This window comes from Chroicocephalus ridibundus, chromosome 9, assembly GCF_963924245.1.
Source record: "Chroicocephalus ridibundus chromosome 9, bChrRid1.1, whole genome shotgun sequence".
In the NCBI taxonomy this organism is placed as follows: Eukaryota; Metazoa; Chordata; class Aves; order Charadriiformes; family Laridae; genus Chroicocephalus; species Chroicocephalus ridibundus.
The window spans coordinates 49,437,565-49,508,016 of record NC_086292.1 but is presented as its reverse complement, the minus strand read 5'-3'; the positions used below and the strand labels follow the sequence as shown (position 1 = coordinate 49,508,016).

The 70,452-nt window shown below is 46.2% G+C and overlaps 1 protein-coding gene across 2 annotated transcripts; it reads left to right on the top strand.

The window, feature by feature from the left end:
* The first annotated feature begins 11,084 nt into the window (after positions 1–11,084).
* UACA (uveal autoantigen with coiled-coil domains and ankyrin repeats) lies at positions 11,085–45,456 on the top strand. Of its 2 annotated transcripts, none has more exons than XM_063346467.1 (19): positions 11,085–11,226; positions 26,024–26,157; positions 26,662–26,750; positions 27,909–27,973; positions 28,934–28,991; positions 29,508–29,578; positions 29,684–29,790; positions 30,687–30,868; positions 31,246–31,283; positions 32,607–32,693; positions 33,846–33,953; positions 35,039–35,071; positions 35,569–35,667; positions 35,870–35,906; positions 36,800–36,852; positions 38,349–41,039; positions 41,671–41,823; positions 42,776–42,841; positions 43,579–45,456. In XM_063346467.1, the coding sequence occupies exons 1-19, from the start codon at positions 11,170–11,172 to the stop codon at positions 43,648–43,650; spliced, it is 4,200 nt and encodes a 1,399-aa protein (XP_063202537.1). In that variant the 5' UTR covers positions 11,085–11,169; the 3' UTR covers positions 43,651–45,456. The 2 variants fall into 2 exon arrangements, with proteins under 2 accessions (XP_063202537.1, XP_063202538.1); XM_063346468.1 differs by lacking the exon at positions 11,085–11,226 and adding an exon at positions 22,252–22,502.
* Positions 45,457–70,452: the final 24,996 nt, after the last annotated feature.

Genomic DNA, 70,452 nt, shown 5'->3' with positions numbered 1-70,452 from the left:
CTTCAGAGCTCCTCCTCTGGCCGCCTTCCTTTGCCCCCCCAACACCCCTTTTCCCTCGGGAGCAGCGGCTGGGGGCTGCTCCGGTCAGAGCCCCGAGGCAGGCGGCACGCAGCACCCTGCCAGGGTACGCAGTCCCGCCGGGGGCCACGTTTGTGCCGCGCTGCCCAAGCCATGAAACCGAACACTGCGGGTGCCCCCGAGCAGCGTCTGGGATGTTCCTGCCAACCCCGAGTGGAAACGGGCTGGAGCGATGGGGTGAGAACATCGCACCCACTGGCGTGTTTCTACTTTTAACATGTTAAAGATCGTGTCTGTAACATGCTCTAATTTTAGGCTGCAATGTATCTGCACTGAATTCCCAGCGCGGAAGAATGAGCGCAGGTGTAAAATTAGATGTATTATTTACGGGCTGGCGGTTACCAGTGCTCCATCACTAAAAAGCGCAGAGCTCAGTCGTGCCCGTGCTTCTGCCTCCCCGGCTTCATACCAACCGCCTACCGCCGTTTTCCCACCCCAGGATTAGCCTGCAATCAAAATCTTGTTATCCAGGCGGAGGTTTACAGGGAAAGGACACCATTCCTGCGTTTAGGAATTGATCCGTATTAGGATCAGTTAAACATAGTAGCTTTTCATTCTCGGTGGCTTTGCCTGGGGAGAGCCAGGAAAGCACGCTCAATCAGAGACTGAACAAGTATAAATGGCGTGTTCCTAGTCTCCGCCGCAGCCGGAGAAAAGAGTATGTGAAATAACTAACATGGAAATGTTAATCAGCATTAGCTGTAGTCCAAATTCCATTATCAGGAATGCTAAATACAGAGGAGGAAAGTGCTCGGATTAGGGTGGCTTGGCAACAGGCTCTCTGCCCCGACGTCTGGGTCTCGTGCTTCAGGATTTAAGCTTTTATTTAAAATACAAGTAATTTTCTTTCCCTCGCCTGTACAAATGACAAAAATGTCAAAATATACAGCAGCTGTAACTCAGTGCAGTGATGTGTGCAGGCAGCCTGGAACACTCTTCCGAGGACACGTTAGAGCGGCAGCTTGTTAGTGTTGGCATAAACACGCCTGGGACGGGCTGCCCAGCGGCACCCGGCGCGCCAGGGCTGCTGTCACCGAGAGGCGGGCGACCGAACGGGTCTGCCTGGGCCGCCGTCAGCCTGGGTGGCCAGTGGGACTCTGGCAGTACACTGGGCTCTTCTCCAGCCCTCAATGTGCAAACCAGGAGACAAATCTCGGCCACAAATCTTCCGCGTCCATGCAGGTCGAGCACATGTGTACGGACCTGCCCGTTCACGGAACGGCACATCGTGCCGGAGGGGCTTGCCTGGCTGTGCAGGGGTTTGCAGAAGGAAAGGCTTTGCGCCTGAACAGGATCTCCTGAGCTTTTGATTTTTTAACATGTTATTATTTCGTATTAGACTGCTCAGTCCTCCGTTTCAATGCTTTTCACTGCCTGCTTTACCCTGTTCCAAGTCTTTGTGGTTAGTATTTCTGCAGTAACTCAGGCTCCTCCCGTTTTCATTCGAGCTGGAAACGCAGGGAGGATGCGGCCGTGGAGCCGTCTGCTGTGGAGTGGAATATGACATGGGGGAAATCCTTACGGCAGAGTTCACCCCAGCCCAGCAAACTGGAACTGCAATGGATTCTTGGGGAATGGATTCTGATTCTTGGGGAAACAAGGAGAGGGGTTAGTAAAAGTGCCACCTTAGACTTCTGGAGGGCAAATTTTGACCTGTTCAGGAGACTGCTGGACAAAGTCCCTTGGGAGGCTGCCCTGAAGGATATAGGAGCCCAGGAAGGCTGGACATACTTCAAGAGAGAAGTCTTAAAGGCACAGGAGGAGGCTGTCCCTGTGTGCCGAAAAACAAGTAGGCGGGGAAGGAGACCGGCCTGGCTAAACAGGGACCTTTGGCTGGACCTCTAGAACAAAAGGAGAGTCTCTGACCTCTGGAAGAGGGGGCAGGGCTCTCATGAAGACTATAAAGATGTAGCGAAGCTATGCAGGGAGAAAATTAGGAGAGCCGAAGCGCAGCTGGAGCTCAACCTAGCTACAGCTGTTAAGGATAACAAAAAATGTTTCTATAAATTAATTAACAACAAAGGGAGGATTAGGGAAAAATCTCCCTCCCTTACTGGATGCAGAGGGAAATATCGTCACAAAGGCTGAGGAAAAGGCTGAGGTGCTCAATGCCTACTTTGCCTCAGTCTTTAGCAGTGGAACGAGCTGTTCCCCGGGCACCCAGCCTCGTGAGCTGGGAGACAGGGACCTCATCATCACTCTCTACAGCGATTTGAAAGGCCATTGAAGAGAGGTTGGTGCTGGTCTCTTCTCATTGGTAATTAGCGATAGAACAAGAGGGAATGGCTTCAAGCTGCAGCAGGGTAGGTTTAGGCTGGACATTAGGAAAAAATTCTTCCCAGAAAGAGTGGTCAGACACTGGAATAGGCTGCCCAGGGAGGTGGTGGAGTCACCATCCCTGGGTGTGTTTAAGACTCGTTTAGATGTGGTGTTAAGGGATATGGTGTAAGGGAGAACTTTGTAGAGTGGAGTTGATGGTTGGACTCGATGATCCCAAGGGTCTTTTCCAACCTAAATGATTCTATGATTTACCTGTGCGTCTACCCATGGAAGGCTGCCTGGGCCCTGCAGGGACGGTGCAGAGGGAGAGGAGCCGTGCAGTCGCACGCACGCGGGTGGTTGTTGCTGCTGGCACTCTTGAATGCCACCCAGGTCGTACGCGAGCAGGAGTTTGAAAGTGGAAGCTGCCCTATTAGCAGGACAGGGGTTATTTTATCAATGGAGTTACAATGCAGGCCACTCACCCAACCTGAATAACTGAGCATACAAGTACGTTCAAATAACGAAATCCAAGCGAGCTGAAGACTGACACCATTTAGCAGGGCTGCAGTCTCCCCAGCTAAAATAAGCCCTGAATTTAGGCACCAAGTCTCAGAGCAGGAGTTGCCCGTGTAGGCAGGGAAGGGTGCTCTTCGAGAGGCAGAGGGCAGCCCGTGTGGGATGCTCGGAGGAAGACGTGCCCTCCTGGGGGAGACGCGCCGTCCCGGCGGTGCTGGAGGAGCTCTGGACTGTGGAGACAGTGTCTGGTGTCTGCTTTGAGTGCACCCTGGCACTTGGCACAAGCAAGAGTACGTGAAAGGGGCCGAGGAAAGGACTCTTTTCAGAGTAGTTCTCAGGCTCTTTGGATGCTTTGACCCATGGGGTTTCTTTTTTGCCTCTCTCTTGAAATGACAAGACTTTGAGAAAATCCATCCTTGAATAGCTCTCGCAGCAGTGCGGCGCAGAGAGCAGGCTCATGTTACGCGGCTGCTGAACCGAACGGGCAGGTATTTCAGGCAGCCTCTTGCTGCCCGGTGGCTTTGTCCAGCATGCTGCGGGGAGGCATGGGAATTAGGGCACAGTGTGCCGCCTTCTTCCAGGACCGCTCCAAGGGCTGAGGCCTCTGCTCTACAGCTAGATCAGCTCCCAGGTCTGTGTACAGATTGCTGCCTAGCATGAGCCAAAGCTCCTTTCCAGAACCGAATCCCATTCACAGGAAATTCACACCCCGTTTACCATCGGCCAGCATCCAAGAGGGAGCAGTAAACGCAGGCGGAAGGTTTATTTTGCAGTATCATGAAATCGGCGGGTGCAGGAACAGGGCAGCACGGGCGCCAGTTGACAGCCGTGTGCCAGCCTGGCAGGTCACCCCAGGCACCCCTCTTCTCCCTGCATTAGCCCGGGGGTCGTGCATCCCTCAGCCCCCCTCCCCTTTCTCCTCTGCTGCAGCTCCGTTCTCGTGCCTCCTGTGGACCCCGGGCTGCCCCTGGTTTTGCTGCTGCGGGTTCAGCTGCTCTCTCAGCAGAAGGCAGGATTTCAAACCCTGCAGGTTTCCCGCTGATCAGACCAGATGGAGAGCAGACAAAGTACGGCAGAGATAATGAAGCCATTTTGCAAGGCTTGGAGAGCTGTGTGGTGTTTCTCTGGCTTCAGGAGACACTGCTGCTTAGGATTACTGTGGGAGTTGCTGTGGTTGCTACTATTACATTGCAAATCCATGCCTGGATGGTTGCTAACCTGAGACCCTGCTTGCTTTGCTCCTCATCAACCTAAAAAAGAATCAAGGATCTCTCCTGTGCTGACAGGAGTTCCCAAGAGGAGACATGGTGTGAGGGAGCTACTGAAGGTCAAGGGCTCTGGTTTCACTGTTGATCCATCTGAGTTTAAACAAGGCTTTGAGCTGTTGATGGTCCAACCCCAGACATCATACGTACAAGGATAAGAAGCTCAGGAAGAGACTTCCCTTTGCTACTGACTCCACCGCTAAAGCTTTGGAAACTGCGACCGGTGTTGCCTAGGAGCTCTGGTTTCCAGTGCAGCCAGCCAGCAAAACCCATCCAGTGAGGACAGAGAAAGACGTGCTAATGACGAACAGCCATTTGAGATGTTTTCCGCTGAACTGGGCTGGTTCCCCATAGACAGAACATCACCTCTCTGAAGACCTGTCTGCAGCTCTGCTAGTGTTCAGATGGATTTGCACACTACACGTTCCCACAGAGACACATTTTTTCTCTCTCTTTCACTGCAAATGTCGTTAAACTGGAGCAGGGTTACTCCCTGGCTAGTCTCTTCTATTAGGCATAGGAAGGCATTCAGGTCTGGTTAAGCTCCTTTTGATCTTTACATTCCTTTGGTCTTCTTATCACCTCTCTTTATCCCTTCTAATTGTCTGTCCTCCCTGTTGCTGTATTTATGGTAAGGCTTTATCTCTGTGACCAAACCAGTCCATGGGTGATGGGGCTTTGTCCTGCCATTGCCGCATTTCACTCGGTTCAGCCCCAGCAGCACTGGTCCAGGCACGGGGGTTGCTGATGTTCCCTTTGCCTCTGCTCAGAGCGGGGCAGACGTGGCTGCTGGGCAGAGCCTGCCGGAGTGAAGCAGCCCTTGCGGTTGCCCTTGGGCTCTCCGCTGTAAGCCCGCCCACGGATGGGTTGCTTGTCAGGGAGCGCTTACAGGATGAGTTCAGGATCTGCACGTTTCCAGATGCTCGTTTCATGTTTTCTGCCTCCACGGCCATTCCTGAACTGCTCTGCTAATCCACTGGGCCTTGTGGGGCTACGCTGGGCTCTCCCTTTGCGCAGTGTTTGCTGTTTCCCTCTCTGCAGGGTTGCCCAGGGTACCGCGGCATCCCGGGAGGCCCCCGGACAGAAGCTCCTAGGTTACAGGAGCTGCATTATTGCACTGAAGCTCCTGGCTACTTCTGCTGATAAACAGAAGCAGCAGAAACCCCCACTTTTCTTTGCAGTGTGGGGAACCAGAATCTAATGGTGACGATTTCCTGATGCATGTGTGAATGTGAGGTTTTGGTATGTCTCTTGCACCCACTTCTGCTTCTAATTCTGGCTACAAGGCATTCACATCCTCGGGTACGGCCGCAGTGCATGTTACACAGAGTTCCATCGCAGCTTTCTGGGGTGAACACTGCCGTCTGTGTGTGACACTGCCTTTAGTTTCACTTGGAAATTCAGCTCCCTTACACTTGTTGGAATGTGCTGCTTAATTAATACAATTTATCACACAGATGCTGCGGACCACAGTACTAAAAACCATCACAGGTTTACTGGCTGGCTCTCAGTGCTGTTGCCTCATCACAGCAATTTCACTTCTCTGAAAATGTATTTGCTTTCTCTGAGCAGCAGAGGTGCTTGGCAAGGCTTGGAGACCCAAGATAAGATGCCTTTACATGTACATCTTCCCTAGCGATATTTCAAAATCTTCCCCTTACAACTAGAACTAGAGTCCCATGTGGTCATGAAAATTAAATTAGCCACTTTCCTGCAAATGCGTGTGTGTGTGGAAAAACTGAGGAGCTGTTTTGCCTTGGTCTTCATCCACAAACTGAGCTTTGCCCGCACCCACTGCCAAAACAGATTCCCTTCCTTTGGGGTGTTATCTTCTCTCGGGGTGTGTTTTAATCAGTAACAAATACACAGGACAGCCTGTCCTGGCGGTAGGCAGCAGCCCTAGTTTCTACACCCACTTCTGACCTGCTGTACAGCTTTGGAAAGTCGTATCCCACCTGTTTCCATTCCCATTGCTGCCCTATTGGTTACGCACAGGCAGCTCTCCGCGACGGGCACGGTCTCGCGCTCGGTCTGTGCTCTGTGCGCAGGGCTGAGTGTTTCTGTGACTACCAGGCACTGTTCTGAAATAGCCGCTAGGAATAAGTGAGAGCAGCCAAGTTGGCAGCTGAGCTTTTGTCAAATTCAGCTCCCAAGAGGCTGGCACACGCTTTGTTTTTTCCTAAGCTCGGCATCATGCCAGACTGGTTCAGGAGCACAGTGTGTAAACACTGGCTGCATGGAGGTTTCCGTCTAAACATGTTTCCTCCCTTCTCCCTTTCCTGGAACCCAGAACAAAATGGGGGTAAAAGGAGTAAAATGAAAGCCCGGACACTGGACTGCTTTGGCTGTGTGTTGTAAAAGACTTCTCACCACTTCCTTGTTGGTACCTGCGGCCGTGTCTCCTCCCCATCCCCAGCACGGTGGCAGCGAGACGTGCGGGCAGGTTTGTGCACACATGGCTGGCGCTTCTGGGGATGGGGAGAAGCGGCCGTGGGGGAAGGTGGGAGTCAGCAGCAGGCAGAGCGGCCAGGCTCTGGGGCCCACCGGGCACACCAGTGGCTGCCTGCGTGCTCTGGTCCTGTGTGGCCATCGCTGCAGGCTGCTCCTGGGAGGCACCTGGTGTGGGCATGAGACCCAGCCGAGAAAGGTGGCGGACGGAGAAGTGTGCCTCTGCCAGGCGCACTGCATCCAGCCGGACGCCTGGGCATGGGCCGGCTGTAAGACACCCCAGGAGAAGAAGGCCTCGCTGTACCCTTGCAGGGAAGACTGACTCTTCATGGGTTCAAGAGCAAAGGGAGAGAAATTATACCCTCCTCCATGAGTGTGTCTGGCATGGCGATTAATTTATCCAGATGATTAAGGCTGCAAGTGATGCAGGAAGTGGCTGGGTAATTTAATGACCCACGTAGAAATAGAAAGTGAGGAGCGCGTTCCCCTTTCAGTCATGTTGGGGTTTGATTTTGATATCCTGTTACAAACCGATTGATAAGCCAAGTGCCTAGAGAACTGGAATATATTCAAACTGAACTGCTTTTCTGTCTTATAAAATAGCTGAGAACCAAAGCGTGTTGAGACTCTTTTTGGAGACAGATGTTTGTTCAGAGGGTCCTCCACAGCCAGCTCCCCAGGTGGCCGCAGGCAGATGCCACCGAGCGTAGGTGGTGGTCCCGGAGTCACAGTCCGTATGGAACCCACTCCTCGGTTGTCTCTGCTGCTCACAAGCTCAGGAAGGTGGTATCACCCTGCGTGGTGGAGTGCGCGACCACCTAGCTTTGTGCAAGTTTCTTCTCCTTGAACTCTGACTGCGGGTAAGGGAACTGCACAAACGGTGCTCTTCTAACAGAGCAGAAACGCAGACTTTGGCACTGCAACTCTGACCAAACCTCCGCCATGGTGGAGCTATTACTTCCTCCTATCTCGCTGCACAGCTTGGCTCCGGTTAGTTTGTCTCGACTGCTAGATGTGCAGGCCAACACTGCTTCTATTTCAGGGGAACTTGCCAGAGATTAATTAGATCCCAGGCCTGTTAGAGGAGCGGCCAGCGAATTTTGTGTGCCATTAACTCGGTACTTATCACACAAACATTGCTGGAATAAATATACCCTTTGTTGTGCTGCTGCAAGCGAAGGTTGTCACAAAAATGAAAGATTTGAACAGATACAGAGTGTGATAGTTTCTGAGCTACATGAGCTGCTTGTTTAGATCAGATTCTAGCCATGGGTACTGACACGGCACTAAGTGTGTATTAGTGCGTGCGGCCCTGCGGTGCTCGGCAGTGCTCTGCCAGTCCCCATGGCTGGCCACCCATGGCAGCGGGGCGTGAGGACAGTGTTGCTGATGGATGAGCACCTAATGGGCATCCACCAAACCCGACGTCAGTGTGCAAGGAGACGTACAGCCCGTGTCAGCCATTGCTCCAAAGAAACCTGTGGTTTGAAGGATAAAGACCCAGAGAAATAAACATGTGGAGTTGGTGAGACAGCGGAACAAATCTCCAGCAAGAGCTGCAAATTTCCATTTGGCCTCTCTGTTTGTCAGCAGTGAAGTGACCTTATCTAACCACCCTCAGGTTGTGCTTTACTGTTTGTGCCCACGCGAAGCAAATACAAGCCAAGCAGATTGGCTTCTATTGGCTCGTCTCACTTACAAGAGAGCTGGGAAAAAGTCTAGCCAGAGAAGCAGGGAATGAGGCGATGGAAGCCAAGAACCAGTAATAGAGTGATGGTGAGAGAGTACTGCGGAACAAACGAGGGTGTATCCAGCTAACAGGCAGAGAGGGGAGGGGATGTGGAGAGGGGTGATGTAGTGGGAACTACACACCAAGAATATTAGCAGCAGCAGCTTGAATTAATTTGGAGAGCAAAGTGAGAAGTCCGGAGAAAAAGACTGTAGTAGATGTGTCCAAAATCAGGGAATAGTTCTGGCGCCGTGGTCAGGGGAAGGGCCAGAGCGTGGACATCTCTCCAGACTGCACTGCTATGGCCCGGCTTGGGCTGGTGAGTTAAAGGTGAGAGCTGCAATATGTGCTGTCGAGGCCGTAAGATTAGCTGGGTTCCCTCCTGAGTCTGTACGGCCTGGATGCCAGTCAAACATATGAGTCAGTCCCTAGTAATTTAACGTGAAACATCTTGTTCTTGTGCTGACACATGCATCGCGAGGGATGAGAGATGCTGTTCAGATAGGGAGCTTCCTGCTTTGACAGGGGTGAAAAAAGGGGAAGGCTCTGCTCCGGCTGATCACTTTACCCTGCAGAGAACTGTCTAGTGAGAACCATGGTGTGACTGGGACAAGCTTCACCCAGGATCGACTCCAGCAGGAGGAAGCTGGTTCACGAGGCAGATGCTGTCCTCTTACCACAGCGGCTGATGAGCCTTCAGGAGAGCAGAGACCCAGCTGGTCGGTGCAAACGCACGTCGCGTGTGACTATCTGGGGACAGGGAATGGCTCTGGAGTTGGTTGAGCACTTGGAACTGCTATGTGCAGCTTCTCAGCACTGACATGATAGCAAGGAGTTATTTTTAAAATTCTGCTTTCCCTTGTACTGGGGTGGCTCAGAAGGAGCTTCCTTTCAACAGCATAAACTTGGTGGAAGGAGGAGAAAGCTACTTCTGTTGGCTTGGTCCTGAAAGTCAGATAATAGCTTGTAAAGCTGAAACTTTTGGTAGTAAAACCTTATTTTTAATGAACCAACTATTTTCTGCGACAATTCGGCAGACAATGGTTCTGATTTGAACACCTCAAACCAGTTTGCCCGCCCCAGGTTAGACTTGTGCTGGGGCTCAGCTTTGCGCTTGGATTCGTGAGTGGACATGAACAGTGCTGGCTCATGTTCGTGCAGATCCTTACGCAAACACCCTTTTGAGGCGCTGTGGCTTGGGTGCGCTCTAGGAATTTGCTTTTTCAATTCTGTACCTTCGGCTAACGAAAGGAAACCACTGCTTGTATTGCCACGGGTAGGAAATAACCAGGGAATCCTGATTTCACCAGCTTCCAGCTGCTGCTGTCATTTTACCTACCACGTCACTCTGATTTGTGCCAGGCAGGGTCAGGTTACCTGCGCCAGCGGTGACAGCATGGCAATATCAGGCTGACGTGGTGGGAACCAGGGTTCAAGGGGGACTCACAGGCGTGTGAGAGCCGGAGAGGTGCTGGCTGAATGACAGAGGTGTCGAGAGGTGTTTTATTTCTGTTCTGAGGAGAAGCCGGTCTCGGAGTTTCTGTCAGTGCCTTAAAAGCATGGAGACATCCAGAGGGAAAGGAGGTGGCTCCTGAAAGGAGAGAGAGTGCCTGAAAGCGAGAGAGGAGAACCCTGAAACCATTAAATGGCATTCAAAGCACGAACGTCGTTTCTGCAAAGGGTTCAGATCTGACTTAATCCCTTTTAGATGAGGTTAGGCTGGGGGTTAGACTCCTCTGGGGAAGGTTTTCATTTTGGAGCACGCTGGTACTTCTCAGCGACACTGAAATGCACAAAATGACAGTGTATATTCAAAGACACCAGGTATCTTTGCCTCTAAACAGGCCACCTATAGAGAAACCTAAGTGTTTGAATACATGGTTTGCCTGAATTGATTAAAAAGCAGTGACATTTACCTTGAGCTCTGCTTACATTAGAGAGATACATTGATTAGCTCCAACCCAGCTGTAATAACCAAGGTTTTAGAGTTTAAACACAACCCACGGGTTGTAATTAAACAGTCTCAAAACCGTGCATGACCTTAAAGTTCCCAGTGCTGTGCCATTGTGTGTGACAGGGCTGTGAGTAATGTGATGAAAAGGAGATGTTAAATAGACTTTGGGCTGAACAAAGCTGGGACCAAAACAAGCAAACTGCTACCCTCAGACATTCCTTACGCAGAAGCAGGGAGTTAATTACATTGTTTTAAATGCTGCCTCTGCTCGGCTTGTAAGATCTCTTGTGAATAAACGTCTCCTTTATTAAGAGGAAGGCTGTTTGCAAGGCCAGCAATCGGTTTGCTTTTTCCACTCCTGGCAAGCACACGCCAGGCTCCTACCCTCTCCCTCCCACCACCAGGCCCGGGAGCTCTGTCCTCTTTCCCCAGCCCGGCAAGCCTGGAGGGATGGCGGCGGTGTCTTCCCAGGGGACAGGCCCGCACAGCGGGGCGGCCCTGCCCGGGTCCCCGGACCCTCAGCGGCGCAAGGCCCGACCGCCCTCTCCGTGGTGCCCCTGAGGGGCTGCCCTGGCGCCAGAGCGGCGCAGCGCCTGCCGCGTGCCTCTGCCCCGCCCGCGGCGCGCCCCCTGGCGGGCGGGCGGCTCCGCACGGGGTAAGACCCCACGCCCGTCACGCCGCTGCCACCCACACCCACCTCAGGCGGCCTTTAAAACGAGGAAGTCCCTCCCCCCGTCGCGCCTGGTGATTGGCCACGGCGCCCTCGCGGGCGGACGGCTATTGGCTGGGACTCCTGGGGTGGGCGGGGCGGCGGGCTAGGGGTGCTGCGGCGGGCGGGGGCCAGCCCGTCCCGGCCGTGGCGGCGGCGGGTGCGCGTCGCGGGGCCGGTACCGCGCCCGCCCGCCCGGGGCCGCGCCATGAAGAGCCTCAAGTCCCGCCTGAAGAAGCACGAAGCGGTCATCGGGGGCAGCGCGGTGGGTGCCGGCAGGGCTGGGATAGGGGACAGAGGCTCCCTCCCGGGGGCGGGGGCCTGCGCTGGCGGGCCGAGGGCCCGGGGGCTCCTGTGAGGGCAGGCGGGTCTGGGGGCTGCTGCGCTGTGGGAGCTGAGCCCCCCGGAGTTACCTGGGATGGAGCGGTGGGGCTGAGCGCTGCGGGCGGGCGGTGGGCGTGCAGCCCCGTGGAGGGGGTGGGCTGGGGTGGAGGGTGGGCTCTGCTGGGGGATAAGGCTGGGGGAGCTGAGGTGGGGTCTGAGGCCTCCGGGGGGTGGATGGGGCAGGAGGGCTGTGAGTCTGTGGGGTGTCCGGGAGCTGGGGTGAGAGGAGCAGAAGGGGCCGGGCAGCTGGGCGTTCCGGGGGGACAGAGCACGGGGAGCTCCGGCTCCCTGGGGAGCTGAGGCTTTGCCGGGGGACAGAGAGCATGGAAGAGCTGGGGTAGCCTTGGGGGAGGAGAGCCTCTGGCATCTGTGGGGAGCGAGCTCTGTGGGGCAGCCGTCGGGCAGCTATGGGGCGGCAGCACCCTGGCACTGGGGGCTGCTGGAGGAGTGGGGCTCCCTCGGGGTTGGAGTGCCAGGGCAGGCGGTGCGCCCCGGGGAGCAGGCACGGCAGAGAGGGCATCTCCGAGTGGGATGAGAACATGCACTACACGCGGCACCCAGCCCCCTGTTCAGCCTCCCCTAGGTGACCTGCAGCTCAGAAGACAAGCCTGCAAACACATTACCTCTGCATTCAGTTTTGCTTTCTGGCTTCAGCAGAAATTAACGGGCTTTTTTTTTTTTTTTTTCCCGTAAGAGCCTTGTGAGCTGGTGTTGAGCTCCGACTGGCAACCTGCCCTGGGGCTTGCTGAGATATGCGTGCATGGCATTGTCAGTAGCTTGTTCAATATTAGCAATTCCTGTGTCAAAATTGGAGCACTTATCCCAGTGCACAGAAGGAGGATTTGTGTAGAAAGTGGACAAAAAGCTTTCAAAGTGGCTAGTGACTTTACACAGTTGTGATTTCTGATCATCCAGTCTGGGAATACTGGGCCTGGGGGAGTTGCAACCTCTGGAAATGAGGTACCTTTGTGATGGTGCAATTTGTCTGTGTCTCCTTCTCTGCAGCTTCCAAGATCTAGGCTAGTGTTAGCTGGCTTTAAATGACTTTATTTGGTTTCATTTTTACTTCATTCATCTCTGCAGATGACTTTTCATGAGAGAGGCCTTTGTGACTGAAGAAAGCTATATTGGGGAATTACTTTGTGTGGTAAATCATTTTTAATCGTGACCATTCAGTAAATGCTTCCTTGGGTGTCTGCTGTGGAAGTTGCACTCCTAAGCTGCTTGCTGTCTTGTGTGCTGATTTGCTAAACTTGCCACTGGCTACGTGAAATAGCGGAAAAGGGCAGGTTAATACGGTACTCTGACTTTTATCAGTTGTCTTTTAAGGTATTAACTATCTTCAAAATACTCCTGCACATTTGTCTTGGATCTGAAGCTATTACTTGAAAATAATAGCTCATTTGAAAGATATGTAGATATTCAGGCTTGTAAACTGCTGACTGAACTCATCTGACAAAATGACAGCTCAGTGTGCAAGTGCATCACCGCGCTGAACATTTCACTGTGCAAAGAAGTGATTCAGATGTCTGTTATGATAATTTGTCATGTGTAGGCTGGCATCCGTTTATGTTATTCATTAATTGTCCTATACTTTAGACTGCTTGTTATTTTAAAATAAGCCTACAATAATTAAATTTCAACAAACACTTATAGTGCCTGTATTTGTTTCTGAATGGAGATGGAGATTTTTTACTTCCATAGGTGGAGGCTCAACAAGCCTTTCTTTCAAAGTAGGTTTGAGCATTCTTAATACTTTTCAGAGATGAGGTTATTCTAAAAAACAAGAAGGGAAATCACTTTCACTGAGATCCCTTACAAACTGGGTTTTGTACCCATCATGTTCTTATTTCCTCTGTTTATTACGTATTTTGGTTACATCATCACTCCACTGGCTAATCAAACACCAACTTATCTTCTATATGGGGAAAAAAAATGCATCCGCATGGGTGGGTGTTAATAGTGAGGCCGAAGTGGGGGATGACTGGGTAAAGCCAGGCCTCTGTTTCTGAGGGGAAGTGGGTGGGAATCCTGCCAGCGTGAACTTTATAGATCCTGGTTGAAACGAGTGTAAAAGAGTTGCCTGTTTGAGAAACTTCATCCCTCTCTCCTGTCCCCACCCAGTGCTATTTCCTGGGGGGTGGAGAGAAACCTAATCCCTTCATGCTTCTGAAAATTTTCCTTCAGGTTAAGGTAATAGTTACATGCCCTCTGTCTTCTGATGGTGACCTTTTGGAAATTGCTTTATTACCTGTCTCACAATGGAGGGAAGCCATGAAAGGCAGCAGAAAGTAAAAACAATTGTTATTACCAATTCTGCAATTATCTAGAATGCTGTGTTTGAAAATGGAGTTATCTGGTTTTGCCAACTCCAGCTGGCTGATGGTGCTTGGAAAATAATCTGAGCAGCCTGTTCAGTAACTTCAGTGCTCTGAATAGTGAGACAAATGCTTGTCATTTGCTGTAGTGTAGGCTGGAAACTTTAACACCAGATTCTGTGGAGCAGAAAGCCTTGGGGGCATGGTCCTCACTTTCAGTCAGAGATGATGCCCCATCCACCAACATTTACAAGATAGATTTTAATTAATGTAGTCATTCATATTGGGGTGACCACAGCAGCGTGCACTGCTAGTATTTCTGAGATTCCAAAATACATGCTGATACTTTAAATGCGTGTTTGTGACCTAGTTTGTGTTTAGAAAGTGTGTTCTTCCAGTAAAGTTAGAAATTCTGTCCGTAGCTCTGTGTACAAGAAGCAAATATGAAGTGCTCACTGGTTGGTTTTTCTTGAGAAGATGATTGGGGAAAGATTGATTTATTGTTCTGCAAAGTTATTTTTATTTTAAGCCTTTGCTAATCGACTTTCACCGATGAGATTCTAACTGTTGGCCTCTGAGGGGGGGAAGGTTGCCTACTTCTTTAACACTTGGGAAATAGCTGTGGAGGTGTTCCGTTAAATTTGAGGCGTGTTATTTTATTAATGTGGGGCTTTTAACCTTTCTGTCCTTTGTGAAGAGGTCTGGAATTCCGGGAAGGGTGCTTCTGGACTGCTTGCCAGAGGATAGCTGCTTCCTGTGAAACACAGGGTTCTTGGCAGCGCTGGAGCACAGCTGAAGCTGTTATCACTGAGCAGTGGTGGGTCTGCATCTCTTGAGTTGTTTGCATCCTAAGATACTACATCAAAGACAGAGCTGGGGTGAGATACACACGCTTCAGAAATTAGCAGCACTGCCTGGAGCACCTGCCAGTAATGAGAATGAGCAGATGTAAAGCCATGTGAAAACTTCTGTCAATCCTTTCTCCTCTGGGGAAAAATGATGTTGGATTTATTTTATTTTTTTTAATTAGGAGAAACTGCACATCATCTATAATTAGCGGAAATCATTGTGCAAGACACAAAGGTAGACATCTGAGCACTTGCTCTGGTATGATGATCTGTGATTATTAAATTAATATCTGAACAAGTTGTGTAGTTAGTGACAGCTGAACTTGTTTAAGGTTGTGTTAACGCTTTTTCCTGTGGAGACTGCCCAATTCTGTTAAATGGATGACTGTTCCTCTGTGTAAGGAGTGGAACTCTGTGGGTTGACCCAATACACAATTAAACAACTGCTACTGCCCTGTCAGCAGCAGGGAGGGGAGGTACCACCTCTCGTTCAGATTTGACTGCTTTTATTAAAGGAATGGAAGAATACTGTTTGTCTGAATTTGTGTGTACAGCAGAATAACTTTGTTTAAAATGACTTGTAGCAGCAGTGTGCTGTAGAATGTACATTAGTAACTGAAGGAATGAAGTAAAAGATGGATGTTTTTTAACCTAGTTTTAACCGAAGATTCAAGGTCACTTGTGCGTTGAACTTATGAAACAAAAGAAAAAACTTTCGTTGCTGGTGTCAACGAACACGATTTTCATGGCCATTTAGTTGCGACTCTGCTCTGCAAAGACAAAACATTTTTTGTCAGCCACGCTGATCACAATGCTATGACCTATCAGCAGAACTTTTCCAGTGTTGCTGCTGTTGACCAGAGCAAAGATACTCTTCCCTCTCCCCTACCTCCCTCCTGTCTGCTGTGGGCAACCTCAGGTGACTTTACAATGCCATCTTCAGGCAACGCAGCCAAGAATCAGCAACACTATAATATTCAAATGCCAAGTCCTAGACTGGCTGTGGTTGTTCTTTAGAGTATGTTTGTGTTCCAGGAAGCTTTATTAAAGCTCGTGCTAATGTGCGTGTTCCTTGGGGAAAAAAAACCAAAACAAAACACCAAACCCTTTGTGATTCATTTGCATTTAGCTAAATAGAATTGGGTGCTTGTTTGTGTGATGTTTGTGGTTGATGTTGAAGAAACAGGAGGTTAGTCAAGACGGGCAATTTGTGGTTCAGCAAAAGCTTTGTGGTGCAGCCTATTTACAGGTGCATTGTAATTTTCAGGCTCCTTAAAAAGGAGTGCTTATCAATGCTTTATCATTTTGGAATGTAGCAATTAAAAATATTTTAAAAATTGGAAGTGCAGTGAGTGCCTGTGTGCAAGTTAAATATCCTAGCTGATTTGCAGGCATAATTATGCAGATAAGGCTGTTTGGTTATCCGTTTTAAGTTTTTTCTGAACTTTTGTTCAGATACAACTTATGTAGTACTTTGCCAGTCATTTAAATATTAATATTTATCAGCAAGCAAATGCTTAAACATCTGAGAGACTGATGTCTCCATATTTTCATTACTTAATGGAAACCGAACAGGGTCGAGTCGGACTGTAACACTGAATTCCCTTCTCCATGCATGTGTGCTTGAGGCTGCTTCCCTGCATGATGAATGTAATAGTCATATGGTGTTTCATCACCCCCTAATATTTTTCTGATGCTTTGTTATTAATAAATAGAATTACACAAATCAATCGGTCCTTGCCTGAGAGCTCTGTAATTTCAAGCTAATGGTTTGCCTGGAGTCGGAGGAAGGCAGTGTGATAATGCTGCTTTTAACGGCAGGCAAAGGCAGCTGGACTCTGACCTTCCTGCTGCTTTCTCCCCATTTAAAGGGGAAATACTTTCTCCTGGGCACCTGTGGGGGCGAAGCCGGGCTGCAGCAGGACCCAGGCTTCCAGGGCTCCCCGTCTCCCATTATGTCTGTGGTGAAAGCTGTGTTGCTCTCCTTACTGTAAAAGGGTGTTATGTTCTTTGATGTGTGTAAGTCCAGCCCCGGTTCCCATAAAATTAACTTATCAGACTGTTGTAAAATGCAGCTGCAAAAACACTGGTATGTTTCCAGAGTGCATAATTAGTTCTCATCACTTTTATTGGTGTCCAAGTTGGTCTGTATCTCAGGACTGAGAATTTGAGGATGTTTTATCAATAAAGTGCACTTGAGTGGTATGTTAGCAATGAAACATGAGGAAGTTGTGTTTAAAAACAAAATTGATTTTTTATTTTTTTAGGTGGCTTTGCATCCTTCAGGAGCTGGACACAGTTCTTTGACACTTTCACTGTATTTTGTGTGCCGTTGTGGTTATGCTGGTGGTTTTTTTTCCCCCCTACTCCAGCCAAGCCGAAAAGAAACTGGCTATACTGTTAGGTACACGTCCCTCCTTGCAGGTGGAAATGTAGTTTGACACAGATTAGAGCCCTCATGATGGTTTTGAGAGGACTATTTGACATGTCACATAGTTAGCTAGAACTAGATTTGAATACTTTCTCGATACTTAATAATTTGATCTTGATGGGATGTGCTAACTTGTAGTAGGAAGGAAAATGCCTTAAGAATAGGGTAAGATCAGGAATGTTTATGTTGAGGCTTTAGATGGTTACTGTTTGTTTTGCTTTAACGTGTTTGTTAGGAGAATATTACCTATATTAATTACAGGATGCAGTTGCATATAAACAAGCCATGCGACAGCATAACTGTTGTTATGAATTCTTGACAGGAGCATTTTGAGAGCAGTGCAAAACCAGAGTGGTCCTAGGAAGGCTGTTATTTTTGATCTCTGTTTAGACTAAGCCTTGCCCACTCTGTGGCATCCGATGGCTTTTCTGTAGATGGAGAAATTGCAGTAAATAAGGTGGTAACATGACAAGTTTCAGCCAGCAGGTTCCCACATGCAGCAAGAGCCCTGTGTTCGAGCTGTGTCTGTTTTTCCCTTACGTAGCCTGAGCAGTACATCTTACTCTAGAACATTTGTATGTGAATACAGACATATCCTGATAATCAAGATAGGCTTATAAAATATAGATGCCATTTTCCCCCGCACTTGAGCTAACACTTTCGGAAGTGTTGTATCTGCAATTTTCTAGGCAACTGCAGGCAAGCCAAAGTCCACAAGGTAGGTGGGTATTAGCTGATTTGTGCCTGTACTGTAGGGGGAAAATACACCTGGTGCGTATCTTTAAAAATAGTTTAAATAGTCTAACCTAGTCTTTCATTTTGTCAGTCTATGCAGTCTTTAAATAAATCAAACTACTTCAAAAGCAACTGTCGTTTTGTGCCATATAAAATCGCAGGGCGTGTCTGTTCAGATGTTAGTTATGATCACAAATGTACTCTGACCTCTGTAGAACGAGCAGGAAAACTAAATGCACGGGTTTATAGATGTGCCAAGCCTCCCTTCTCACCTGTGCGTGGCTTACGTGACGCATGTATGTTTTTCAAGTAACTCTCCTTTGTCAGTGAGTGTCTGCCTTTCTCTGTGGGAAAACTGCCTGAGACCTAAACTGAAAAAGATTAATATCTTGTGACAAAGATGGGCCTAAAATTAATAATTCTTAGTCTCTTCTTTGACAAGAATTGATTCATCTGATTGTCTTCTCAGACTTCAGAAACTGCAGTGTTAGTTTTATAACTGTTTCCATAAAAGTATTATGTTAGTGGTTTTTGTCTAGATAATTATTTAGGACCATTCATATATTTGTGAGCGCTTGCTGTAAGTGGTGATGGCAGTGTTGTACCAGAGCTCTTTGCTCTCAGTATGTTATGTGCTTATGTCACCCGCTAATGGCATTAGAGGAGGATGTGTCCCGTTTGGTTTTTTCCATTAATAGGATTATCTGCCTAACCCAGCAGTGACGAGGAGCTGTGTTCACTTTCACAGGTTTATGTCAGCTTTCAGGCTGAAAGGTTTAAGAGCTGCTTTGAATTACAACTGGTACTTCTGAAGTCAGTTAGATGCCTGCTAAAGATTGTCCATGCTTTATTTAAATAGGCTGGTTATTTATGGAGTCGGTGTTCTGCAGCTGTGTAGGCAAAAGTGTTTAGAGACTCTGGATGAGTCCCAGTTCAGGTGGAAGTTTCTTGAGCAATACTATTTCAGCAACAAGTTAACTTGTCACAATTTTTTTCACTGCAATATTAAGACCCGTATTTCTCGTGTCCCTGGCCCTGTATTGCCCTTTTTAAAAAAAGGTCATTCTCAAATGGGAGTTATACCTCCTTGATTGTGCTCAGACTGGTGACCAGAAATCTCTTCTTGCTGGCATGAAAAGTCTTGTGAGTTCCCTTCTGGCTACTAGGTTTTCACTCCAGAGAATATTTGGGGTGAGAAAAATCTCAGCAGAAGAGCTGCTGGGATTAAAGGGTATTACGGATTGCTCTCCAGAGGCCTTCAGGGTTGGGATCTTCATTTGTCTGTCCTGTTTGGGTCCCCATAATCCCAGTATTACTTTTTCTTCTTGCATCTCTTGGGATCCCTAATGGAGCACTTTGCTCTGAGTCCCTCGGTGGGGACACTTGGGCGGCAGGGTGGGCAGTGATACTGTGCATGGCTTCATGAACTCTACCTGCTTTTCTTTTTTTTTGGTTGAGAGGGAGAAGATGCTCAGTAGCTTCAAGCTCAGATTCCCTAAGTATGATGCTATGTTTGTTTATTGATAAATATATATCCTATAACAATAATAAAATTTAAACATGAACTTTGCTAATTGCTTCTCAGTTTTTTAGCTGTGTACAAATATATATATTTTTTGTAGCCTATCAGAACTACCCTTGCTGATAGCACCCCATGGCTTTCATTGCCAGCAACGGTGTGCCCTTCCACTGCCTTCAGTAACTAGAACATCTTGTCTTGCTTTGCTCGGAACAGTGAGAGTAATTAGGCTGGGTACCAAACATGCCCTGAGTGTAAATACCTCTTCTGGCAGTCATTAATGCTCTTGCTGCTCTCATATTTAAATACTTAATTATAATGATGGATGATGAACAGGTTTGTTTTCAAAGGTTGTAGTTTTAGAGTCTCCTATAAACTTTGACTCTGAACTATGCCATATATTCTTTTTAGTAAACAACCGATAGTGGTGATATTTTTTTATCTGCTGCCTGAATCAGTGCTGGCTGAGAGTATTGCGGCGTGCAGCATAGGAGGATGTAATGTTATGTGATGGTCCAAAGATATCTACCAGACGAGGACTGCAGATAGGTAAAGTAGCTTAACTTCTGATCTGCTAAATGTCTGATAAGACAAAGGGTTTCGGGTTCAGAGGGAACAGGAGGAGATAATTGCTCATGCAATGTGTAGTGAAGTTGTACAGTCCCTTACCAAAGGGTACTGAGGATGCTAAAAGCTTACCTGGACTTGAGGAAAAACTGGGTAAGTTAATAGAGCAATTCATTCAGAATTACTAAGCATGTAGGTAGAATCCCTCTAGCCCAGGAAGTTTAAATCATTGATTGAAAGCTAGGAGAGCTTTTGGAAGAGTATTCTGCGCTTGTTCAGTTTCTTTTTCTGAGCATGCTGGTGTGTGTGTGTATCTCTGCACCTCTCCCGAAGGCGTTACAATACCAGATGGAGGTACAGAGTGCATGCAGACGCCTAACGTATCTGCTCACTACAAAGCCCTTAAACTGAGAGCACACCAGATACAAGCTGATAGGAACAAGTACTGCATTTGATCCTAGCCAGATGGTGGAGATGGGATGCTCCCTTATCTTTGGAGACCTGGAGTTGGGAAGAGTTCCTGGCAGGCTGAGTTTAGGAAAAACAGGTGCTCTGTGCTAAAAGAAATGGGCAGCATTGGCCTTAGCTAGGCGTCTGTGGTATGTTTGGCAATTTAGCACCTCCAGAGATCTGTGCTGCTGGTGGATCTGACGATGGTCTTTGTTCTGAAAAGCCAAATACGAATTAAGTTCCAAACTTCGGTTACACTGAAGGAATGCAACCCAAGTACACTTCATTGGTTTCTACCCTCTGAGCTCTCTGAGATACAGCCACCTTGGAGAACTATTTATTTGGTGTGAGTTTGTCGCTGGGCTGTGTTTACCAAAGCTGCTCAGGCTGCTGGAGCCATGAAAGCCGTGTTTCCTGAGCACTGCTGTCTCTGCCTGGACTGAGCTGGGCAGGAGCAGGGAATGCGGTTTAGCAATCCTGAATCTTGTGGTTGAGACTGTCATGGGAGGATCCTCAGCATAAAGGATGAGTGCAGCTCACGAGTCATGAGGAATGTCTGCAGGCAGATAAAAATGGAGACAAGTGAAACTTTTGGGATAAATAAATTGGAAAAGACGGTTCACCTGGAAGGCGTAGTCTTACCTACACAGTTTCTCACCAAGCTAATGTCAGTTAAGTGGTTTGGGTCTTTTTTTTTGCTGTTGCTGTCACTTGTGAAGTGTATTTACTTTTTTTCCAAAAAATGCCATTATTAGCTTGAGGAGCCAGACTTGGTTCTGGTCAGAGGATAACTTGAGAGGACATAGTCATTGCACTTTTTTGGAGTGGCTTTGTCACGTGGACACTAATTGCAGCAAAGTCTTGGAATGCTCTTTTGAGAAACATGTTAGTGCTGCAAGGCAAAGGGCTGAGGCTCGCAGCCAGTGATGTGGAATAGTTTAGAAGTTACTGGGAAAGGGTGAATTTGTGCAAATATGAATGTGAGTGATTTCTAGAATCTCTTTCCTGAGAAGACCCGTTTATGAGGTTATTTGCAGTCTCTTGTGTGTGTCCTCCAGGGTGTGTGTGTATGTGGTTTTTCCAGCTGTGCACCATGTTTCTCTTCTGCAGACAGAACAGCGCGTTGCTTGTGGTGTTGACCTACTCCTCTAAATACGGCACTCAGGAGATCTCCATTTAAACTTAAAACTTGTGAAAGGAGAGTCTACAGCTTCCCTGCTGTTAATCATTATGCTGTCTATTTAATGTTTTGACAGTCTCTGTGACTCCTCTCATTTAACATGTTGGGAGACAGACTGGCAGCAGCAGTAAGCTGAAACCAGCTTCTATTCAGAATGGGTTTCATCACTGTAAAAGGAGATATTTTTTTTAAAGCAGAGGCATGTGTGTTTTCTAATTTAAAATCGGTTACATTTCTGTCAAAATAGGATCTTGCATTCCATCTGCTCGGCAGTTGTAACTGTCTGAAGTCTGATCGCGAGTCTGGTTTCGGCTTTGTGGTGTGGTGGAATGGGAAAAAATTACTCCTGCGAGTATTTCAGTCCTCCTGTGTTATTAGTGGTGATAAGTATGACCTTCATTAATGTCAGTGGACAGTTAATTTGACTAACATGTTTGTTATTTTAAAGTGAGTGTTTGCATGTCTGCTGAACATAAAAACACCATAGTAGAGTTTCATGCATGCTTGTCTCGTTAGTTAACATTAAATCTAAAATGCATTACTCAGGGCATGAGCATGCAGAGAATGTATTAATAGCTATTGCTTTCTATCGCTTGGCTATCAAGTACTGGGTTATCAGAAAATAGATCTGGACTGATGAGACTGTCTACGTATTGTTTACAAGATATTTCAGATCTGGGCAATATTTACTTGTGAGTCTGACTCACTCTGGCAGTCTGTCACAACAGAAACAAAACCTCTGGGAGGGTTTTCCTGGGGACTGCTGGGGACAGGCTGAGCGGGCGGCCGGACCCACCAAGGGCTTCACCGCCTGGGCAGCCCCTGGCCAGGGGCAGCCCCTATTGTTTGAAGAGTTATGAAGTCTGAAGATGATCCTGAAGACAGGGAAAATATACTTGGGGATCCCAGCTAAGTGAAGGATGGACCAAAATGAATTCAGGGCGGTGGAGAGAATACGTTTCTCGAAGCAGCCTGTTTGAACTCTGGCTTGCCGCTTTGTGAGCTGCAGTGGTTTGTAACTTGATGCGAGATAAAGTGATCGCTTCTGGCAGCAAGAAGCTACGACTTCTATGATGACTTGTTGGTTTTCTTGTGCAGCAAAAGACACGGTAGGTATCTTAGATTTCATATCCATGGCAGTAGTGCAAAAATGTAAAAGCTTGAATTTTGTAAATGTTTTGTAACGGTTTCTTTTTAATCAATGTGTGTTATATCTGTCATTTATAACTCTTCTTGTGTGGAATTTTCCTTAAATGTGAAATGCTTAGGAGACAATATTTGATTTAGTACATCATAGGAAATGGATATAATTTACTTAATTTTTTTCCCTTTGGTTATAACACTTAAGATGATAGTATTTTTTTTTTTTAAATCATGCTCTTGTTAATCAGGAGATTTATGAAATGGAAGGAAGGAATGGCTGGTGAAGGGTTTTCTATAGGTTTAGGTGAGTTTGTGCTAGCAGGTACAAGCTGCAAGTATGGAACTCGGCAATCCAAACCCAGTGGCAGAAGTGCAAGGTGTGATTGCTTTCCTCTAAGGGTGTGAGATGTGTCATATGCAAAAGAATTGAGAGGGAGCAGAGCTTGATGCCCTGCATGTACCGTTTCTAAGGTATTTAAAAATAAAACTTGCATAACATAATGTTATATACATAACTTGCTGTGAACGTAATGCCACCACAATGCAATGACTTCACTATGCCAACCAGGCTGGCTTGGCTTTTAAGCTAATAAATGTTTTAATTGATTGACAAATTGGTACTGCACTTTAGCTGGGCAACACTAGTGATTGTAATTTCATTAGTTGTCTATTTTTATTCCTTCATGTCACTTTTAGCAAGTATTGTACTGAATAAGCTATTGCTAAGACTTCATGATGACCGTGAACTTGTTTATTATGAGAATGGGGACTAAAGATAATCATGACTACAACTCCATTATACAAACCATTCTACAGATGTAGGGTGGCGGTAGTGGGCTTTTGGTTTTGTTCTTTTTTTTTGTTTCTCCTCTTTTACCTAGCAAACCCTGGCTCTGGTGCAAGGCGAGACCTTGCTGCAGCTCTGGGCTCTCGCGGCTTTGAGAACTGGCGAACTGGCACTGGCTCTCTTCATTGTGGATCTTCCAGACTTTATTACATTAAATCTTGAAAAATGTTAGTCTTTGCTCGTAAGACAGTCTTAAGGGGAGGGTAGTTCTGTCTTGATAGAATGTGACTGTTTTTTTTAACGTGAAGATTATATAAAGTTGCTTTTTTAAAATCTACTGTTGTTCTTGCTTTCACACGAAGACTGCCAAGACTTTTGCGTAGTGGGTTTCGTGCTTAAAGGAGGTGGAGGAGTGTGTTGTGATGAACCCAACACGAAGGACAAGGCATTGATAAGCTGCTTTCTCACTTCAGGAAACAAAAATGTTTTCAGCTACTCTGACTGCTCTATTTTGGAAATTATTAGGTTTACCAGTTTTAATGTTCTTTATTCAGTCATGCGTGGAATTTGTGATCCACTGTGATAGTAACTTCATGCACCTACAGGCTGCTTATGTCTCACTATTATCAGTAAATTCTTTTGCTGTATAGAGTTAGATTTGAATATAATACTCCTTTATAAGCCTTTTATCTTCTGCTGAAAGCTTCTTGAACATGAAGTCATCGGTGTCCAGCTTGGCCATGCTGTCTCTGTCACAGAACAGAATTTCCTGAAAAGTGTAAAGCAATTCAGAAAGGGTGGTTTAGGCAACAGAAGAGAACAAGCTCCCTCTTTTGGGGTGGGACGCTTGGCCTGTGGTCTGAAATTCTAAATTTGAAGTAAACAAGGCAAAAGTGGGGGGGTGATGAATGTCTGAGACTGAATGCGTGGTGGTCTGTTTATAAGTGACATGTACTTTCTTTGCAATCTACGTTGCTTTGGTAGTTGCAACTTGGTAAAGCGATAAACATTGAATTTTTCTTCTACAGCTGAATAGATGTTCATCCCTTAAATATTACTTTTAGTTGAATTTTGACCCAATGAACAGTCTGACACAGGAGAAACTGTCCTGTTGCATATTTTTAGTGCACCCATTTGATGTTAAAATTTGAAAACTGCTTGGGACGTAGTGGAGCTGGTTGAGATCTATTTTTAAGAATGGCTGAATTCAGTGAGTTGAATTAGCAAGTACGTTTCTCTGCTGATGTCGTGGGTACCTACACTGACTTGCAGCACTTCAGCACTGGGTTTCATGCCGTGCAGAGCTGGGGTACTGTCTGGTGTCGTATCGGATCCGCTGCTCTCCCCTGCTGTGGGCTTGTGCCTTTCCTCCCTTGGGACCTGGCTGCTGGTGGCTCAGATCAGCAGTTCTCTCTGCCGTGGTTCAACGGCAGTTCTCTCCATGGATTTTTCTTATGGAGGGGCTTGTTGGGCAGCTGTAGGGCGAGCGTGCTCCCTGGCCCCAGGCGCATGAAGCGGGGGGCAAGTGGTTGGGGAGGGGAAATAGGGTCTCTGCTTCTTGCTTTTCTGGTGTTCTTTCATCAATTTTTGTTATGCGTTGGGCATGAAAAACGGTGTAACTTTCCGTAAAGCTGGGAAGCTCAGCTGTTCTTGATAAATGTGAACTTGGCTTAGAGATGGCTAAATTTAGTACATATTTCATGTGTTGCTGACTGCTGAATTCATGAAAACTGAAGTCTGCCATTGATCACATCTCATAATTGCCCTATTCAAATATCTCTTACAGCTCAGTCTCACCTGTTGAGTTCTCCGGCACCTTTAATATATCAGGGTTGATAGAGGGGAAAATTGTAGCAGCTGTGTCTTATCTGCCCACTTCCTTATGAAACAGTTTTCTTATGAATACTGAAAAGCTTATACTGGAGATGATTACTTAGATGGGAAGTTGTTAGCGGTGCTATTTTGGGCTCCGTTACTTGCAATTCCTCGCTTATCTGTTCCTTTGTGTTGCATTTTGTTTATTAATTTTTAAGTTTTGAGACATGGACAGATATTTAATATATATAGGAATTAAACGCTTGATTGTTTTATCTAGACTAGGTAATTCAAATGATTGACAATAAAGATGGTCAAGAAAACCTCCAGTTTTCATATAATTAATGGAGTTAATAGAGTTGCTGATGTGCCCTCCCTGAAGGGCATGAGACTGAGAAGAGACAGCTTTTCAGATATATAGGTGCTGCAGAGGAAAGGAAGGGGGAGTTCTTAATGTGGCAGGTAGAGGGGCCAGGAGGAGATGTCTAAAGACAACCTGATATGAGAAACTCTCTGAAAAGTTCATTTGAAAATGAGGGTAGGGAACTACTGTCTGTGGCTTTAGTTTTAGTTCTATTAGAACAAAGCAGAATGAGGAAAACCAAAGAGGTTTGATCCTAGAGGTCTCCTTTAGGAGCAAAGCGACTTAACTAGACTGTCTCAGAGCACTGTACGTTCAACACTAACAGCCAGATTGAAATGCTCCAGTGATGTTATCCATAAGTAACTCTAAACATCTTAACAGGTACAGCTCTGTCTGTAAATGAAGATATTTTTTGTTCCATCCCTCCCAGGTGCATATGATTCAGCCTTTTATTGAAGTTCTTTTAGTAGATCAGTAGTGTACCATAAGCTCACTTGCTTCTGTAATGCTCTTTTATACAGCTGAACACAGACTGGAACAAATATGATGACAGGTTAATGAAAGCAGCTGAAAGGGGTGATGTGGAAAAGGTTTCATCAATTCTTGCCAAAAAAGGAGTCAGTCCTACTAAACTGGATGTGGAAGGGAGATCTGCGTAAGTAACTTCCAATACTACAATAATGGTGTCGGGAAGCTACTGAAAGTTATTCAATTCCTAAATCTTGCTGCTGCTCTAAAAACTGTTTAATGTATAAATCTATATGATGCATCGTGTTGGATTCTAGCCTCATCTAAACTGGACTACCAGATAGCTAGAACATCAAATTCTCATAAACTATCTTCTCTTCAAAGTGAAGATCAGTATTTAAATACTTGCTCTTGCCAAATTTGAATGTTAGAGAGAAATGGAAAACATGTTGGTTTTTCACCTGGCTCGCTGATTCAAGGTAAATAATGATTCCTTCTCCAAAAAGTCATCTTGTTCCTTACAGTAAAATCTGCAAAACTCTTAACTGGAGTTGGACACTGTCCAAAGCTGAATTTGTGGTGTGTAATGCTTTCAGTATGTAGCTGTTTGCTTTGACTTTCCTGATCAATAATACCCCTTTTTTTTTTGTATAAAACAGCTATACTTAAGCAAGGTATTTTCTATTTTTAGATTCCATGTCGTAGCATCAAAAGGAAACCTGGACTGCTTGAACACCATCCTCATTCACGGAGTTGATATCACAGCCACTGATGCTGCGGGTAGGCTTCCTCAACTAACTGCAACTTGCAAAAGTTCTCATCGTGTTTTTTAGTTTGGAGTGATATTAAGCTAAACTATAGGAGAGATGTTCTTCCTTTCTGTGGATTTCCCTGTGGTGGGCAAAAAAATTATCTGTGTGACTTGTTGCTGAAATTAGGGGAAACTGGTCGTGTCCAGTAGTGTAAGTTCATGAACGCCCCTGACGTGCAGCAGAACTTGGGAACTTTGGCTTTGTGCTGCTCTAACTGTGTATATAGTCTGCTCCAGGCTCACTGGAGAGATCAGTATTCCTGGTTGAGAATAGCAGTATAAAAACTGTTTTAAATGAATTTGTGTTCATTTAAATACTAAGTGTATTTTACTGAGACTTGTGAAGTACTGTGTGCAATGGGGATTAGAATTAAATGGTATGGTAGGTGTTGTGCACCCATACTGAGCCCTCAAAACCTCAGCATGCCTCTCTGCTACCTTCTTGGTTTGTGTGTGAGATCAGAGCTTATGTGAAAGTGTTATGAAAGAGGTAATTCAAAATGGGTGCTAATTTTGCCTCAGATCGTTTACCTCATAATTTAACACACTTAACAAATACTGCTTTAATTTCAGCTTCATTACAGAAATAATCTAGCCTCCTTTTGTATGACAGATTTTTTTGAATGCTTGTGTGGAGTCCTTTGCAGTATTTTGAGATTAATTTCACTATTCATTAACCTGAATCCTTGGTTGCAGGTTGTCTAAAATAAGAAAAGACTGTTTAGCAAATAGTGAAGTATATATGAGATAGACGACTTGGATACAGTACTAGCGGAGTTAAGGGGGGAAAAAAGTGACCATTGGATCTAAAATGACGTGGATGTTCATCTAAACTGTCTCTTGGGAAATCAGTCCAGCAGTCTAATGACATGTGTCTTGATGTTTCATATGTGTAACGTGTGAGCAGTAACGAAGTGTATGGAATTATGGAGGAGGCAGAGGACAGTTTTTTGTTGAGATGAAATAAACTGTGCTAATGCTTTAGTGAAGTACAGATCAATTTCTTATGAGTTAGCATTATGCGATTAGTAATAGACTTTGAGAAACAACATAAGAGTGAGTTTATTTGCTATTTCTAACTGCATGTTCAAAATGGATCCTGAATTGATGTTGATCTCTCTTTTTAGGTAGAAACGCATTGCACCTAGCTGCAAAATATGGACATGCTTTATGTTTGCAGAAGCTGTTGCAGGTACTGGAAAATACAACTTGTCTGTTACGGTTTTTATTCTTGAGAATAAAAAAGGTACTCTTAAATATACTGATTTGAAATTAGGATATGCCACTCATCTCCCTTTTTTTCTTTTTAAATAATTACATTCTCTTGAAAAAGTAAGATGGTCATGGGGAAAAGGCCTTTTCATATTGAATAAGAAGTTGTGGCTGAAAGAGTGCCAAAATAAAGAAAATAAGCATCTTTTCCCCTATACATACAGACCATCAAATCAAGTTGTAGTTTCTACCTCTTAAAGGAAAATGGAGTTGAATGTCTTTGAAAGACTAGTGTTCCTTTTCTGAATGCATTTGCATTTAGGAACAGTGACACTGAAAGGTCTGCTCAGGAGTAGTGTTTTCTTCAAAAGATGAACATTTATATCCATAACTAATCTTTCATTAATGAAACAATATTGGGGGGTTGTCTTAGGTTTGTGTGATTTTTATTTTTTTTCTTCATTTATTCCTGGACAGTTTATGCTAATTTGATATTTATTTATTTTGTTTAACTTCTACTGGGATCTCTTCTCTTTATTCGATGGATGTCTCCATGCAGATATAAATGGCACATTTTCTGTGGAATGCCAGAACTAGTAGTGATACTGGTAGTGGAGGAGTAATGCCATGTAGCGGAGAATCTTAGCCATAGTGAATGAACACTTGAAAGTGTTTGTGGAAAGTCGGTGATGAATTGCACGCATTTTCTTGCACAGTCTTAATTTAATTCCACAACTTTTGATCAGTGTGTTTAGAGCACTGAAGTGCACGTACCCTTAGCTCTTTCTTTCACCTATGTTGCTATATTTGTAAACAACCACCTTACTTATTTTTTTCTTAAATCACTTTTTATTGCTTTAATTCAAACCTCAAAAGATTGTAATGTTTTGTAAGTGCAATCTGAATCGTAACTGATAACCGGGGTTACTTATTTTAACAGTACAATTGTCCAACGGAGAATGTGGATCTTCAAGGAAGAACTGCTCTTCATGATGCAGGTAAAAGGTTTTACTTTTCTCGTATCTGTAGTATGAAATCTAGGTTCAATTAATGAATTAATTTTCAGAGGGGCCAAATTATTCTCTTTTAATTTTGGTGACTGTAGTAGGAGAAAAAGTTTTATGTTGCCATGACATTTGTCCTCAATAGCAAACTCATTAACTGACTTAGAAGGGGTTATAGGTCTCAAAGTCTCTTCTGATGCCCATAAATTGTCTAGTAAAACCTTAAGCAAGTCTCATGAGCAGTGTTTCAGAGCAATGATGTTAGTAGGTTAAGGTACCTTACTCTGGATTGTCTGCATCCTCGTTACGCTATGCAGTGGCTTGAACAGTAGTGTTTGATTTCTTTCACGGGCTTTTGAGACGGTTGTGTGAGAACTAAGTCATAGAGCCTTGTCATGCTTTACGTTCGTTACGTGAATTTTTGTGAAACAAATACACCTGAGGAGGTGTTTGGGGTTTCATGAAGGTGGATTTCGGTAGTATAACTTGCTCTTTCTTTTCTCTTGAAAGCTATGTCAGATTGTTCCTCTAGCATACAACTACTGTGTGATCATGGGGCCTCAGTGAATTCAAAAGACGGAGTAAGTTGCTGCTTATAGCTCTCCTGTACAAACCCCATCAGAGTTCTTGTGCCTTCTCTGCTTTCTTTCCCTTTCCTTATTTTTTTCCCCTCTTCGTCTCTTCAGGATGGGAGGACACCTCTAGTGCTGGCCACTCAGATGTGTCGTCCCACAGTCTGTCAGCTTCTGATAGACAGAGGAGCAGATGTTAATGCCAGGGACAAACAAAACAGGTAACGCATGCAGAGAGGTGTCAGAATGCCTGCTGACATGTAAAGGGTAGAAAGCTGTCCCTTGGCTTTCAGGCTACAGTATCAATATACTAAATTCAGTGGAAACCCATGACTCAGTTCAGAAGTACATGTGCCAATTCAATAATGCAGATAAGCTTGGCCTTTTCTTATTGCTTGTTCTTGCATATAAAATACCTATAGGCTTGTTACTGCCAGCAGAGGAACAACAGTTGGGTTTTTTTTAAAGGTTTCTCTGTACAAAGCTGCATCTTGTACCCTTTGGGATCAATAAGCAAATGGAGCTCCAAAGGGACCTAAAGGCCTTGAAATGTTGGCTTCTATATGCATGGAAGGGGGTCAGGGGAGGGGTTTTCTATTTGTAGCTGCTGCTTCTGCCAGTTACTTCTTGGAGGATGGCTGCCCGGTGGCCAGGGCGCGTGAGGCCGCTGGGGGACAGAGCACGGGTACTTCCATTGCATGCTCCGAAGCTGGCAAGCGTTTGGAAGGCATTGCCAGGGCTTCCAAGCACTCGCCTGAACTTTGGCTAAACTTTTTGTCTTTTGTTTGTTGTGTCTATTGATGTTTGTATCTAAGTAGAGAGGAAGCCAAAGGTCACATGAGTTTTCAAAACACTGGGTAGTACTCAAAGACAGTGGGGTTTATGCTGAATTTCATGAAAGTATTGCTATATAGTGTTTCTGTTTGCTTTTTAACAAATATTTAAACGTTGACTAAATGACTTTTTAAAGCTTAGTTTCCTCTCTTGATAGAGGAAAGATTCCTTGAGTCAAGTTTGCATGATTAGACCTAAGTGTACGAAGGATTATTTCTGTGACTGCTCCATTAAAGCATGAGATCCCCGAGTCTCTGAATGCACTCTTTCTCCCCATCCTCAGGACTGCCTTAATGTTAGGCTGTGAATACGGCTGCAAGGATGCAGTAGAAGTTTTGCTCAAAAATGGCGCGGATGTTAGTTTGACTGATGGCCTTGGTCATGACTGTGCTTACTATGCCAGAATTGGTGACAATATTGACATTTTGGCTTTAATAAAAGCTGCCGTTGAGGATTCCAGCAAAGGTATGAGGAAGGTGGCTGTAACAGTTTAAAATGTTCTTACGTTTGAATTGTGTCTTCAGGAGCTGTTCTTTGGAGGGCAGCTGTAGTGCTTACGTAGGCAGTGATAAACTGCCTCTTTGGGAGGGAAGAGGCGGCTTTTAGTTTCTGTTTGGTTTTAGTAAAGCTTTTAAGGTTAATGCAGGTTCTGATGCCCCAAGGTATTAACATTGCTGATCCTGGCGTTGCAGTATTGATCATAGGAATTACTTAGCCTTCTTTATGGAAAATCTTTGCACTTGTGAATGCTTCCAGATTTTGGGGGGGGGGGGAGGAAGGAGAGAATCTATTATCTAAATGAAATGCATTTTTAACTTCCTATTTTTGTGCTGCTTTTTTAGCAAGAGATACTATGAAGAGAGGGCAGCCTGAACACAAGGTAAGGCTTATTATACTAAGTGTCTCCTAAGGCTAGTTTCTGAAGAAAGTGTGAGAGGGCACACAGCATTAGTGAAATTTCATTCTTTTGTAGCATTATGCCCTCTATTTTCCTGTTGGGGTGAAAAAAGAGTTACGATTCTTGACTAGGGATTTTTGAGCCTGGTTTGGGGCCAGTGTTCATCTTCATTAAACTTTCTGCTGTCTAGAGCTGGAAGTGAGCTACTGCTGAAGAGGGAGCTGGCTTTTCTGGGTCACTGCAGCACATCCACAGCTTGCTGTTCTGCAAAGGTGGCCCCCACCTTATGTTCCCAACATACTGGGGCGGGGGGTGGGGGGGGCACCTAATGTTTCAAAAACAGACGGGGGGAATAAAACGGAATAGTTTTTAACTGACCTAGAGAGGTTTTTTCCAAGTTGTTTTTTTTTTAAATTCAAATGTTCAGTATATGTCATAGAAAGAAAGACTGCAGGTGTCTGGTGTAAGTTTCACTGGGCGTTTGTCTTTGCTGTGAAGCTGGCCTATAAAGGCAACTTAAAAATTACCTTCTGTAAGCTACTGATGAATGTGTAGTATTTTCTTTTCCCAACATCAGGGCCTCATTTAATAGAGGACAATGTAATAATTGTGAAATATTTCAAGATTTTGTAATGTCAAGATTCAGAATCCTAACTAAAGGCCTGATGCTGCTCAGCAGGCCTGTTATTTTAATATTGATGCTACATCTGTGTACTGCAGGTCAAACAAAACCTTAGTACTTCTTTGTGCATGCTGGCTCCTTGCCCTATCTTTATCCAGAAATACAGCACTAACTCTGAGACGTGATTGTAAGGTCTATTAAATCTGTTCAGAGAGGCTCCTAGTACAAGAGTACTATCATAGCCGTATGAGATTGAAAGAGGTAAAACGTAAACTGCTTACGTCTGGCCACTGAAACGCAGTATTGCGCTGGCATTGTTGAGAGGGGGATTAAGATTGTGCCATGATGCACAACTAGTTCAGTATCTTTTGAATTCTTAACTTCATATGTAGCTGCGAAGATTCCCTCTGTAATCAGATAGGGTGTCTGTTTCTATTTGGAAAACATTCAATGATGCGCACATTCAGGATTAGAGTTTTGACAAGCATCCCATTTACTGTCTGGATGAGCTCATGAGTGACCTCTGGCTGAGCAGCAATCTGTCTGAAGGGGGGGGGGGGATGGTAGTGTTGCCCCCCAGTGGAAGCTGAAACGAAGGCTGGGAGCAGCCCACTGTCCCCAGGAATGGATGCCTTCAGAAAGGACAGGGAATATAAATTAATACTTCACTCTTGCAATAACAGATTACTAATATGTCACAAAAGTGGAACCGGCTTCACGCACAGGAGGAGGTGAATGTCAAGCTGTATCAGAAGGAACATAATGCTCAGGTAGGCGAGAAGGATTTCTGATTTGCGTATTCCCATATGCATAATGAACCAGATGTACTAACGATGAGATGCGCTTGTAAAATAAGCTGTAGCATTTCCATTAAGAAAGGTCATATATATTGCTGTTTAAAAACCTAATTGCATGAATCTAATGTGGCAATTATACAGATAAGCTGTGAACTTTTTCATGACAAAAAAAATACTTGTTTGTGTAACAAATAGTTGCGAGTCCCTTTGTGTCTTAACCCCATCCATCTCTTAACCTTCTGTCTGCTGCTTTTGCCTGCAGTAAAATCATTGGGTCACAAACCAGGAAGGTTTATTTTTTAATATTATCAAGAGAGATGTTTGTTTAAATCTTACTCAAAACAACCCGTATCATAACTGTTCTACTAACTAGTATTCATTTTCTCATCTTGTTACTATGTCATTACAGTTTTCAGAAAGGTAAACAGTGTTTTAAGTGATGGGGAACAAACCACTGAAAAATTCAGGCCTTTGTTCTGAAATGCTTTGTAATAAAAGGATAAAGATCTCTAGCTCAAATCAGGAAATTTATGTTTAAAGTAGTTACCACAGTTAAGGCAGCGATTATCAGGCAATGCTTTATTGTTTGCATGTGAGCACTGGATGGGCTGGTGATGCAAAGACCTACCACTTTCACGTGTTGGATTTATACGTTATTGGAGTGATTCTTGTGGCCGCAGGAACAGTTAGCGCGCTTAAAGGTCGCTGTGCTTCGTGGCGGTGAGGCTTTCTCATTACTCTTCTGGCTGCAGTGTTTGGGCATCAGGAACTATTTTAACATTCGTTATTTTTACTTGTTAACAGCCAGCAGATAAGCAGCCTCTTGAGTGCTGTCAGCAATGAGTGTAGTCTTACTCGGCTCATATTTTCAAAACCTGTATGGATGCTTAGACGAGAATGAGCTATCGAGAGCTGGAAAGCTCGAAGACTCGAGCTTGTGCTCATATAATATAAACCTTCAGAATGAAATGGACCTGGAGTAAGGCCACAAAATCATTAGGGGACTTGATAGACAAGACTCGATGTTAATGACTGTTAAAATTGTTGGTTCAGATTCATTCGTTTTTCCAATGTGCATGTAGTGTGGTGGTAGTTTTTTTTAATTTTTTTATACTTCTTTTTAAGGAATTGGAGTTAGAAAATCAAGATTTGAAAGATCGAATGAGAGAAGTGCAAGAGGAGCAACGGATGCTGCTGGATAGAATCAGTGGGCTACAACTACAACTGAACGAGGTAAACTTCTAGTATTGGAAGAACCTGATGTGAAAGCTGTAATAACTACCCAACGCTGACAGTGAAGGCTGGTAGAAGTAGAAAGGAAAGCATGCATGTGTAATTAGGATGCAATCTTCGCTGCTTTCCTGTGAATTATTTCTGTATGTGTCGCTGTCACTTTCTTCTGCTGCAAAAGCCTTTGGTTTTGTGATAATGCTCAAAATGTGAGGGGACCTGTTACAGCGTCACTCACTGATACTCATAAATTTGAGCAATAACATTTATGGCTATACTTCACAATGTAATATGAGCCATGAGGTGATCTGGCATGTTATAATTTGGAGATTAACCTTCATCTGCACAATTAAGTGTAGGTGTTGTGTGTCAGGACTCTATCATAGCCACTGCATATTTTCCAGTTGTTATTGTAAGTGGAAATACAGAGAAAAATCTTAAATTGGCAAAAACAGAAACAAAGGTTTTCAATAGGGAATTTCTCACTCAGATTTGAAACCCTGGTTTTAAAATTCTCTCCTCTTCTTAGAGGTCTAAATATGACCAGTACAATTGAGGAAGAAAATAAAACCAGGATTTTTTTTAATTTTTTTTCTTTTTGGAGGCTCACATTTGTTCCTTCACTGTATTTTTGTAGGACTTTATTTAAAAAGTGTATGCAGCTTCCCCTAAATGTAGCACATGGATAGAAAAGAATATTTCTTCTCAGAATCATTGGCTTGTCTCAACTTCTCTTAAGCACTGTCTTTCTAAAACAAACTCACTCCTTAATTGTCACTTTCCAAAATCAGGAAACTTCTACTGAAAACCTCTACTCTTCTGCCTCAGTAGCGTGTGATCTAGAGAGCTGAAAAGTTGTTGTAGTTTCCTAGAATGCATGTCAAGGGACGTTGCTCTGTCAAACATCCCTAACTTCTGTTTATCTTTATTTCTTTTGCCAGAGGTTAGAGGGTAAATGAAAGGGGAACTGTCAGAAGCACATAGCGTTAGGAACTGGGGTAGACTTGTCAACTAATGAACTGTGTATGAGCCCCTTAAACATTATTGAAAAAATGATTTGTGGGGGAATTTTTTTGTTATTTTTGCAGGAGCAAATGTTTGCAGATGATCTTGAAAATGAGGTACGATATATCACCTTAAAGTGTAATAGAACTATGAAATAGGGGAAGTGGCTATCATGTTTAAGTAATGGTGTTTAAAACTATAGAGAAAAGAAAAACTATCTATAAATGCTGAATTAAATATCTCCTGATACGTACTCCATTTATGCAGCTGCACAGCATTTCTGTTACTACAAATAAATATCTGTAATCCCTATGGCACCTTTAAAGCAGACTTCACAGTATAAGTATCTCTTTAGTGACTTTCAGTAATGCAAAACGAATGAATGTAAATAAACTAATAGCAAATTACGTTGGTGAATATTTCCTCGACTCATTCTTCAAGACTTCTTGTAGAGGAGCAGTGCTGTAGAAGAACTTAAAACCCAAGAATTTAAGGATTCTTTCAGTGCTGATCTTAGTTGAAGTTCTCCCTAAACTTTTTGAAGAGTTGCTTGAGATCTTACCAATCTGGCCATTCTTCTGGCTTTGGCTATTTGGCACTCTTTCTCTTTCAGAAAGATGAGTTGAAGAAAATCCTAACTACCAAGGAAAAGCAGCAAGAAGAAAGCTTAAGAACTATTGAAGCTCTCAAAGCTAAACTCAAATATTATGAAGTACGTTAATTGATTTGAAATGTAATATAGAAGCTGATATTTACAGCAGTAAATACTTCAGCAATTTTAAATTCTTGAAAGTCTTAAACTGTTATCTCATTGTAAAAGCTTTTCCCGCCCTTCAATCCATAGCCTAACATATAGTAAAAATTTGAAATGAACTTTCATCTTTATTTTTGTGTTTCTTGCTGTTTGCTTTTAGGTTGACTTTGTGGGATCTGGAAGTAACTTTGGTAATAGTAAGTATATTTAATTCTTAAAAGTTGCCATGCCTGATGCAGTGTTAGAAATAGACAAAGGGTGGGGTTTTTGCTGCCCTCTCTTCCTTTTGTTGGTCTTGACTCCAGCCAAGTGTGTGTGTGTGTCCACGCTTCCAACCTCACCGGCCCCAGCTGTGTTTGTGCCCGAGCGCTGGGGCACTGCTGATCAGTCTCGCTGACGAATGACTGTCTTGCGAAATGTGCATTGTAACTCTGCTACATCTTCTAATAACACGAAAAACGAGCTGATCGAGATCCGGGCTCCAGGTTGAGTCTTTCCCCTTTCCAATCTTCGTATTTTAAACAACACTCGTGTCGAGCTCATGACAAGAAAACTATGGTCATTGTGAAAACTGGGTGTGGGCAGGTTTGAAAGAGACTTTAAACACAAGACCTCAGCTTACGCGTCCATTAGGAATGATTCCATTTCCAGAAACTGAAATCTTTCGCATCCAACTTGGTTACAGGCCTGTCTTGCGCTTGTGTAACTTATAATGTTACTTAATCTGTCCCAAGCCGTGGTGAGAGCTGTTTGGCTGCCTGTCAGGAGGGGTCACTTATTTGGGGTGCAAGGGGATGCTTTTTCCTGCCGTGCTCCTGTGCAGACACGCAGCTAGCTCAGGGTGGCTTTCATGACTGTGTTGCGGAACAATTTATCTAGCTTGGTAGCATAGTAGGGGTGTTTCTTACTCAAAAGGAGTTTGTCCAGACTCCCTATGTGACTTAATTAAGGTGGAGTTGTTTTAATACCAACCTGCAGCCTGGTGCGGTGCCACCGAACGCAATAAAATTAGGAAGGAAAAATCGTAGTTCTTGTGATTCTGTGTTAGTTTTTAAACGGAGACTAAATGCTGTTTGCTTTGCAAATCTAGGAAAAGAAGATTTATTACTTAAACAAGGCCAAGTGTTTGCTGTGGAATCACAGGTAATAAATATTTTGCCACTTAAGATAATTCCAAGATAGTTATGCTTGGGAAAGCTAAATATACTTGTAAATTTACATACATTAAACGTTGCTTCTGTGTAGATTTTCAATACCACTTGCTTTGCGGTGTTTCTTTTTAACTGCTAGTGCCCTCTAGGGTTACGTATGTGACATAGCTTTAAGTGCGGTGGAATTGTTGGATGCTGAAGGGTCTGCTTTATAACGACCATTCTTAAAACTGAATCAACAGACTACTGGGTCAACTGTCACACCGTAAAGTGCAATTGTATTTTCATCTCCATAATTTTTTTCTGCTTTAAATTCAAATAAAATTCAGAAGACTTTATTTTCCTGCCAGCTATACAGTAATTTCCTGCCAGTTTTGTTTGCCAATAGGCAGCTGCCTTTTAAAGCAACAACTCAGTTATAACCAAGGTCCATCAGACCCTCACAGTGAGTAATATACGACAGGGATTGGTCGGAACTGACAGGCTGTTGTTACGCTTGAGTATTTGAGCTGTAGTGCTTCCAGAAGTGAGTGATGGCTAGAAATCAATCTGTACCTCCTCTGCTTTCCTGCCCGTTTTCACTGGCGTGTGTATTTGTGTGCTCTGCTGGTAACACAGGAAAATCTAGTCTCTTCTGCCGTGGTTTACATAAGGTTATCCCAATGGCCTGAGGATTTTCTTTTTTATTCTTAGTTGAAGTTTAAAATGAGTTGATGTGCAATTCTTTTTTTTTTCCTCCTTTTTTTTTTTTTTTTTAAAAGGGGGGGGAAGGGGGAGTTGTTGGCACAAAAAGCCGACCAACTCAAAAACGCCAAACCACGTCGCAAGCAGGAATTAAGTGGCTTTAAGCGGGTTGTGTCTGGAAGCTCCCTGCTGCTTTCTGGTCCTTGGAACATGGATGAGATCATTGGAGCAAGCCTGTGCCATGTAATAGCCATCGTGGCTGGTAGTGAAGAGCACATGGCAGGACACAAACTGTTTTGGGTGTTTTGTTTTTTTTTCTTTTTTTATATAGCCTTTACTGGACAGTAAATGACTGGTTTTTCCTCAGTCTTTTCAGAGAAAAGGTTCTGTTAACCGTGACATACTCTGGTCTGATTCCTTTTAAAATTATGCTCACGTGCCTGAGGGATGGGGGAATTCTCTGAAACTTCTTCTAGCAGATGAGTGATTAAATATGAATACCAAGAGAAATGAAATGAATATACTATACTTGCACTTTAATCTCAGCAGGGTCTGATGATTGGGAAAAACAGACTGTAAAGCTATATTCAAGATTTTTACTGTTAAAAGCTGAAATATCACACATTCTGTAATATGGGCACGAGTAGATTAGTGTGTTTCTAAGGGGGGGAAAAAAGAAATCTCTCAGACAAATTTTATGCTCACATCAAGATAGGTTTAAGACAGTTATGTGTATGACAACTCGTGTGTATGTGACTTGTCAAATTTCAACATGTATCCTTTTTTGTGCCAATTTATCTTCAGTCGAGGTCTATGCTGAGACCCCTGGAGCTCTCCCTGCCTCACCAATCATCCAGTTCAGAGAAGGAAGCTTTAAAGAAAGAACTTGACAACATGAGGACCTGCTATGGTGCAGCGAAAGAAGAAATTAGCAAATTGCAGAGAGAACTGTCTCACAAGGTATCCGAATGTAAAGCTTTGGCATCAGAGTGTGAAAGAACCAAGGCGGAATCTGATGGACAGATAAAACAACTGGAAGATGCTTTAAAAGATGTGCAGAAAAGAATGTTTGACTCTGAAGGCAAAGTTAAGCAAATGCAGACCCACTTTCTTGCTCTGAAAGATCACCTGACTAACGAAGCTGCTTCGGGAAACAGTAAGCTAACAGAGGAGCTGAAGGATCAGTTGAAAGAAATGAAAACAAAGTATGAAGGAGCCTCTGCTGAAGTGGGAAAACTGAGGAACCAGATTAAGCAGAATGAATTGCTGGTGGCAGAATTTAAGAGAGATGAAGGAAGGCTAGTGGAGGAAAATAAACGGTTGCAGAAGGAACTTGTTAAGTTGGAGATGGAGCGAGATAAAAGGGGAAGAAATGTCATGGAGTTGGAAGGGCAGCTCAAAGAAACAGCAGCAAAGTTAGCCCACTCTGTAACTTCAGAGAAATTTGAAAACATGAAGAGCTTGTTATCAAACGAAGTGAATGAGAAAGCAAGGAAGCTAGCAGAGATGGAAGCAGAGTATGAAAAACTGCAGGCAGAGATTCTGCTTTTAAAGAGGGAATCCGAGAGTCAGAAGGCTAAACTTGCTCAGCATGTAAAGCCAGAAGACCACGAACAAATGAGGAGTGGATTTGAGCAAAAAAATGAGGAACTTGGGAAGACAATTTCTGAATTATCACAGAAGAATCAGGCTCTGCAGAAGGAACTTGAAAGACTGCAGAACGATAACAAGACACTTAAGCAGCAAATCCAAATGCTGAAAACTGAAATTAAGAGCCAGAATGTGCCTTTAAAAATTCACGAAGAATTGAAGAAAACAAATGATTTGGCTGTTGGTGACCTGACCAAAAAGCTTTTTGAAGTAACGAAGAAGTACAATGAAAGCAAAGCAGAAGCTGAAAAGTTGCTGGCAGAGAAGAACACCTTAAGTGAGAACATTAGCCACTTCCAAGCTGTGTACCTGTCTCCAGAGCAGCACAAAAAAGAAATGGAAGCTTTAAAATCTAATGGTATTGAACTTGAAAAGCAGCTTGCTGAGCTTCAGAAAAAATATGATGAAGAACAAGCAAAAGTGTGCAAACTAGTCTCTGAAAATGCAGTCGTAAGAGAGACGCTCAGGGATCAGTATGTGTTGGCTACAACCCACGAGGAGATTAAAACGGTCTTGAATAACACGCTAGAAAAGACTAACAGGGAGCTGTCGGAGCTGAAGGAAAAAACGGAAGAGATAAAGCAAGAATTCATGAGGGTAAATGAAGAAAATGGGACTCTGAAAAATAAGGTGAAACTCTTGCAGAATCAATTACAGACTGAGTATATAAGTGTAAAAGATCATGAAACTACAGTGACTGCTCTAAATAAAAACCTGCAAGAACTTCAGGAGAACAATGTTGCGGTTACGGCTGAATATAAGAGGGGTCAAGAAGAAATCTTACAGTTGCATGAAGAAATTGAAGCCCAAAAGAAGGAACTTGACACAATTCAAGAATGCATTAAGTCAAAATACGCGCCCGTTGCCTCCTTTGAAGACAGAGAACAAAGCTTTGAAGCCACAGTGAAAGAATTAAAAGCACAGTTGCAGGAACAGGTGCAGAAGTGCAGAGAAAGTGAGGAGGAAAACAAGAAGTGCAAACAGGAGAATGAAAAGCTCAAAAGTGGTGTTTTGTCCATCCAGAACGACTTGCAGCAGAACTATATCCTTGCTGAGAAATCCCGCGAAATGGAAAAAACATTTGCAAGCAAAATGGAGGAGTTGAATAAGCAATTGAGAGAATTGCTGCGGAAATACACAGAGGAAAAAGAAGAGAAAGATGAGCTGCAAGAGAGTCCCGAGCAGCCCATAGCCACGCAGGCTCCGCATCTGTCGGCTGAGCAAATTGAAGCCTTGAAGAAGGCTCTTGGTCACACTATAGAGGACCTAAAGGAAGCCCTCAGAAGTAAGAAGGAATGTTACGACAAAGAAACACTAAAAGTAGGAGAACTACAGCAGGAATTGTCTGGTCTAAAAAAGTCTTCGATACCTTTGGTAGAATATTCACAAATGAAGGAAACACTAGAACAAGAAATTGTAGCAATCAAAAACAGCTTGAAAGAGAAGGAAGAAGAAAACCAAGTTAAAAATGAGGAAATCTTGAAGTTGCAGTCTGAGATTGAGCTTACTCGGCAAGCTTTAACAGACCTGGAGAGCAAAGAAGTGATTGACATATCAGAATACAAATCCATGAAAAGTACTCTGGAGGCCCAGCTTAACAGCATAGCTGAAAACTTGTCCAATATGAATAAAAAGTATGAGGAAGCATGTGAGGAGGCTTTGCAAGCTAAGAAGAGCGAGCTTTCTTTAAAGGACGAGAAGGAGTTGCTTCAGTTACGGAGTTGCAGTATTGAGCAAGAAATTAAAGACCAGAAAGAAAGGTGTGATAAATCACTGACAACAATTATTGACTTGCAGAAGAGAATACAGGAATCTGCAAAGCAGGTGGAAGCCAAGGATAACAAGGTAGGATGTCGGATAGTTCCTTACTGCCGAACTGCAGATGTCGGGAGCATTAGCTAGAGTTCAGATGTAGCGACTGGAGTATACAAGCATGACTGCCGGTACTGAGCGTTGGGTGCCCTGGACTGGCCCAGATCTGCGAAGATGAAGTCCTGGTTTCGTTAGTGTTATACTAAATTTTTCTAATTCCTTGTATGTTTCAAATGTCATACGTTGTACTTAAACTGTTAAAACTTCCAAGCTGGGTTTTAGACTTTTGGGGTATCGGCGCATTCTTCCACTGGAGCTGTTTAGCATCTCTGGCTTGCCTTCTGGTGCTTCATTGTTCTTGTCAGAAATGAGACCTAGAATATTTTTAGAGCACAACTCATTTATGTTGCTGCCCGACCTCCAGGGTCCGTACCTTGCGGATTTCAATGCTAGGAAGCAGAATGGGAACTAGTGGTAGCATGTCAGGAAAATGAAGTCCTGTCTTTGTGAAGTCTCTTAGCCAGTGTCGTGGCAAGCTAGGCCAAAGACCCTTCAATGCTTCCTCATCTTCATCAGTCTTTAAAGAACGTTAAGGATGTCTCACCAAAAACTAATATTCTTTAAATGAGGGGTTTGTGTGCTCTTCTTTTTTTTTTTTAAAAAGATAACAGAGCTGCTTAATGATGTGGAGCGGTTAAAACAAGCTCTTAATGGCTTGTCTCAGCTTACATACACCACCGGGATTCCCTCGAAGAGGCAGAACCAGCAGGTTGAAATGCTCCAGAACCAAGTGAAAACACTGCAACAGCAGCTAGCTGTAAGTACTCATGCAAGGTATTGTCTGAAATGCAGCAGCATTGCTCACAGGTTCTTGTATAAACAAGGAAATATGTATGTGGCCACTGGAGCCCCGGGGTTGGCTGTAGACTTAGACTTCAAAAGTAGAGCACTTGTGAAATTTTTTTCCCGTGCTTGCTTCTCTGTAAATTTGCCTGCTTCCTTCTGTACGTTAGAGTTGCAACATTTGGGAACTTTTCCAGATAAAAAGGATGCGATTTAGAGAGAATTTGTGCTTACAAGATACGGTGCTATAGTTCCTGCCAAGCCCTTTTCTGTGTGCACGTTCCATGTTAATATTTTCTTTCAACAAACCCCAGTTGTGTATTTTCTCACTTTGAAAGAAAGTGAGGTGGTCCTTAATGGATTTGACTGTGTCCCCTTGTCTGCGAACGTAGTGAAGTGTATTGCTGACTGTTAAGTACTAACAGTAAAGGGGAACACTTTATGGTAAGTGCTCTGAGTTTGGGCACAAACATGTTTGCGGTCCCTCCAATAAAGCTCATAATTAAAGCTGTGTATGCGTGCAAAGTTAGTTTTTTGTAAATCTGTACAGAAGTAGACTACATCTTTAATAGTATTTGCAAAGTTGACCCTTATGAGGCAATGCATTCTTACATGGGGTGGTTTTAAACAAACAGCTAATGCTGTTGATGAAACAAGATTTTAATATTAGCACCTGGGCTGACACACTGGGTCAGCCTCTCTGATAGCCTGTCAGCAAAATTGCTTTGCTACAAGTAAGCAATAAAAAAAGTGAAGTGGTGGCTTTTTTCTTGATTAATGGAGGCGATATAGCTAACTTTAACCTTGAAATTCTGCTTTGGCTAGTCTATAAGTGCACAAAACCAAGCCTACAAAGCTGGAAATAGGTAAGAGTAGATGTTAAAAATTTGATGACTTCACCTGCTCTTCCTGTCTTCTTTTTATAGGATGCTAAAAGGCAGCATCAAGAGGTAGTTTCAGTTTATCGGACACATCTTCTCAGTGCTGTACAGGTATGATAGTCCCAAGTTCAGATTGTTTTACTCTGTCATTTCAATGTAGAGATTCTTGAGACACATTTCTAACTGCCACACTGGAAGACCTCAAACTTGAAAGTAGCATCGAGTACCTGTTTTCACGTTGAGAGTTTTTTATTTAGAAAGGACTGATCCAACAAAAAAGCAAACACACACCAGAGCTGTAGTCTGATTGTGTCATCTTCTTATTACCATTTGTCTACGTGTAACTATGTGTAACAGTAACCTGCTCTGAAGGGCAGTGCTGTCTGGTGATGTGAGCGTGTTATTAATTCTGCATCAGCCCAGGTAATGCTGGAGAGAAGTCGAGTAGAAGTTAGAAACTTCATGCGCACTTACGCAGTGGCTCTCACTGAACAAAGAGCTGATCAGCTAATTCAAGTCTTAAGACTTCAGATACTTAAGATGCAAAAGAGGGACCGTTACTACAGCAGCAGCTGTGGGGTCCAGAGGATAGGAACAGTATTTTTTTCTCACCCTGTATTTTCATAAAGGAAACTGCTGTGTTAGAGGGGCAGACCCTTCTCTCTCTCATGAGAAAAAAAGTAACAGGATTCCTAAAATATTGCAGCCTTTCCCAGAGAGTGGTGAAAATACAGCAATGAGTTAAGACTTTGGGGTCATTTTGAAGAATCTTCAAATGTTAGTGATGGATGGTTGACACTTTATGGGATTTTTAATTTTTCTTTTAACTAAGTGTTTGCTTGCTCTAGGGTCACATGGATGAAGATGTCCAAGCTGCTTTACTACAGATCATTCGAATGAGACAGGGACTGGTTTGCTGACGTGCTTAGTGCCATTGCTCTTGAAGGCTGCTCATCTTGTAGGAGTGCTGTGATGACGGTAGTGATAACCTTCATGAGATTTATATAATTCTGATAATGCAGCTGCAATTAGAACCTCCAAATAGGAAACAATTTAGAAAGCGTCAATATTTTCTTCCTGTAAAACAGTAAAATAGGGCTACTAAGTTTCAAATCTGACACTACTTTCATTAGATTAATAAAAGATGCAGAACGTCTTTTAAAATTGGTATGCAAGCTGACTGTCAAAATGATGACATAGTAGTTAAATTATTTTGATGTCTGATTGACCACTTATTAAAGCAAGGCCTATACCCAGAAACTCCAGTTTATCCTATAACTTGAACTCTCATGGTATGGTTAAAAATAAACTGTGTTCAAATGAGCTTGGCTAAGTATTGTAGCTGTATATCTCCTTTAATGATTAAGAGAAAGTGGCTATTTTGTCACATAAGCTGATCAAGACATACTGAAACACACTTGGTAGATCAGCTGCAAAGGTAGATGAAAGGTATGTAGGTATATGTTGTAACTTGGCTGGCCAAGTTACAGACTTTATTTAAATATAAGCTTAAACTGTAGTGCCTTTGCTTTTTGCAAGACTTAAAAATAGGGTCTTCTATCAAAACACTAACACTTATGTTTGCCTCCCCTTCCCCCAAGATTTTTCATGAATGCTTTGTAATATTGATTACTGTAGGCTAAAGTAGTGGGACTGGAGTGTCACGGTTTGTAGAGCAGCATTTTGATCTAAATGCAATAGTCCTACTTCTTATAATTTCATTCTTCATTAGGCCTAATATGGGTGTAGACTGAGCAGCTCATTAAGCTGTACGCTAGCTAATTCAGGTATTGGATTTTCAAACACTATCTCATGGAAGTTTAAGGTATTTTCCTCTTAACTGTAAATGATGTACTATAATCTTATTTATGGGGAAAGATGCAAATAGTAAGGATTAATGAAATGAGAATTTTTATTTGCTTGGAATCTACCTATTAAACAAGACGGGGCTTCATTTTCAACTGAAGGATGATGTTCCCATAAGTAAGCTTTATGAAAGAAAACAAAATTTGGGACTATTCAAAGGAAGTAATTGAGAAATGAGTCTGATAACGTATGTAGCTGTTCTACTAAAGCAAACAGCGTAAGTGCTGTCGGTAGCTGTGTTAACTTCAGTCTACTTGGTTGAAAGCATTTGCTTATAACTAGCAAGTAGGAATCTGGCATCCTGATGCAGAAAAGACTGACTTCCTCTTCCACGTTCCTGAAAAACACGACTTAAGTCAGAGCGCAGTTCTCAGCTTTGTGTTAACTGGGCTTCCCAACAAGCTGTACCCCCCAGGCTTAGGTCTCATTTTTTAAAGTAGTGTTTTGTTTGTTTCCTTTTATGTTTTTGTTCCTTTTTGGGCAGTCTTGTAGAACTGAAGAGGCAACTGCCACATAGAGGAGGATGCAGACATAGTGATGAATGTGCAGGGCAGTTTTTAGTATATAAATACAGTTAATATATTTACTAAGTACGTGTCTGTAGTTAAACAGATCTACTGCTGCTTTCCTTTAATTTCTTAGAGGACTATTACAGAAAACATCTCAGTATATAGATGTTACTTTTTAGCCAAATTCTTTTATGATTGCATTACTTGAAACTCTTATTAGAGAGAATTTGTTTTGATATACTAACTCTGGCATATTTTGATATTGTATGTTTCCTTATTGAGGGAGTTCTACGTGTGTTTTTCTAAATTTCTCCCATATTATATTATCAATAAAACATTTTCTTCTTTTTATTGTCGTGGTTAATTCTGTAAAAGGTAAAGTAAATAGTTTGGCAAAATAGTATGTGTAGTGAAGGATGCTGAACACGCCTGAATGCTCTCAAATGTCAGGTAACACATTTGGTTTTCAGATGCCTGCTGGCATTACTGGGGGGTTCTACCTATTTTCAGAGTTCACGGCTGGTAAAATTTTGGTGTCATTGATTGAGACTCAAAGCTTCTACCAGTTAGTTCTTCAGAGTGAATCCACTCTGGCCGGTCCTATGCCAAACAGGGCAAGCTGTCAGTTCTGGCAGTCGCTAGGTTTGGGGTGAGGCAGTGAAGTCTTCCCACTGCTTTTAATGGAAGCATAGTCACCTAACAGCTCACGCTGCGACCTGGTTTCATGCTGAGCAATCTTTGCAGAACCATTTCTTGGCACTAGCAAAGTCCATTCACTTGGTGTGACTTTAAAGTGAAGGTCTCTCTAATTTTACCATTAGCTTAATTTAATTTTTGATTATTTGGGTATCTCGTCCAGCCAGTGGGACACGAAAATGAATAAGGCTGTTAAGTTGTTAGGGCATGAACAGTATAAGTGAAACTTTACTGATTTAAACAATGACCGGAACGATGGTTTCTTCCTTGGGTCTGTGACGGAGTCGCTTGTATTCTGAGTTAGTAAGCAGGAGCTCTCTCTGGGGCTCTTGTAAAGCTCTAGTTTGACCTTGGGGGGGAAACAAAAGTATATGAGTATATAAACATTTGAGTTTTTTCTGAAGAGGAACTAGCACTTAGGTAGAACTGTTTCAAGATTTGGTGTGTCTAAACCTTCCCTCTGACAGTGGATAGGTTCTGTCAGCTTTACTGAGTCAGTTAACCTACAGGGTATCCTGAAGTGCTTTTCGCTGATAATTTTCTGATAGCTTTATATGTTTCTCAGGTGTAGTGTAAGGGTATTTTGATCTCCAACCATGTTTTTTTTTGTATTTTGTGTTTTTTTTTTTTTTTTTTTTTTTGCAGAGTGAGGCTAATTATTTAAAAGCTTTTTCAATTATACTTACATCCTGGTTTGGTTTTTAGTAGACAAAGTAATTTCTTTCTGCTAGAGTATTTTACTTTTGCCATCTTTGTTTTAAAGGGAGGGGGGGAAGATTAACATGCCACTTAAACACCAGCTTGAGACATCTTCAAAAGCAAGCTGCTAGGTGAAAATGCTCACTGGTATTCCATTCCTTGATCCAGGCAGGAATAGATACCTGGAAATGCTGAGGTTGTACACTTTAAGTTTCTTATTGTGTTGAGACTTGATTGTTGAAACTGCTGTTCTGGCAGCTGAATTAAAGTGGCATAGGTCTGAGGTTTCTCATTATGTTAAATGACTTCAAGATCGCTTTTGCAACTTCAACCCAATGTCGTGTTACTTGAAGCATGAGTACAATTACTGGCTTCATCCGTTGCAGTACATATATATATATTTAAAAGGAATAATTAAAATTACCATTTTTCTATGAAATGTGAAACCCACCAAGCCCAATTGCGTATCTTCTGTAGTAACGTTTCAGTTGCATGTCGAAAGTGGCTTCCTTTTGGCGGAGCAGTGCCCCAGAGCTTTTGCCAGCTTGGCGGCAGTTTTAATTGCGGTTACTTTGCCTTTTGCATAACACTGTTCTTAACAGCAGGATTGCACCTGGGAAGAAGGTCCTGCCTGGACCTTCAAGTACTTACCTGGGAAGAAAGTCCTGCTTTAGAAACAAATGCAAGATGAAGAATGTCATAGAAATGAGAAACTAAATCTGAATGTCCTTGAGAATGCTGTAATTCAATATTTCGTGTAATACATTGTGGCTCAGAATCTTTTGTTACCTCAGTATTGGTGACACTATAAAATCATAGCATGCAAGAAAGTAAGCGTAATGTTTTGAGCTTTAATAGGTGGGGATTGTTTAAATACTGTACAAAGAGGGATGTCTCCAGGCGCAAACTGAATGAGCGAGTCCCTTGGCAATGCTGTATAGAAGTTTGGGGTTTTTTTTGGCTTGGTTGATGCATGAAGGTGAAGGTTAAATCTGGTCTGTGTCCGCATATCGGGGAAGTTCCTGTGGCAGTGATAATCCATGTGTTTGGTAAAATCAGCCGTGAGGTATCACCTGCCGGTGAAGGAAGCCGTCAGTATTTATGCGTTCATGGACAAGCATTGCTGATAAGTGAAAGGAAGAAATGGGAGGTCACAAAAATGTCAACTGTAAATGAGATGCATCTTAGAGGTCTGAGGGGTGCTTTGAAGAGGTATTTTGTGATCCGTTCCATGAAACAGTAAAGCAACATTAATAAGGTAATGCGGCTTATAATTGATTGTTGGCACAATGTTCCCGTTATGGAATAGCACTTTTCAAAGTGAATATGTAACTTCTTTTTTTGTTTTGAGTAGCTGACTTGGAAATATCTCTGAATCCTGTAAAGTTTATAGAGATTACTGCTTTTTTAATCTAATGCTTGTATTGCTCTGCCAACTCAGAAAATTAACTTTAATAGAAAAAAAACATACATGTAATTCAGTCACAGCTATTAGATCAGATGGATTTTACATTAAGTGAAAAAGATGTTGAGCGTTTAAGGGCCATTAAATTGTGAAGCTTTTTATTGTTGGACTCGTAGCCTCCAAGCCAGCACTCTGCTGTGAAGAATATTTATTTTTACATTTGCGAAGTATGCTAGAGGATGGGAAGGGAATACATTTTAAAGGAAAATAGGACATGAAAATGTGATGTTTTTCCACTTTGTGAACAGCTAGTTTTATTTCATAATAATTAGTTTTACACTTCATTAAATGTTGGGGTTTTTGCTTATATGCTTTTAGAGTACAATGGAGAAGACTAAAAATTCTCAGCAGGGCATCAAGTTAGAGTTTTATTATCTAATGTTGGGGGTATTTGAAAGTAAGACAGGATCTTTTTAAGGGTTCCCCTCATCTTGAGGGTCAGGCGTAGTACAAGAATTACTTTGGATGCAAAGACGCTTGTAGTTGGTGTCATTGTCCTGCCATACTACTTGCTGGAGTTCAGGTCTTGTAAGATATTGAGCAATGAACGAACTTAGAGATGATGAGTGTAGATGAAGTAAAGCTGTAGCGTCATCTGGTCACGACAGACTTGGACAAGTGACTCTCTGTCTTCAGGCAGCTCTGGGGCTCGATGGGTAGGAATACTTCTGCCTTTGGTTTCAAAAAGTTGTCTATAAACATCACAGCTATGAAAAAGGGTGATGTAGTCCAACTTGCAAATTCCTCTGGAAGAAGTAGCGAGGGATTTTTTTGAGCGAAGAAGGGATGGGAGAGATGAAGTAGATGAGCTTTTTGTCAACGAGCAGTTCACTAGGAAAAAGTAGGAATAGAACCTTGGGGGTTAGTGGGGAAGTACCAGTTGTGGGATATCAGTATAAGAACCCTTCCAGAATATGAACATGGCTGGAGCTTCAGGGAACGGCCAAAGCTGGTGGGTTGGTTTTTTGTGTGTCTATAGGACGCCAAGGACTTAAAAGGAATACTTGCTGCAAGCAGGAATAATGGGCAGGTTTTTAAAAGAAATGGGTTGGGAAATACCCATTAATATTTATAGGCCTGAGTTGAAATTATGAAACTGGAATATGTTCCATCTGGTGAGCTGTTACAGGAATATACTGGAGATGGCGGAATGGGTGGTGAGGTATGATATTAAAGCTACTAGCGTGTGGCCTAAAATCAGAGAGAACATTGCCCTCTAGGCTTGAAAGCTGCAGCAGGGAGAGCTCTGCCTGCAGGTGGACTCTTGCAAGTTACATCACACTTTGAAAGTTTTAATTTTAGCTCAAGAATGAATTAAAAGGCAGCGGGTCTTTCCTGCTCTGTCTGCGTCCGTGCAATCACAGCTGAGGTGAACCTGTGAAAACGCTGATTCCTGTTGGGAGTGGTTGGGTTAGGAGATATCAAGAGACCTGTCAAATTGTACTGAAGTTGGCAGCCTCTGTCTCTTGGAGCAGGGCAGTGTTGGCTTGTCTGGCGAGAAAATGCAGCATTGCTACTAGTGTGGTCAAGCTGGAAAACCATGGAAATTCTCAGCTGAGTTTTACCCAGTAACACATGGAGACATACTGAAGTCTTCAATTTCTTTCAGTAAGACAGGGAAGTACGTACGCTTGTCTTCCACTTCAGATTTGAAATACAAAAATTACTCCAGAATATTTGCTTCTGCTCAGAGGAGGATGCTGAAATGATGCATGCATGAGCACTTTCTTATGCTTGTAGGACACGTATTGAAAACAGCTACAGACCAAACCGGTCTGCGTCATGCTGCGTGCTGGGTCGAGGCACAGAGCTGGCGGGCTGCGTTCCTGGGCGCTGCGTTCCTGACGGGCTGTGCCGCCTGACGAGGCACGGAGCTCCCCTCTCCCGCAGCCGCGGTTCTGCACGGCACAACCAGCCCCATGTCTGCAACGCCTCTTGCAGCAGGGTGTGCATTATCACGCCTCCTGATGGGGGAGAAATGTGAAGAGCAGATTCTGGTTTGAAGTAGAGCAGGGAGAAAGCATACGGATAAAGAGGGAGCTGTGTTCTGATCTCCTGTGCCCCTACAGAAACCGGATACCTGGAACAACAATTCCTTGCTGCTGGCTGGGTGGGAGATTTGAAGCTTTTGCAGTGGATTGTAAGGGGACATGTTTGGCTGCAGAAGTGCAAATTGTAGGTGATAGGTGCAAGACCTTTAAATGCTGATCTCACAGGAGCTAGGAACTCCAACGCCGAATGCAGTAGGGCCTGGATTTTCAGATGGTGATATTCATGTTGTCTCCTGCCTAGAGGAAGATGACCTTGTGTCCTTCTAGGAATCCTGCACTGCTGGCAGCTTGCTCTGATCTGAAACTCAACAGAGTTGTCAAATCCCTGTAAGTCAGCATAAAAGACAGCTGTCGTGTATGGATCTCAGCCCTGAGTCTGACGCTCCCAAGCTGTTGGAGGTTTTTCTGGAGGTGCTGTGTTGATATCTCCCATGCATACGAGGAGTGGGTGTGATGCTCTTGGGAGACGTGGGACCTCTGGTGTTCATGTGTATTTTTGTACGAGAAATCGGAGGCAGAGATACGGTAACCCTATTCCAGCAGTCTCCTCCCAGCCTCAGGCAGAGAAGTCTCTCGCATCCTGCTGTAAAATCAGGGGGCACTGAAGTAGTGACACACTGATAAGAGGGAGTTCTTTGGTAAAAAACCGAAAACTTGCAGGAGGTTAGGGCAGAGGGGAGAGCAGGGTCTGAAAAAAGGGTAACTGCATTCTCCTAGGGTTTCAGATTTTCCTGGGGAGAGTGAGGGAGGTACAAAAATACATTAATTTGGGCAGCTTTGAAGAATCCTGGCGGTCTTCTGCTGTTTTTCTCTGTTCTGAATGAGGGTATGAAAAGAACTGAGGGATGACGGTACACAGGAGAGGGCCCTTGAGATTCCCTGCTTCCCCTGCGTACCCACTTTTGGCTGATGGGAAGGACAGACAATTGCTCACCTTCCTTAAGGACCCTCTTGGAGGGGAGAAACACTTTGCTGTGCTCTGTTTAAAGATTTGCCCCAGGTGGAAGGATGCAGACTTGCTGCTCGGACCTACCATGTTTCCCTGCCCCGATCCCGGTTTGCTGGCGTGGGGACAGTTTGCCCGCCTGCCTGTAAGGGGCAAGAGCAGGGTGACCGCAGGAGCTGGTGGCAGTGTCCAGCAGCACAGGGGCTGGCCCTTCCCAGGAGGGCTGAAAGAACTCTCGATTTGCAGCAGAACAAAAGAGCTTTCACCTTCTTGTTTCTTCAGGTCTGAGTTTTTAATTGCTATGGGATGTGCTGTTGGGAAAAAGTCGTCTTCTGCGGTGGCTGACCATAGCTTGCCATCCTGCGAAAGGGCTGCCTTGGGACATCAGTGACAGCTTTTCTATGGGGCAGAGGAGGTGCTCCGTGCCATGGCCCAGTCCTGCAGAGGGGTGCAGTGTGCTTCACGAGCCCCGTACGAGGGATGTTACGGTGCCCCAGGCTGGAGGGGTGAGGGAGAGCACGGAGATGTGACATTGCACAGCAAATCTGCAGCTAGGTATTAATTTCTCTGCAAGTGTTAGAAGAGTATTTAATCTACTTACTCTCTTGAGCTGTTCTAGAGCTAAGAACTTTGGGGATAAAGGAAGGGTGATGTAGAGCTTTAAACCTATTGGTGCTTCAGTAGATCACCAGCTTCAGCTTGCACGTGTCTGTCTTGTTCCGCTTCATAGATGCTTCCTCTGAATCTCAGACAGTCAAGGCTGGCTGCAGACATTCGCTGTTGTCCTTGCCAGAAATGTGACCTTGGAAAGCTGGAGTGGGTTTATTTAAACCCCCCACCCCAGGGAGCAGCACAGCCCCCATGCCCTAATCCACACACCGAACTCTGGCTGGCCGAGGCCTCGCCTGTGGCATCTGATAGAGCGTGTGATTTAAAAACTTCCCAGGTCACCTTCGCAGTATCTCAGATGCAATTGATGGGGAATCCAGGGACACATTTTAAAGTAAATTACATGGAACAAATAAACCAATCTGCTTCTAAAGTGCTCTTGTGCCTTTGAAAACACTGACACTGACTATCTGCTGGGGTTTTTAAGAGTGTTTTTATTCATTCTAATTGAGTTGACCTTATGAAAAAAGGCAACAATGAACAAAAAAACCCACCTGTGATGTGGGTGTCTGTGTAGGAGATGTTTGTTTAATCTATGCCAGCCTGCTCAGACAGCCACAATGGTATGGACGTTGCAATTACTCCCTCACAAAAGGCTTTGCCGTACCCCAGGACCCCAGTTCTGGGGGCAGCCAGCGCCGGCCGCTGTGGTGTGTGGGGTGCGCGGTCCTGCACTGGGCCTGAGAGCAAGCGAGGAGAAGTCTCTTCAGAGCCCCTTCTGGCAGTTGTCCCCTTGCTAGCCTGGAAGGAAAGGAAGCCCATCGTCCTGGTCAGGGCAACCTGCTCTGCTCTGCTTTGTCTTCCTACCTGTTAAACCCACCCGCGCTCTTACCCTGCGTGGTCTGTAGCAGAGGGGTCCGGTGATGTACACGCTTGTTAGTGGTGTCTCCTGGGATTAGGCAGAATTCACAGCAATAGTTTTGCACCGTGGGCTGTGTTCCAAGTGTTTCCGACTGCGGGTTAGTGATCATTAACAGCGTGCCTGTGTGCCATCAGATCACCTGGCAGGACAAATTTGTCTACCTCAAGCGTGATCCTGTCATCATATTTGTCAGACGAGCTAGAACAGGCAGTCCCGAGCTCCTGCTGGCTCTGTGGTTTTTGTGCCAGCTGTGGGATAACAGATGGTACCTGCTCTGGCATAACCTCTCCTCCGCAATCAGATAAAGCCGGGCTGAGGACAGAGGTTACCTGATCTGGCACAGAGCCTGCCAGGACAAAGTTGATGTGCCAACACTTCAGGAATGTGTTTGAACTGGCTCAGGGTGTTTATACTGGATCAGCACTTCTGGGCTACATGCTTACGGCATGTTTTCATCCTGTATCGGATACCTCGCAGCTGGAAAGTGGTTAAAACATTTAGGAGGGGCTCCAGTATGGTTCGTCTCTGTTGTGTTGCGAGCTGGTTTTATTCCTGTTTTCTTCTTGAAGCTGGGTGCGATTTGGAGATGAGTTTTCTCCTGTGCAGGTCTGGGTTTGGCCACATGGTTATTCAGATGAGACTTTCTTATGCTGATGGCAGCTGGCTTCTCAGCATTCTCTCTGGGACAGCAGGAGGCTGGGGAGGCAGAGGGAAGGCTGTACGGTTTTCTAGGCAAGGTAAAGAACCAGAAGCGGCTGTAGACCCTGACTAGCAAAACTGCTGTTTTGGCGAGTGACTGCTGGGCTGTTAGGGGAGAGAAGGCATCTTACTTGTCATGTCAAGGTTCCTATCAGATTTGTCTCTGAAGGATGCGTACTTTCCCCTGTTAGTTTCAAATGCATTTAATTGCAGTGCACTTACAGAGCTTCTGCCTGTAGGCTCTGGCAGAGATGACGTTCTGCCCTGTGGCTCCGAGGTTTTTTGTGCCAGCTGACTTTCCTAATTGACAGTGTTCACTCTGCGCTGATACGGCAAGTCATAAACTGTATAACAAGTGTTACGGGGGAGGGAACACTGGTGAGAGGATTCTGGCTCTACCTTAATACAAAACACTTACCCAGGAACGTGCTTATCTGGTGTATTCCCATCTCCGGCATGAGATGCTCTTGTATCTCTGTTGAAATAGAGATGTGCAGGAGAGGTTCAAAATGCTGCGGATCGACTTTCCTTGAGCTACAAGAAGGTATAACATTACCTGTGTCAGCTGGCTTGCCTTATCGGGACAAAATATATATGTGACTGTCCCGGAATCCTGGGAACGTGCTCTAGGGGGATAGGAGAAGAAAAAATGAACACCACGAATAGTCAGGAGCTGGACAGTAAGACGGCTTTAAATTCTTAGGTGGGCCAGTGGTTGATGTGTGTCTGAGTGTGGGACCCCCTGAGGCTCGATACCAGGGAAGTGCTGGGTGTTGAGCGCGCAGCACCCTGCCCCGCGCCGCTCCCTGTGCTGGCCTGGATGCGGCTCAGCTGCAGCTCGTCTGCGGGGCTGCAGCTCCTCCGCCTCCCCTGCCCCAGCGTAACGCTCAAACTGGGCTGCTGCCCTCCGCTGCCACTGAGCCCGTAATCTAATGGGATACCCCAAACTGTTGGGCCATCAAAACAAACTTGTATGTTAATACTGTTTGTGGAAGTGGAAAGAAAAAAAAAAAAAAATTCTGTTCATTAATTGCGGGTCACGGGAAGCTCAGAGGAGCGAAGGCCTGGCTGTGCGGGTGGTTTCCTTGCTTAAAGGCTTCTGAAAAGAGCCAGGTGGTTTCAAGTGCTGTAAGCACTGCCGATTATGAATATCAGACAAATAACAAGGTGGCAGGTATCCTGACTTTTACCAGCATCCAGGATGAATGAATAGGAAATAAATGCTGTTAGGCAGAGGCATTTATGTAGGAGGAAGAATGCCTGCTACATGGCAGGTTCTGTACAGCTGGTCAAAAGGTATCGTGAAGAGACATTTCTCCTCTGAGTGTTTGTGTGGGCACTACTTCAAAGCTTCCCCATGTTTGCTATGGAAATGTTGCGTGGCATGAAGAGAAAGAGGTGGAGAGTAAGTGGGAGATGCATTCTTTTAAAAGAAATAACTAATTCTAAAATTTATCTTAAAATAAGGATTTCCATAAATAAGCAATTTAGGGAAAGAAGGACCTCTAAATACTTATGCTTAGGGGAAGACGTTGCAATTAATTCTAATTTAAAGGTAGCTTGCCCTATCCTGGTAGGATTGAATTGCATTGAAAAATGAGGGTAGTCGTGCACTGAGTTGGCAGACGCGGAGCTGCTCAGCCCTGTGAGAAACCTTGTGCTTGGGGCTTACTCATGGTTTTTAACATTTGGACGTACTTAGCAGCTGAATTGCACATGCTGTGACACGCTCCCCAGGACTGGGATTTGGACTCCCACAAACCCTGGAAATGCTGCTGGGAGGATCTCGCGGCTCCGATTCTGTCCAATAAACTCCGTACCGCTCTGATTAAGCCTCTTCCATGTGCAGTTTTCATTTGAACGTCTCACGTGGGTAACTCTGTGTGGGGAGAGCTTAGGAGAGAGGCACTTTGCAAGAGCGGTTCCTGGCACCTTTGCCAGTATGCGAGGAGCCCGTGCAGGCTCTGCTGGGGCTTGGATTTCGGCACGCCTGGCAACGTGACCATCTCCCTTGCAGCAGGAGCAGGTTGGGTGCCTTTGTCAGCTGCTCTCAGGAAGAGCTTGGTCCACTAAGCCTTGCTGCTTGCGTGGCGCTGGTGCTCGTGGCCTGTGGCCTGAGCTGGTCCATGGCCAGCGTTGTACCTGTCGTGGTCTCACGCCAGTGTTGTCCTTCGGCGTAGACGCTGTTCTGCATTCTCAGTGCTTCTGAACAGTGGTCTTTGGGTGGTGCGGCTCTTCCAGACTTGTGAAACTTTGTTCTCTCTGGGCGCTGGCAGGGACTCAACACCATCTCCTCGGTGTCTTGAGCGTGCACCAAACAACCTGGTCTCCGTTAACTTCTCTTGATCCTCAGACCGATCTGTTGTGCTAGCAGCAGTCTGACACAGCCACTGCAACGCCTGCTCCCTGCGCCCCCCTCTTTTACGCGTTCTTTATGCTGCCTTTTCCATCAAAGGGAAGTAGTTCCATGGAGTATGGCATCAGGTGCCTTCTGGAAATACAGCTGAGACTCCCCGCTGTCCTTTGTCGGATCAGCACACCTAAACCCGGCCCTGCTGGGGGGAAGCTCAGCGTGGCTCTGCTCCGCTTTCCCATTTATCCCCATCACATCCACTGGTCTTTGAAACTTGCTCTGGAGTCTCACAGGGGGGCTGCCCTGACCTCAGTACTTTTTCTCATGCTGTCACTTGTGTGTTTTGCTGTATAGGCTGGGCAACAGAAATAAAAGTGCTTTTTTTTTTTTTCCCCTTTTATTTTTTTTTTAAATAACCAAAACACCCGGATTCTGTAATCTGCTTTGGAATCTGACGAGCAGCAGATGGCTCCGTGCTCTTTGCAAGCACCCATCCTCTCCGTACCAAGGAATAACTACGTCATGTTGTTCAACAAGCTACGGAAAATAATATTTTAATCCAACCTTGCTTCCCCCTTCTTCCGCCCACCCCCCCGCGGTTTGTTGTTTCACTCAGTAGCTTGCCATAACGCATTTAGTCCTGCCTGCCTCTGATTGGAAACACCAGACGTGGCTTCATTACAAGCTCTATGGCTTCCCCCTACACTTAACATACCGTACAAATTGTTTGCTCAACTTTGGCATCTTGCCTCAGAGGAATTTTTGTCATTTGAAGGTTTTAAATCAGCTATTTGAGCCACTCACAATTGTAAATAACAGGCTATTAGTTTATAAGAGACATGCTTGCTGGCATTTCCAACCTCTCGGAGGGATCGCACTGTCTTGGAACCCCCGTGATGCCTGTGGAACCGAACGCTGCTAAAAAGAAACCCCAAAACACTGCCCTGGGAAAATTCATTTATAGAAAATAAGTGAAATGAATAGATGTTTTTAGCCACATGTTACTCATTTTCTTTTTATTGCTTTAACATGTCTTCACTGGAACATGTTACCATCGGAGGCTGCTGGTGCCAGCTGTACACCTGGCTCAAGCTGGAAAGAAACGGAGTTTGGCCTTTCATCTTCTCTGTTTTCTGTTATGATTGGAACCAAGGATTGGCCCCAGATCAGACAAAGGGTGAGCTGAAAACCATCCTCAGAGCTGCTTTCTAGAGGAAGCCCTATAGGGTTGTGTGTGGGGGGTTTGGCTCTTTTTTTTTTTCCTTTTTGGAGCTCTTGTATCAAGTTTATGTACTGGCAGAGGCAGGAAACCATTGTGTACAATATGGCAAACAGAGCTAGCAGGCAGCCAGGCCAAAGGCTGTAAATTATTATTTTAATTTCTTGGTTTATGGTTTCTTGTTGACTCCAGATCAATAGGAAAAAGGTGCATTGAGCCACCTCTTTTAATTAAAAGGCTGCTGTGATTAGGCTTCAGTGAGGGATGGAGAGAAGTGTGAAAAGACGTGCCTGGGAGCAGACGCTGGTTTCCAGTGCGGGGTGTGTTGCTCTTTGCTCTCGTAGTCGCTGGTGTTTTCTAGAGGCCAAGTTTCTCGAGGAGAAACCCAACTGCAGGGCAGCACGCTTTACGAAGTTTCCTTCTAGCCTGTTTTGCGTTTGCGTTCTCACATCCTGAGCCAGTGGACCTTGTTTCCCATAGAATAAAAAGGCAGTCTATTTTAGTGGCATCTTCTGCTTATTTTAAAATAATTCCAATTTCGTTTCACCCTAAACTTGGGATGCTTTCCCTGTAGTGCTGAGACACGATTAGCATTTTGCACCTAACAGGTGCAGCAATATTTTTCTTTCCGAAGAGTTTCCAGAGTGAATTGCACATCTGTAACAAAGCTTGTATTTTTCTGCTCATCGCCTTCAGACATGGCCATAATTAAATGCAGATATTAAAACTGAAGCCTAGTTTATGTTCCATAATTCTTAGGAGAATGACCCATCGTATGATACTTGTTTGAAGTCTTAGTTAACCTTTAATCATTTGATGCTGAGTCTGGCTTTGATTTTGCTGCAGGAAAAAAAAAAAAGTATATTTTGCAAAATCTTCAGGAAGGAAATATGCCAATCCTGCGGCATTTCTCATTGTGCTGGGAACGTTACGTTTGAAATCTCTTAGGTGATAAAGTCTGTGGAATAAAGGCTTCTTCTATTCCCATGATTGGGCTCTGCCTCTTCTAAGGCTGGTATCCAGCATCAGAATAACTTATATGCTGCTAAAGCTGCTTGGTGTGATGGGGACCGGGGACGGCTGAGCAGGGCGCGGGTCTCAGATACGGAATTTCCTCAATGCTAAGCTACGCTGAGGAGATACTTGAGGAAACACTTACAGGTGTTCAGAAAAGCAGAACTAGAAATGTTAAACCTTCAGCACATTCCGCGATAAAATCGGAGCCAAAAGCTCTTCAGAAGCATGTCTGCGTGTTTGTTTTTGCCTTATGGGAGGTACTGTTTAACCGCCGTGGAGCTGGTAGATAAGGCAGCCTCCGCCGTGCCAAAGAGCGAGGTGAAGAATTCCCCTGGCCCGCTCCCACCCAAGTGCTCTGGCAGCTTGGACCGACGTTCCGCAAGGCGCTGCGGAAAACCTGCCTTCCCCAGTGGGTTTGGCCCCCAGCCCGGGGAGCCGGGCTTCCCCTCCCGGGTGGGAATCCTTCGGCCGTGGGGCCGCTTGGGCAAGGGGGGGCGAGGAGCCAGGTGCCCGGCGTCAGACCAGCCTTGCTGCACCCCTCCGAGCACACCTCCCACCTCCTGAATTCTTCACCCCGCTGCCAGCGGTTGCTTTTCGCCGCAGTTCCTCCCCTGTAACTATCACCGCTGTTTCCTTCTCCAAAGAATGAGAAACAAACTGCCCTGGCTCCAGCCAAAACCTGATAACTGCTGGGAAGTGGCTTGTCAGCAGGGCCTGCGACAGGCGACGGTGCAAGTGAAACGGCAGCGTGTGAGTGCTTGGCCCCTTCGCTTCCAGTTTGGGCAGGAGAAGAGAGAGCAGTACTGGGGGGCTTGGGGCCGGGGGAAGCATGCTCGACTTGAGTTGGGGAATTCAGCCTTTGGAAGTTGGTACGTTCTTTCCTCCTGGTGCTGGTTGAACCTCGTTGGGGCGTCTTTCAGCCCTGGCTTATAAATACTGTCACGGGCTTGCTTTGGCCTGCGAGCCCTTCTACTGAACCCTGGTGAGAGCTGGCCGTCTGCCCCAGAGCACGTGGGGCCAGATCTGCCGTCCCCAGAAGCCATCTTAAGCTCACCAGCTCCGAAAACGTTTACTTACCCCATGCTGACAGATCTGCGTGGGCAGTCCTTCTCCCATCACAAAGGACGTCCGCGCGGGAAGCTGGGAGAGACGCTCGGTGTTTTGGACTCGCTGGTTTGGACCCCAAATCTCGCTGCTTCGGGTTTCTGTCTGCGTGCTGATGCTAAAAGCACTGCAGCGTCTCTCCGGGGGCTTGGGAGGATGAACACACTAGAGATTTGTGAAACATCGAATGTAATAGAAACTGGGACTGGCTAATGCCGAGAGAGTGCTCTGCTGACACCTCAGCACCACGCTGCCCTTTTCATAGATGCTCTTATTAGTTTTCTTTTGCTCCCCTGGGTGAGCCCAATGGGGTGATTCTCGCGTTAATAGGAGAGACTATAACATCGCGTATTGCAGCGTTCTGCGCTGGCCGGGCTGTGTGTTCGCAGCCGTGTGCTCTTCTTCTGTGGTTAAACACACGATTTGGAAGATCCTTCTGCTGCCCGTGCCCCCTTCGCCCGTCCCTCTGGGGAGGGGGGTGCGGGAGCTGTGGGTGGCATCACAACCTGCAGATGGTGCCAGAGACGCGGACAAGAGCAGGCTGGTCGCTGCTCCCGGCCCTCTGCCCAGATGCTGCTTCTGGGGAGTGCTGGGCACAGGGGTCACAGGAAGGTGCCACCTGGGCAGCAAGTGGGGATTGAGGGGAAATCTGTACCAAGAGTGCTCTGAAATTCAGGGAAAGCTGTTATAAAACCTACTGCTTTAGGTGGTGGAGAATATTACCTTGAAGCAGGAGAAGCATTAAAAACAAAACTAAGATGTGGAAAAGGTCCCCCCACTTCTTTTTATAAAAAAAAAAAAAAAAATATCTTCATAGCTTCACCATTCTTCTGCATTGTATCTCTTCTAGCAGCAGTTAGGTCTGGTCCTGGACCCTGTTTGTGCAGAGAAGGATGATGGGTGCAAGGAAAGCAGCAAGGTTTGCTCTTTAAGTGCCCTGTGAAGGAGAATATCTAGAGGAGATGCTCATCCGCGCTCAGCCTTGTGTGCCAGAGGTTGCATGCCACTCGCTTATCCGTCCTCTCCAGTGTTTTGGCTGTTCCATGAGCATCTCCCCTGGCTCTGAATATCCTTGAAGATGCTTTCATTCGTCTCTCAATCTGAGAGCATTTAACACGGTTTAAAAAAAAAACAAACCAAACAACTAAGGATAGTCAGGCAAGCTATTGAATTATTCTTCATTGAGAAAACAAGGATGTCTGGAGAGCAGCAGTATATCTGCCATGGCTCAGAACTATCACAAGGCTGAAATACTTAATCTCTTAATTTCCAAAGATGTCAGATCGACTGTTTGTTTCCCCTGTTAAAAGCACTTGTAGTTGTAAGAATTGGGGGTCAACTACAGGTTCTAATAAAAGAAATCCCTGGTCCCTCTTGCTGTGGGGGATGTCTGCTTCCACACAAGCCTGGCATAAGAGCTTTGTTCACGCTGGAACCAGCTGGACCTGCTCAGCCGAGCACAATTTCTCAGGGAAGCACTGATTGTATAGAGTTGGGATGCATCTTTCTCTTCTGAAGGAGGTGTAGCCTCCTGCCGCGTCCCCCGAGACCAGGGCCTCTTCCTACTGATGTCCAGGAGCAGCATCCTTGGGGGAAGCTGGGACCAAATGGCTGCTGTACGTGGCACTGGGTGAACTGGTTGTGGGTAGCGCCCAACCAGCCTCTGTGGACTTGGCTTTCTTAGTCAAAGCACGCTCGTTGGCAGTGCTCCTGCCATGCCCCATGTGTCCACCGTGCCGATTCCTCAGCCGAATCCTCGCTGGGAGCAGGCCACGTGTGAAAGGGATGTTAGTTAGAGACAGGGACCGACTCCTGTCTGGCTTCGCCTGTGGACGTCATTTGTTCTCTGTGGACAATCCAGCTGGTTGCCGAATGGGGTAGCATGGATGGCATTTTCCTTTTCAAGTTTGGTTTCTGTGGAGACTAGTTTCTTCGTAGGTGATAACTTTACAGAGGAGACTAATGACCACATGTTGATGAAACACTGCTGTGCGCCCATCTGGAACTGACCTGCGGCTTTGGGTAACAGCTGGTGAGCAAAGACAGCAGAGGGAGCTGCCCTAGCAAAAGTGGAAGAGGTTGACCCCTTTTCTCTCTGACAGGGCTGTTTGTTAGCTTTTTTAGGATCAAAGCTTTTCACATTTGGTCCCTGTACTTGAAGAAGCTCAAGTGTTTCCACTGCAGACATTAGTGATTCTGGCTCCGCTCCCTGCCACCCATCCCCAGATCCACTTTGTGAGCATTCTCCTTGAAACTGTAGTTTACAAAAATAAAACCTAGATTAAAGCCAGTACAGCTGCCCTGAGGTTTGAATCAATGCTGGTATGATGTGTTGCCAAAGAGAGAATTACTCAGGAGTGTGGATTAGAGCTGTTTGTCTCCAGGAAGACCTGGTCTTCAAAGCCAGGGAATTTTCCCAGCTGTAGCTGGTGCATCTTCAGCTGCGAGGCTTTGGTGCCCTTCTCCACGGGCACCAGGCTGCCAGCTATCTCGTTTTTATCTCAGCCGCTTCATCTCCTCTCTTCCTATCTGGTTCAGTGTTCTCCCATGCTCTCGCTCTGGCTAGAATTTGCTGGCCAGGACTGCCCTCCAGCCTTCCCCGTTCCTCTCTCTCACCAGCTGTAAAAACTTTGAGACTTTAAAAAATATTTTTCTTCCTGTTGGGAGAGAGGTTAGATTTTATTTTATTTTTTTTTTGTTTTGTTTGCTTGTTCTAAACAATCCGCGCTCCTGCAGCACTGCTGAGGGTCCAAACGCTCACGGAAGGTTTAGAAACTCCAGTTCCGAGCAGCTGCTGGGGCCGGGGGAGAGGTGCTGCTGCTGAGCTCTTGCAGGAGTTGGCTGCGCAGCGCTAGCGCCATATGGCAGCAGCCCAAAGCAGCAGCGCGCGGGCTCATGCGCTGGCCTGCACGCGGGGAAGGCGGAGGGTTCGGAAGAGCAAAGGGCTCCAGTCAAGGCTGGAGTTCAGTCAAGCACTTGGGGCCAAATTTTCCTCCACCCAGTGCCCTGACTGCGCGCGTTGCCCCTGGAAAGGGCTGCAGCAAGTGGTGGTCGGTGCCCTCTCCCAGCTGCAGCAGGAAGGCAGCCCTGGCTGCACGCTCTGGAGCAGCTCCTGCCATTCCCCGGTGAAGGCAGGGAGACGCTGGTTTCCCTGCGCGCCCGCACGGTGTGCTGCTCCTCCGCACGGAGGCGGCTGCCGTGCTGTCCTTGTCGCAGTGGCACGGGCTGGGCGGAGAGCAGGCCTGGGTGGCTCTCCTTTGCTTGGACGGCATCAGCTTTGAGCAGAGATGCGCCTGACCAGGACCTGAGCTCCTGACCTGGCTCTAAATATCCGCTCTCTGTAATTACCAGATGTGTAGTCTGCTTCGAATCGGGATGGGATTGTTCAAGGAGCCCTCGGACCATGTGCAGGAGGGGAGGCAAAGCCGAGAGGGTCATAGTACTTGTAGAAGTGATGTGAGGAGGCGAGCCTGTCCAGGGTCACCTGTCCTCTGCCAAGGCTAATCTCAGCCTGGTTCTGTAACGTGTGTAACCCAGGACCTCGGGCTGTACCCCCTGCCCGGCGGTGAAGAGCAAACCGATGAAGGTCCCAGGCTTGCAGGCGCTCAGCACTGGCTCAGGTGCTCGGTCTTCACGCTCAGCTCCTGGGTCTAGAGCTGGAACCCTGCATGGAGGTTTGGGGTCCTGCTTTGGATTGACGCTTGTTGTTGGTATCGAGTGCTGGGTGCACCCCGTAGGGGATTTCCGACTGCGGGTCAGACCCGATGCTGTTAGCAGGAGGGCTGAAGGGTGGCATCGCTGCACTGAGTGAGTCATGTTGCTTCCCAACTCTGAACCCAAATCCCCTCGCTGCCAGGCATGCCGTGGAGCCTTGCCTCTGTCTCAGGGACTCTACACTCTCAGTGTTCTCCTGGGACTCTACACTCTCAGTTTCTAGAGCCAAAACTCTCCGTGGCTGCGATCGCTGCCTTTGAAGCCAGCTGAGCTTTCCACGGGTGGTCTTTGGACAAGCTTGGGCTCTGGCTCAGCGCTTCTGACATGAAGTGTTCTCCACCCCTCGTATCACCTGCGTTTCTGGGGATTTGTTTCTAAAATACGTTAAAGGAAGGGGAGGAAGATAGCAGTCCCAGGGGAGTTCTGGATGGTGAATCCCATTGTACCATCCATGGCTCACTCCAAGCTGAAGCCATCGGAAAGAAACCGAAACACGTGTGGTGTCTGGTGGGCAGGGAGCTGGTCCTTTGAGCAGGCGGGTGGGAAATGGTGGAGGGGAAGGTGCTGGGGAGCTCTCTGTTGTGTTTTCGGAGAAGAAACGATTGCGGCGGCAGTGGATGTTTTGATGGGTTCAGGCTTTATTTATTAATGTTCCATTTTTGGCTTGTTTGTCCATCTCCTTAACAGGGTCATGGCTGTAAAACAAAAATAGCATCCATGATGGATCTCAATCTTGCCTATTAAATCTCTTCTAAAAATTCAGTCTGGATCTTTAAAAATAAAAATCCAGCCTGGCACAGAGGAAGGGTGAGCCACCAGATTCCCCACTGAATAGCGAATTTCTTCCAACAAACGAGGACCTGCTTCCTTATGTGTCGGGACCCCAGGATGGTTTAATTTCTGTGTCAGTGCTAATTGATTGGAAGCAACAATTTTGCCAGACAAAGCTGTAAATTAGTTTCAAATGGGGGAAACAGGCCACCCACTGCCCAAATATCATATTGCAGTAACAACATTAAACGTAGAGCAAACCATAACCCAGGGAAGGAAAACCCAAGTGAAACCAGATTTCCACTCGTTCCCTTTCCCCAGGAAAGTGGAACCAGATGGCTTGTGGCTTTGATAATAAGAGAGGCTGATTCTTTCAGATACAGCTTAAGCTAAGTATCACACAAAGGGATGGGCTGAGAAGCAAAACCTCACAGGCATGAATTCTGCCTCTGGAGACCATTGGCATGTGAAACCCTCCCAACAAAAACATTACAGAAAATTGTCTTCCTAATTGCAACTGAGCCCTTCTTGCTTGGCCGGCCCCTCTCATCGCCTGGTGCGAAATACCAGCACCGCTCCCACAAGTTTCAGCCACACATGCAAATCCCTTCTTGCGTTTCATGCAGGGCAGCGGGTGCCCGCCCTGGCTGGGAGCGGTTGGGAAGTGCCTGGGCAGAGGTTAGCGCTGCTCCCCGGAGGCAGCCGTCTGAGAGCCAGCGCCTGCCCCCCGCCTCCGCAGCCGGACCCTTGGGCCCATCCAGGGACTGTCAGGGCGAAGAGGACCCAGTGGCTCCCCGCGGGGCTGGGCCACAGCTTCGTGGTGGAGCTTGAGCTGACTGAGTCCCGGCTAATCAGGAGCACTGCCGCTGTAGAGCTGTTTCCCGCGTGCCTTGCGGGGTCTGTGTTAACACCCCGTGCGCGTGGGGGTTTTGGCCGCGAGTGCCGCCGTCCAGCGAAAACTGAGGCGTTCTTGGCTTGCCTGTGTGAAACGGTCAGCTCTGTCGGTCCTCTGCTTGTGTTACCTTCGGGGCTGGCTGGGAACAACCGGCGGGTCCTTCTAGAGGCATCAGCACACCAAAACCCTTATCTGATCCAGGTCTGGTACCTTGACATTCAGGAGGTGAAATTTCTTCTGGGTAAAGATCTCTTTTAGCTTATTGTCCCCGTGTGGAGCAGAAGGAAGGAACCCATCATGGGGAGACTCTCTGTCATGCCAAAGAGCGCCTGCCTGTGCTGTGCTTTGTCCGTGTTTCCTGCCCTAACAGGGACACTCCGGCAGCAGCAAATGCTCCAGTATGTGAGGAAAGTCCCCACAGGGACATGAAAGCGTGAGACCTGGCTCCAAGTTCAATGCTGTTATCCAGGTATTCCTATAGCACCTAGCGCCCCGTTCCTGGGGCAGCATGTTGGTGTGCTGCGGACAGCCGAAAAGCCTGGTGTCTGCTCCAGAAAAACTCGTGGAAATTCCTTATGACTTCTGTGGAGCTTCATCTCCTCTGGGAAGTCCTCCTTTCTCCAGGCTGGTGCCTCCTGACTGTCATGGTAGCTCTGGGGTCGGGGGGGCTAAGGGGAAAGCTTTCTGCATTTTTCCCTTTTTTTTTTTTTGCTTTATGTTTGGTTTTGAAATATTACTTTTTTTCCAAGCCAAGTCTTCCCACAGCCGCCCTGGGAATGGGCTTGGCAGGGCTGTTTCCTTGTGCTGGAGAGAGGCAGGTAGGTGGTGAAGTGAGGAGGGGTGGCGCAGAGACGAGCTGCTGTCGGTGCCTTTTGGGAAGTCTATAGGCTGCCTGGTGGTGGGTTCGGGGGAGCTGCGTGTGCGTTGTGCTTGGATGAGGGCTTTGAAAAACCATCAACAAATAATTGCAATTTCCTCTTCGCCTTGTGGTGAGGCTAGATCCGAGCCTGAGAAAACCGCTGCTGCTTGCCGTAATGATACACAAAACAGAAATCTCCACCTAACCCCGTACAAAATGCTGTGCAATCACTTCTAAATCACTGTGGGTTGCTTTAGCCACAGATGCAAAGTCTGACATCCAAATGCACAACAGAAGGTGGGTAGGAAGTGCTACACAGACCTACATATGTGTGTACGCTGGTCTCTCCTGCTTGCGGAGGGGTTTTTCTTTCTCCTCTTCGCCCGGAGTAGTCGGGGAGAAGTAGAGTTGTGTTTGTGTGTGGCTCTGCTGGGTTTTCCGCCACGCAGTGCGGTGCTGAGCAGTGGCTGAGGCCGGAGGAAGGCTGCCCGACCAGCCCCTGCAGGAGATGGAGTGGGTGCTGCTGGCTGGGTTCTGCCCTCGGCCGCGCTTGTGCTGCTCTGCCGGCTTCGCTTCCGTCCTGCCTGGGGGGCAAAGGCAGGACGCGGCTTTAATCCGCAGCCCCTGAATATCCCGCGAGCCCTGCGGGAGGGTGGTCTGGCAGGAGGGACCCACGGGACGGGTGCTCGTCTCGGGTGCTCGTCTCGGTCCCCAGGTGACCGAGGCATTCCATCTGCCCGCTCCTCTGAAGTGGGGCAGGACGTCCACTGCCGTCACCCCTGTCCAGCCGGCACCTCCTCCCTCCCGGCCTCTCCCCAGAGCTCTCCCACTGCACACACGGGCAGCTTTTAGCAGTTGCCCGTCTGGAGGCCTGGCGATGCTCCGGCTGCCGCACCTCCTGCATCGCAGCTGGGTCGTGCCCTTGGAAAAGGCGAGTGCGCTCGTACTCGCGGCAGCCGGGCCGGGCTGCGCCTGACAAGCGGCAAAGCCGTTTCTCTGTTCCTTTGGCAAAGCGCTTGTGAAACACAGGATGACACAGCCTCGGAGATGGATAGGAAATTCCCATCACAACCGGAGAACACCCTGTGGTCCTTGAACTTGTGAGGACTAGCAGCTATCATTATGCATGCGGCATCTTCCCCCTGGGTGCTTACGGAATTACAATGCCGGGTTCTCCCAGGCTAATCGCTGTTTTGAACAACAAGATTGATTGCTTTCTCTTTTAATTATTTGCAGATCACTGAGACTTTGCAGAATGCTCTAGGTGACATAAACCGCAGTTTAGAGTGTTAGCGTTTGCCCATCTTGGGGATTTTTCAAGCTTAGCCACCAGCAGAGCTGTGGGAAAGGAGGAGTGCAAACATCTATGTCCTCTGATGACCTGACTTCGTACGTGCTGCGTTATAGTCTTAACGTGCAGCTTTGGGGAGCAGGCTGGGTGTCTCAGCCCTGTCCCCGCTCCCTTTCCAATTACCGTGCATGAATTTAAGCACTTAACAGCTTTTGGCCGCTAATTTTCAGCTCGAAACTGTCCGTAGCAAATTGTGCCCATTTGTGTGACGCTGACAACCTGGATTCAGGCTCTTCCCCACGCTGCTTCCAAGCGGCAGCACCTCCAGGACCATCTGCCCGGGGTTGCGGGGCCCCTGGTTCATCCCCGCGCCCCGGCCTCTCTCCTGGAGGGTCACTCCTCTCCCTGCATCTCTGCTGACCTGGAAATTGTTTCTGCGAGTGCTTTGCAGATGAGTTGTCTGGCAGAGGCTCTGCCCGGGAGTCTCCGTGGCGTGCTATTTAAACCTCACAGAGCTCTGCCTTCTTAAAAGGTCACAATATCTGCATAGACTTTTACAGCTAAAGCTGCTGGAGGGCTGGGGAAGATACTGTGGTTGTCGAGTCACATTGGGAGGAGAGCAGCTATTCCCGGCGTCGCACAGAAATAGCTTTTCTTCTCCTGGGGAGGCTGCTTCGCTCTGGGGCTCCTTCGCCTGCCATGGGGCGCGCAGACGCCAAGTCAAAACGCGGGGCTCATCTGAGGCTTCAAAGTCACAGCGATGCCATCTCCTCCAGAGCTCCTGCTGAACGGCACGGTGCAAGCCCGCTAGTTACTCAACTGACCCAGTCCCTTGCGGCGTCTCACCTCCATCTTCTGCCTTCTGAGGGCGCAGGAAGGAGCCGTGCTGGGGACTCGGCTGCCCTTGGGGTGGCCCCAGCTGCCCTCAGGAGCGGGAGGACCCGTCCCAGGCCAGGTGGGAGGATGCTGGGTGCCACCTCGTCCACTTGACTGACAATTTTTTGTGCTGAAGAAACAAATGAGCTGTGGGGAAATGCACGTCTGCTACATATTTCCAATTAAAGCACAGCTTGGTGCTGATTAGATCTAGAAGTTACATCAAGAAAGGGGAAAAATGTAAATAAGCAGTATTTTTTTTTTTTTGCCCCCTCCCCCCCCCCATCCTTTCGACAGATGGAGCCGCGCTGATTAGATTATCTGATCTCTTTCTGAAGAACAAATTGTTGATGGGAAGCTATCGCTGTGGGTTCGCAGCGCGCCCGGCGCTGACTCGGCTCCGGCTGCAGGGATGACGCTGTGTTTGTTCCGCCGCAGCCTGGGCTCCGGCACCGTCCCCGTCCCCGCGCTGGTGGCAGCAGCCACCTGCCCTTCCCACTGGTGACGGGCTGGCTCCGTCTGCTTTCGGGAGTAAGGTTTTTCTTAAATGAAATCACTTCCTCGGAGTAATTACATCAGCTAATTAGGGACCTAATTGGCTAATTAGAGCAAAGTGACAGTTCTTTCGCTGCACGGGGGAAGGAACACTGTGTAACGGCAGGAAACCTGCACCGCTCCTCGCTGCCAGCGCCCGTGGTGGTGGGGATGAGCGGTGGAGGAGATGCTGGTGAAGCCGTCAGCAGTGCTGTCCTTCGGCGGCCTCCCCAGCCCCGTCTGCAGCGACACGAGCTCCAGGCTCCAAGAGCTGCCATGGCAAGCAGGAAGCCTGCCCTGCCGATGGCCGGGGATGCGGGAACGTGGGCTGTAGCGGCATTGGATCGGTGCAAAGGTCTCATGGGGAAGCAGGGCAGCGGGTGCCGACAGCCTCCAAAGGCGTCGGAGGCAGCGCCTGGAGCGTGGCAGAGTGCTGCCTGCTTGAGCCCAAGCTCCCTTCTGGGCTCGGCTTTGCTGGTGTATCTCCTTGGCAGAAAGGTTTGGGAAGGACCGAAGGGAAAGGATGGATTTTACTTTCACCATCTTTTTTGTTCGCTTCAGACAAACCGAGATGCGAGCGCTGCCCAAGTCTGTGGTTTGGTTTGGCTGCACCTTCGGGAAGCCGTTGGATGTGGTTTGGTTGTCGAGGGCCTGGGGTGGGAGCTGGAGACCTGGATGCCATTCTCTGCTCTGGCACTGGTTTGGTGTGGCCTCGAGCAAGTTTCTCCACAACCCTAGGCCACTTTTTCTACTCTTTTGCCAGCCTTGCCTTATAAGTAATCCTCTTGGAGCAAAAGCACGTCTGTGTGTACCCACAGCAGAGCTCTGATCTTGTTTGGAGCCACGTACGCTCCATTTCAAAATGACTTGGGCACCTAAATGCTGCCTCACTCTTCCTGTGAGCATCCAGATCTGAAATGTAAGTCCTCGTTCGAGTGCGATCTCACCCGGGAGGGCCATAAAGGCTGGTTGGCACCTGTGTTTCTGCCAGCAGGGTCCCCGGGCACCCAGGTGTCCGTCACCTGCTGTTCCCAGCACACCTGAGTCTCCCATGTGTTGAATAGCTTCTGTCTGCTCCATCTCGGCGTGCGCAGGCGAGGTGCTCCTCAGCTGTCACATCCAGGGACCTCAGTCCAGTAAGATCCGCGAGGGCCTGAGCAGCCATCTGGGGTAGCTTCTGGGAAGGTGGTGGGAACCTTCTTACCAACGACAGGTCGCAACATGCCCCCGGGGCAGCCAGAGACTGGACGTACTGGCCTGAGACGCCTTCAGTCTCCTGCTCGAGAAGCTCACCCTTTGCATGAAGTAGTTCTCAGCCACCAAGGCCAGAGAGGCTGGCCATGTCCCGCTGTGTGGGGCTCAGGGGAGCCCTGGCCCCAGCCCGTGCCTGGCTGAGACCCTACGCTCGGGGCTGGAGGGGTTGGGGCATCTCCCTTATGAGGAAAGGCTGAGAGAGCTGGGACTCTTTAGCCTGGAGAAGAGAAGGCCGAGGGGAGACCTTATTAACTTTTACAAGTATCTAAAGGGTGGGTTGAAGGAGGATGGAGCCAGGCTCTTTTCAGTGGTTCCCAGTGACAGGATGAGGGGTGACGGGCACAAGCTGGAACATAGGAAGTTCCAATCAAATATGAGGATAAACTTCTTTATGGCAAGGGCGACAGAGCCCTGGAACAGGCTGCCCAGGGAGGGTGTGGGGTCCCTTCTCTGGAGACTTTCAGACTCACCTGGACGCAGCCCTGAGTGATGTACTCCGGGAAATCCTGCTCTAGCAGGGGAGTGGGACTAGACGATCTCTAGAGGTCCCTTCCAACTCTGAGATTCCGTGATTCCGGGGCTGCTGGCGCCGCGCGTGGGGATGGGTGCCTCTGCTCGAAGCACCAAATTCTGCTCGTGGTCTTCTCCTTGGCGTTCCCTACAAAGCATCTCTGCAGGTCCTGCCCGACACTGCCCTCGTTGGTTTGATGCCTGCCGTCGGGCTGCGGCAAGAGCCCCGTGAGCTTCCCCTGCTGCCCCGCGCACATTGCGTTGGGAATAGCGAGAGCAGCCTGTTCCGTACCTGTGCATTCCCCCCGCCCGGCAGGCTCGTTCCCATGGCTCGTGTGTGCGTGGTCTCCTCTCTGGAAGCACTGAGGATTTTCAGGTCGTGTGGTACAACCTCACGTCTCTGTGCATCGATGCGTCCTTTCATCCTAAAGCTCTAGAGAAGCCGAAACCACGGCCCAGCAAGAGCCAGAGGCGCTCCCAAAGTCCATCCTTCCACCCCTCTCGTTTTCCACCCTTGTCCCGAGCTGTGTGTTGGTGCCAGTTCTCGCCCCGCAGAGGGGAGCCCGGCCAGCAGGGCAGCGAGGAGCGGGACCTCGGCTGTGGCCCCGCCGCGTTCTGGCAAGCCCAAAGCTCCGGCTAAACTTAGTTGCAGTGACTGAACTTCGTGTGAAAACACTGCAATGTGGGATTTCTCACGATTTTCATCTGACAATAAACCCAGTAGGCTGAGTTCGCTCACAAACCGACCCCTGCGCGCCCCGTGACGGATATAACCTGAGATGGGAGTCTGGACCCAGGGCCAAAACCGAGAGTGTTTTGTATGGGTTTAAGTTTATTGTGAACATTTCACCGCGTTCTAACAT

Bases quoted from the DNA above. Each gene is read 5' to 3' on its own strand.
- UACA (XM_063346467.1), top strand. From the start codon at position 11,170: ATGAAGAGCCTCAAGTCCCGCCTGAAGAAGCACGAAGCGGTCATCGGG. The intron at 26,158-26,661 runs GTAAGTAACTTC...TTCTATTTTTAG, and splicing joins GATGTGGAAGGGAGATCTGC to ATTCCATGTCGTAGCATCAA. The intron at 35,072-35,568 runs GTACGATATATC...TTTCTCTTTCAG, and splicing joins CAGATGATCTTGAAAATGAG to AAAGATGAGTTGAAGAAAAT.